The sequence below is a fragment of the Urocitellus parryii genome, chromosome 5 (assembly GCF_045843805.1).
Source record: "Urocitellus parryii isolate mUroPar1 chromosome 5, mUroPar1.hap1, whole genome shotgun sequence".
In the NCBI taxonomy this organism is placed as follows: Eukaryota; Metazoa; Chordata; class Mammalia; order Rodentia; family Sciuridae; genus Urocitellus; species Urocitellus parryii.
The window spans coordinates 59,682,021-59,754,109 of NC_135535.1; the positions used below are offsets into that span (position 1 = coordinate 59,682,021).

The window sequence follows — 72,089 nt, forward strand, 5'->3', positions numbered from 1 at the left end:
TTTTATTCCTAGTCATTTTGGTTTATTTCTAGTTTTAAATTTGACTTAGTTTTTGATTGTCTATTCCTTTGGTTGGTTCCTCCCTTCACTTTTCACTTTTTCCCCCCATTTCATCTTCATGGAATATTTTTTTTGAGAATATTGTGAAGTGCAGGCTTTCTGGTTATGGATTCTTTTAAATTTTGTTTATCAGGTTTTTGTTTCATCTCTAAATCTGAAGCTTATTATTGCTGATATAAGATACATGGTTGGCTTCCATTTTCTTTCAGAGCTTGGTTTTTGTTATTCCAGGACCTCTTAGCTTTGAGGGTCTGGATTGAGAAATCATCTCAGATCCATATTGGTTCCCTCTCTCTCAATATATAATCTGATATTTTTTTCCTCATAACCTTTAAAATTCTATCCTTATTCTGTGTGCTAGGCATTTTCATTATAATATGTCTTGGTGTGGGTCTGTTTTAATTTTGCACATTTGGGGTCTTGCAAGCCTCTTGTATTTGATTTTTCATATCATTCTTCAGATTTGGAAAAGTTTCTCATATTATTTTATTGAAAGTATAGCATTTATTTTGTCTGTATACTCTGCACCTTCATCTATCCCAATAAATCTTAAATTTGGTCTTTTCATGTTCTCCCTTAATTCTTGAAAATTCTGTTCATTGTTTCCTAACATATTTTCTCCCTGGTCAACTCTATTTTCAAAATTATGTATTTTGTTTTCATTGTTTGATGTTTTGTCTTCCAAGTGGTCTAATCTGTTGGTGATGCTTTCTCCCCTGAATTCCACTCATGTGAAGGGGGAGCCAATTCTTAATCCCCTATGTCACCTGCAGACCCCACGTTTCCTGGTCTTGGGTTCAGTCTCCAGACAATTTCTCCCAAGTGCACCCTTCCAAGTTCCTGACCAGAGAGACTGCAGATATTCAAAGTGGAGAGAGAGAGGTAGAACTAGGTGGGTTTCTGTGACAAGGTGTCCCTTGTTTAAACCTCTTTCCAACTCTGATTTTTTTCTGGTCACTTAAGCACCTAATAGTTCGCACTAAGGTATTTACTGCTTTCTCCCATTAAACCAAAATGATTAAGATCAATAACTATCTATAGAATAAACAGAAAATTTGTTAAATGGCTTATATTTTCAAGTGGTGGATGAGAGATCAGAGGTAGTGTAGTATGAGATATTTGAGTGGGAAAAAGAGAGAAGCTTGAAGTAGGAATTCACAGAAAGAGTGGAAGAGAAGCCGATGGAGATTGGCTGTTGGATGGAGAAGAGTTAGAAAGATAATCCAAGAAAAAAGACAAGAGAGAAGAAGAATATGAACAACAAGAAAAAAATTAAAGACATAAGAATGCAGAAAAATGCAAAATGCCATTCATATATCATTGTCCTCCACATAAGGATGCATAAAAATCATCCTATTCCAAATATGATAGAGATATTAGCAATAGAAGAATAAAAAAATAAAATAAAATAAATCTTGCTTGAAAGTTGAACTTTCTCTGTCAGTGTTCAACAGTTTCTCATCCCTGTTTCTGATGTCTCTCAGGATCACCAAACCCAGAATAGCCCTCGTAAACCCATTTACTATCCCACTGATCTGGGCTTCAGATACCTCAGGCTGGGCCATGCTGCAGTCCCAAGATCTCAATGAAGAGAGACCACTAGGCATATGCTCATGCAAAAGAGCAACCCTGAGATGCAGCAGCAAGACAAGAGCCACCAGAACTCTCAGAAGGAATACCCCAGGCTCCTCCAATCCTGCAGGCACCCCCACGCCAGACCTGGAGTCTCCCCAGCAGCAGTCCTCTAGGCTGTGGTAGTGGTGGTATTGGTGGTGAATTTTGGCAGCAGGCAGCAAGTTTGCAGTAGTGGCAGCTGCAGCAGCAGCTGCAACTACAACTGTGGGGGCAACATCTCCAGACGATCTCCAGGGCTCAGTAGTAGCAGTTGCATCTGGGGCAGTAGTGTCTTCTGTGACAGCAGCAGGTGATTGCAGCTGCTAGGGAAGCAACACCCAAAAATAAGATGACCTCAGGCTGGCAGCAGCAGAATCAGAGGCAACAGTGATTTGATTCACTCTTCTCACTACAGATTGCTTTAGCTATTCTGGGTCTCTTATTTTTGGAGATAAATTTCATGACTGCTTTTTTCTATTTCTATGAGGAATATATGATTGGAAGTGATTGGAAGTGCATTAAATCTGTATAGGGCTTTTGGTATATGATTATTTTAACAATATTTATTTTGCCAATATTTATTTTGCCTATCCAAGAACAGGGAGATCCTTCCATCTTCTAAAGTCTTCTTTATTTTCTTTCTTTAATGTTCTGTAATTTTCATTATAGAGTTCTTTTACCTCTTTTGTTGATTCCAAAGTATTTTATTTTATTTTTTTGAGGCTATTGTAACTGGGGTAGTTTTCCCAGTTTCTCTTTCAGAGGATATGTCACTAATACACAGAAATACCTTTAATTTATGGTTGTTGATTTGGATACATAATATCTGTGTTCTCATTTAGCTCTAAGAATTTTTAAATTCTTCTTTGATGTCTTTTGCAACCCAGTGTTCACTCAATAGCATACTATTTAGTCTCCAGGTGTTAGAGTAGATTTTATTTTTTATTTTATCATTGATTTCTAATTTCATTTTATTATAATCTGATCAAAAGCAGGGTAGTATCTCTTTTATTTTTGTATTTGCTAAGAGTTGCTCGGTGGCATAATATATGATCTATTTTAGAGAAGGATCTATGTGCTGTTGAGAATAAAGTGTATTAGCTCATTGAAGTATGAAATATTCTCTATATGTCAGTTAAGTCTAAGTTATTGATTATGTTATTGAGTTCTATAGTTTCTTTGTTTAACTTCTTTTTCTTGGAAGATCTATCCAGTGGTGAAAGAGGTGTATTAAAGCCATCCAGAATTATTGTGTGTGGTCTATTTTATTCTTGAACTTAAAAGAGTTTGTTTGGTGAATGTAGATGCTCCAAAGTTTGGGGCATATATATTTATAATTTTTATGTATTGTTGATGTATGGTTCCCTTAAGCAGTATGAAATGTCCTTCTTTATACCTTTTGATTAACTTTAGCTTGAAGTCTACTTTATTTGACATGAGGATGAAAACTCCTGCTTGTTTCCACAGTCCATGTGAGTGGTATGTTTTTTCCCAAGCTTTCACCTTCAGTCTGTGTATGTCTTTTCCTATGAGATGAGTCTCTTTAAGGCAGCATATTGGTGGGTCTTTTTAAAAAGTCCAATCTGCCAGTCTATGTCTTTTGATTGGTGAATTTAGGCCATTAACATTCAGGGTTATTATTGAGACATGATTTGTATTCCCAGTCATATTTTTTTTTATTTTGAAATTTAACTTGACTTGGTTTCTACTTTGATTAGTATTTCTTTTAGTGTAAGACCTCCCTTTGCTGATTTTCATTTTCATTTCATTGTTTTTTATTTCCTCCTCATGAAATATTTTTTTGAGGATGTTCTGTAACACAGGCTTTCTAGTTGTAAATTCATTTAACTTTTGTTTATCATGGAAGGTTTTTTATTTCATCATCAAATCTAAAGGTTAATTTTTCTGGATATAAGATTCTTGGCTGGCATCTATTTTCTTTAAGAGCTTGATATATGTTGTTGCAGGGTCTTCTAGCTTTCAAGGTTTGTGTTGAAAAATCTTCAGATATCCTAATTTGCTTCCCCCTATATGTAATCTGATTGTTTTCTCTTGTGGCTTTTAAAAGTCTCTCCTTATTTTGTATGCTAGGCATTTTCATTATAATGTGTCTTGGTGTGGATCTGTTGTGATTTTGTACATTTGGTGTCCTGTTGTATTTGATTTTGATTTTGGTGTCCTCTTGTATTTGATTTTCTAATTCATTCTTCATGTTTGAAAAATTTTCTAATATTATTTCATTTAATAGATTGTTCATTTCTTTGATTTAGAACTCTATATCTTCTTCTATCCCAATAATTCTTAAATTTAGTCTTTTTGTGTTATCCCTTAATTTTTGAGTGTTCTGCTCATGGTTTCTTACCATTTTCACTGTGTGGTCAGCATTCTTATCAAGATTATATATTTTGTCTTCATTGTCTGAGGTCCTGTCTTCCAAGTGGTCTAATATGTTGGTGATGCCTTCAGTTGAGCTTTTAATTTGGTTTATTGTTTCTTTCATTTCAAGAATTTATTTTTTTAGAACTTCTATCTCCTTATTGAAGTAATCTTTTGCTTTCTGTATATGCTTATGTAGCTCTTTATCATAATGATCTTTTGCTGCCTGTATTTGCTCTCTTATATCATCCTTTAATTCACAGGACATTTTAATTATATACATACTGAACAACTTCTCTGCAATTTCTTCTGTTGTGCTGGCCATGGATTCTAATAATATAATATCTTTGTTTGTTGGGCTACTTTATTCCCTTATTTTTTTCATGTTGTATGTGTGTCTTTCCTTCTAGTAGGTTTCCAATGCCTCTCGTTTAAGAAGGAGAACAATATGAACAGATCCTAATACAAACAATATACAACCTTAAACCAAATAGCTGCTATTAAGAAGTTACAGTTTTGTTACAATATACAGAAATGGTAAGTTCAATTATTATCTACAATATAAAGAGTAGGTTTGAAAAAGGGTCTACAGTTTCTGATGGTGGACAAAGAGCCAGTGGTGAGGTGAAGGATGAGATGTTGATGGTATTGGAGGTGAAGATATAGACTTATTAGATCTTAGAAAGTGTGAAAGAGGAATCTAAAGAAGTTGGCTAGTAGCAGGAGAAAAGAGAGAAAATGATTTTGGGGAGACAATTAAGTGGGAAGATGTAGAGTACAAATAAACAAAAACAAACAAACATAAATATTAACAAAAGTAAAAAATGTGAAAGTAGGAGTTAAAGAAATATACAATACCACTGTAATATACTAGTCATACATCCCAATCCTCAGTAGCCTAATTCATGAAAAATACTTGGTTTTACAAATGTTAGGGAATAGAGTGAGGAAAAAAAATCTTGAAAGGAAGATACAAGGATTGTTTTGGTAGGAGATCAATATTTTTCCAGCTTCCCTTCTCATCGAATAGGTGGGGTTGTCTGTTGCTTGCTGATATCTCCACCCTCAGGATGGTGAAGGTTATTAGGGTGGAAGGTTGTGGCTCCTGGAGGTGGGGTATAGTACTTGCCGGTAACCAATGGGAGACTGCACCCAAAGGATCTCCTTTGGGGCCCACTCATGTGATGTGGTCTTATTTCTTATATAGCCTGTAGACCTCATAATTTCTGGCCTAATTTAGTCTCTAAGCTGTATCTCACTCACCCCCTCCCTTTCTGCTTCCTAATCAGGAACCTTTCACTCCAGGGGTTTTGTGGGCTGTGCACATGTTGTGGAGAGCTGTTTTTTATTGGGTATTTCAGGACCTGGTTTTTCAAGCCTATTTTGTGAGCTATGGACTGGCCGTGAAGTTGCAGGCACTGTGCCAGGTCAGCGGCTGTGGGGGAGGGGGGTAGAAGGGGACTTTCATTACCTTGATATTGTTTCTAAGCCCCAGCTGGTGTTCCAAGCTGGGATTTGCTCCAACTAAAGATGGTGAGGAAGGTGTCCCAAGATGGAGGCAGCTGCTTTTCAGCGATGGGGTGTGTGTAGTGGGGTGGGCAGTGGCATTGAGTGGCATGTTCAGAGATGCAGCTTTGTGGCGTGCAGTTTTGTGGCTGGCAGCTGTCACTGGACCCATTGCAGTGTCCCCAGATGCAGCCTACCATGTATAGAGGACTGGATTATGGCAGTGACTGCAGTGCTCTGAGATGGAGGTGACTGGGAGAGCCCCATGTTGGTAGATAGTGTCCACATGGGAGTGGCAGTCGGAGTCCTTCACATGGGCTGTGGCTGGATGTCCTGCATGGGAGTGGCAGCTGGGATTCCTGCATGGGTGGGCAGCCAAGAATCCTGTGTGGGTGCTAATGCCAGTGGTCCTATTCAGACACCTGGAGGACCTGTGTGGATGAATGGCCAGGAGTCCTGCACTGAATCCGAGGCCTGGAGATTTGTGCAGCATGGTGGCCATGACTTCAGGGCAGGAGCCGCTGTCAGAGGTCCTTTAATCACTTGCAGAGAAACAGTATTCTTACTACTTGAATCCCAGGTCCCAGAGAGACACAGAATACAGCCTCCCTCTAGCCCACCATCCCCCTTATTTATTATTTTAAGTTATGCATGACAGTAGACTATATTTTGACATATTATACATACATGGAGTATAACTTCTCATTCTTGTGGTTGAACATGATGTGGAGTTACACTGGTTGTGTATTCATATATGAACATAGGAAAGTTATGTTTGATTCATTCTACTGTCTTTCATATTATCTACCCTTTCTTTTTCAGATGGCTTAATGAAAATACAGTTTGCATTAGCGACAGAAACCACATTGTATAGAAAGAACAAGTAGAAAAATTCTTTTTCCTTTGCTGAGCAAAAGGGAATCTTGGAATAATTGTAATGATAATTGTGTAGGACACAATCACACATACTAATGTGAACAGGAGTGTCAATATAGCCAAGACTAAGATGGACCCCTGTATAAACTGTGTTAGAGCAGGTAATCATCATGATGTGTTGACACTCCTGTTCACTTTAGTATGTGTGATTATGATCTACACATATAGCATCAATACCATTCTCAGATTCCCTCTGCCCAGCAGAAGCCAAGGTGATCTGTGACATTGAAGTCACAAAAGTCAAGTTCAAGGCCCATGCCACATTGCCATGGGCCTTGAACTTGACTTTTGTGAATAGATAATTAGAGCAATTAGATAACAGGTATTAAGGAACCTGGTGCAGACTCTGTTTTTCTGATGGCTGCAATGAGGGGTTTGCAGATGGCAGTCATAGGACATGGCAGTCTATGGGAAGCCATCCAAGAAATGTATGAGGATCTTTTCTCATCATTGAAGCCAGAGAAGGAATAGGTATGTCATTGGGAACTTCCCATGGCACTCCCCTGTAGACAGACTGCCCAATGCATATAACCTTCCCCTCTGCTTTGTTAGAAAGGTCCTGCACAGTAGTACTGGAGATGGGCATAACCCATTAGGAATTGAGCAGCCTACCTGCCCCCACCTTTACCCTATTTTAGTGAAGAAATTTCCTTGGAACTTCTTTGATGTTTTCTGACATAAATAAAACAAACTTGGGCTTCCTTGTTCGTTAGAAGCTGGACCCATCTGGTCAGCTTTCCCATCTTGCCTTTGCTTTTGAAACTACTTTCTGTGTTCTGTGATTATTTCATTGTTCTATTTTTCCTAGCTTTTATTCTCAGCCAGCCCATTCCACTGGAGGGGAACCCCATTTCTATCATGGCATGGGACTTGGGCAGTAGCTATCAGGAAGAAAACTCAGTCACATCCAGGACAATAACAACAACAACAACAACAAAATAGAGATGCAAATGCTTTATAGGTAATGGCATTGTTCCCAGATGCCATTGTAGAGAGGAGTCTGGGAATGCAGATATTTGTAAATGAGGTTTCCAAGATGGAGAAATTTTAGAGGAAAAAGTACATGGGTGTTTTAGGGTTGGAATTCACCAACATGGGTGTGATGACGGTCAGATTCCCAGCAAAACTCAACACAGAATTTAGAAACAAAATGAAAAAAAGCAGAACATGTAGATTTGGGCCATTTATCAGTTCCACCAGGATGAATTTGTTATGGCTATATAATTTTTCATCACTGATTCCTGAGTGTGGCCTAGTCTGTGTGTCCAAATAGGAGAGAAATTTGAGACAGGAAATGTCAGCAAACATTAGTACTGGAGTCAGGTGAACTTATTAACTGAGGTAAGGTTTTATTTTATTTCATTATCCGTTAATAAAGAGTGCTACTGGTGTGATAGTAAACCAATTAATGCAACTGGACTGCCACTGCTGACCATTATAACTAGAGACCAACTCAAAACGTCTTATTAAAGATTCTTACTACTATATTGATATGCTATTTAATTCAATAGCTAAGACATTCTTTGATCAACCACTTCATGGAAATAAGTCTGTTTTATATTATCTATGTGACTAAGTAGAAAAAACACCATTCTAAAATATATGTGGAGTTTAATTTATCTGACAAATGCATTGGTGATCCTAATTTATGCCTGTCTCCTGCCATTTGAGCTCTAAGGATTCCTATTGCCATTTATGAAGAATATGGAACATTCACATGGCATCTGCAAAGCATGAGGGGGGGAGAACATGTCTTTATTATAGGCTTTATACTTATATAAACATTGGCAACATTGACACTATTCAATATTCAAATTTCAAAGACTCATTATATTTTAAGGCATCTAGGTTAAGTAGAAGGTTTGGGAAAACACATTAATTTGACCTGAAAAATTTCCCAATTGGATAAAGTATTAAGAAAAAGCTAAGATATTTTATTGAAATCATAAGATAGTTTAAGAATAAACTAGAAGAAACCTCTGTATACTACCTAGTAGAAAATCAGAGAATTATTCAGTCAAGAGAAGTGAATATTGTTAATTGGACAGTGACAGTATATATTTTTTAATCTTGATTATGTTTAAAGATAACATTCTATTAATACATTCTGTCAATACATTCTGTTCTGTGTTAATACAAATGAACAAAACAAAACAAAATACATAAAATATGTGTGGTTTGTAATACCATGAAAATCATAGGTCTAGGTGTACCCATCATCATCTTTGTTTTATGTGAGATAACCAGGACTGACTATGGTTATGTTTGTGAAGCAAAAATTTCTCTGCTTTTAGCCTCTGTTTCCTCACTTGTTATGATAATTCATGCCCTCCTGTAAAATCCCTTATGACTCTTTACTTTCTTCTCTTTTCTAAAGGGCACAAAACTATTCTTACATGTCAATTCTAAAGACAGAACCAGAGTGAATTTTTTTTAAAATCCTACAGCAAATTCATTCTTCTGTTTAAATCCACTCAATAGCTTTGATTTCCCTTGGAATAAAATTCAAATTCCTCGCTCTGGTTTATGATTCCTCATGATCACACTGCCGTGTCATTCTAATTCATCTCTTGTTTGTTCATCTGTACCTCAGTTCCTTGGAGAAGCTAAAGTTCTTTTCCACTTTAGGACTTTTGCAATACTTCCTCTCTCTGAAATACTCTGCATACTTTCATGGATAGGTCTTACTTTTGAGGCTCCAGATGAAGTGTGATCCCTGAAAAATGACTTTCTAGTGAGTCTTATCTATGTTGTAACTACTCCCTATGATATAAAACACCACTTTGTTTATTTTAGAATACTTGTTATAAATTGTAGTTATATATTCATTTGCTTTTTACTTTCATCCCCTGATCTAAAATAAGTTCCACAAGAACATAGACCATATCTATTTTAAAGACCACTGTAAATTCAGGAAAAGCTCTTTGCCTTGAACTTAACAGATATTTAAGAACGTGCTTACAAATGAACAAGACTAGTTTGTTTTTGACAATGGATTGACTGATTACATTTAAAGTATAATCAACAGGTTACATTTTCAGTTGTTTTGCATTTTAAGCTTTTAATATTCCATTAATGTCCTCAGTATATAGAGGCAATTTTAGGAATTGGAGAGATAAATACTATAAAGTCTACAAAGTCTCCAGGTTTTAGACTTTGTAGTAGTGAGTCTTAGAGCATTGATTTTTTCACCCACCTTTCAATTCTGCTTTTCTATCACACTTCTTTGCGTTGCAAGGAGATCAGGAATTCTTGCCCAGCTCCCTTCCATCACCTTCTTCCAGATGAACAATTTTAAGTGTTGGTGAGGATGTGGAATAATAGGAATTTTTCTGCATTAGTCTTGGGAAGGCAAAATGTTGAAGGTACTTTGAAAAATAGGTTGGCAGTATCTTATAATATTAAACATACAACTATCATATAGCATAGCAATCTTCACTCTTTTAGTATTTATCCCAGATAGATGAAACATGTCTACAAAAGAATTATATATGAATGTTCATAAGAATTTGAACAATAATAGCCAAAAATGGAAAATGATTCTAGTGTTAATTAACTGATGATTTGATTAAAAAACCCAATAAACAAAACCAAGAGATTTTTATCCTGAACGATTTGGCAAGAAAATGTTTCACAGCAGGAGGAGTAATTAACTGAGTATAGTACTGGTGATAGATCAAATAAGATGATGAGTAAAATTTGGCCATTTTCAAAAGCAATGGAGTGGTAATGGTGATCCTAAGAAAAGCTATTTTGGTGATTGGTGAGAACAAAAGCTTATGGGAGTGGGTTTATGTGTGAGTGGGAGGAAATGATTAAAGACAAGGAATATAAGAAATGTTTATGGAAATATTGCTATAAAAATCCAAAGAGAAATGTCAGACGAAGTGGTTGGTGGAGATAAGGAAGGGATTTTAAAATGGAGTAACTTACATGCACAGAAGGACATAAGAACAATCTGTTAGATAAATGCTGATGATTCAGGAGGAGAGGGTGTTGACTGTGGGAGCAGTGTCTTTCTGAGTGGTTGTGGGGACTGTTGCACAGTGGAGGTATGCTCTCCAATCTATTCAGCTAAGTTCATGTAGATTTATGTGTATATGTGGGGACAAAGGGAATTAAGATATTTGAAAAAGAAATAGAAATGTTGGGGGAGAAGAAAAGAAAAAAAACAAAAAGAAAAAAAAAAAACCACATGACCACATATAGGGACAGTCAAGAATGAATGAATTTTTCTTTTTTCTGATTGAGTTATACAACTGCCTGAGAGCTACTTAAGAGACCATTTCCAATAGTTAGCCTTAGACAAGTTTGGCTCAGTTATCAGGGGAAAAACACTTTAAATTTTTTCCTGCTTATGTGGAAAGTCTGAAAAATCTATAACAGGCTAGTTTTGGGTAGTGGCCACCACTGTCCTTTTGTTAATACTCCCACCCCGGGGATGATTTACTTATCACAATCCCTCAGTAGTAACAGGAGGGAAAGTAAAGCATATGCTCACAGAGCCCATGTGAGGGTGGGAGTTTATGGAAGTTCTTTTTGGGTTGAGTATTGAAGGATGAATGCCATATTTGGTAGGTGAAGGAGGAAGAATATTACAGATCGAGGAAAGTTCATTGCAAAGGCTAGTGAGTAATTTCATGTGACAGAACTAAATTATGGTATGGACAAGAATTAGAGAAGATAGTGGGAAGGAATTTTATACCAGGTTAATAAAGTCCTAGAATGCTGTTTTTAGGAGCTTTGACTTCAGTTTGTTCTCAATAGGCCAAAAGGCAGCTACTGAAAAAAAATTGAGGCATGTGAAGAGTTTGTATTCCTTTTTGTAAGATTATTCTGGAAAGAATAGGAATGGTGGGTTTAAGGAATAATGATTTAAAAGGAGACAGAAAGACCAATTTGGGGAAAATGATCAAGAAGTACAATTTATGATAGCTGAGTTAAGAAACCAATCTCGGTATCCCTCAAAAGGTGAATGAATGGTTGAAGAATATGTTATATATATACAATATGGCGTTTTAGTCATAAGGAAGAAAGAAATTATGGCATTTGTTTGTAAATGGATGGAACTGGAGAATGTCATACTAAATGAAATCAACTGGACCCAGAAAGTCAAATGTTTAATGTTTTCTCTAATATTCAGAAGCTGGAGAGAAATAATGATTTTTTTTAAAAGAGGGAATCTCATGAAAATATAAGGGAGAATAGTAGTGTAGAGGAATGAAATAAGGAGGGGAAGAGGATGGGAAAGGGGAGGAACTATGGGATGAAATTGACTAAATCATGCCATGCACATGTATGAATATATCAAAAGGAGTCCTGCTTGTGTATGTAACTATTAATACTCTGATTAAAAAATAAATTGATAAAAGGGAGACCAATAAAGTAGAGGAGAGGAATCAGGTGAATTTCAGAAGGTAAGAAACGGGTTAGTACTGGGGACTTAAATGAAGCAAATTATGTTATATGCATTTTTTAATATGTAAAAGTAAACTCCACATTTAGGTATAAAAAAAGAAGTATAATACACTGATTCTCCATGTTCCTTATCTGTTTATGCCAAGGACAGTATATTTCCAGTTATCCATACTTAAAGTCTATGAATGACCTCTCTTTCCTCTCATTTCACTTACTAATCAGACAGTAAATATCATTGATTAATTCTAATTTTTATAACTGCCTAATATAACATTTTCCAAAGTAGGAATATTTACCTAAAGGGCAAAGTCCAATCCATTTTTTGATTCTGTTCTCTTGCAAGATATGCTCTTCGCTTCTTACTCTTTATCTTTCTAGATATGTTCTAGGTCTAAAGAGAGTTCTATTTCTTCACAGGGTCTGTCACAATAGGAAGCAGTATTGCATTTTGGTGATGTGTAAGGACTATTCTACCTGATGTATGTCTTTCGTTCTGTGCCTCAGATTTATTATCTGTAATACAGGAATGATAAGAATACTATGTTGTTATTAATTATTAACATGTAATGACCATAATAATTATATCTAATACATAGATTTTTAGTTGATTCTATTAATACCATACGTATTTCTTAGTATAATGCCTGCCACATAGTAAATAGCATAAGTGCTTTTATTGTTTTATTTGACCACAGGAATTTGTCTTCATTTTTGCAATTCAGGAGGCATTTCAATATATGTTGTTTTATGAAGTTTCTTGTATTGTTAACCTTTTATGGTTATATATCTTACATATTGTTCTTTTGTACTGGGGCAGATTTATTATTATTTTTTTGCACTCCTATACTACAGAGTATAATAATGAACATATATATTCAAGTACTTATTTAGGTGTGAACAAAATGCATTGAACACCAGAGTACTAGGACTTTCTCGGTTGCCAGGAAAAATGACTACCTGAATGAGAAACACATTAGCTTTGAGTAGGTTTTTAATACCCCAAATAGCATTTTTTTCTCTTTTCAGAGCAGCCACTTTGGGATCAATTGTGCTAACAATATGTTCCCTGGAGATGTTGGTACTGAGGACTAATAAAGACCCTGTTCTTCTAGATCAATTGTGCTAAACAATATGTTCCCTGGAGATGTTGGTACTGGGGACTAGCAAAGGCACTTTGTTCTTTAATGAACAAAGGTTAAATGGATATTTAAGAGAAGCCATCCCACAGAGACTTGTGAGGAAGTTGCAATGGGATCTTCACAGGCAGGTGGTCAGCAGGCTGGAGAGAAGAGCAGCAGAGATGGAGCAACCGGTTGAATGCCATCCTTGCATTGACTGGCCTGAAAAAGACATTTTAAAGTTTTCTCTCAAATCTATCATTTAGGTAGCCACAGATCTTTCTCATCATGGAGAAAGTAGTTATTTAACTTGAAGATTGTATTTACTTTTTTTGTAGACTATTTTTTTAAAAGAACACTGATATAAGAGTGAGAAAATAATAAGGAGGATGTCCACATATCCTATGCCCAATATCTCCTCTTATTAACATCTTATATTAGTATGATGCATTTATTACAATTTATGAACTAATACTGGTCATTATTATTAAATAAAGTCCATAGTTTATTCAGACTTTTAAACTTTTTACCTAATACCTTTTTCTATTCTAGAATCCCTGGGATCGCACATTACATTGAGTTGTCATGTATTAGGCTCCTCTTGGCTGTGCCAGATTCTCAGACTTCCCTTATTTTTGATGGCCTTGGTATTTTTGAGGGGGGACTGGTCAATTATTTTGCATGATGCTTCAGTATTGGAATCTGTCTGCTGTGTTTGGGATGACCAGAGAGGTGAAGCACAATTTTTGGCCTGTCACATTGAGGTTACTGATCAACATAACGTATGACTGTTGATGTTGGCCTGGATCTCCTGGCTCAGACTGTTTGTCACACTTCTCCACTGTAAAGATTCCCTCCTCCCCACACTGTTTCTATACTATACTCTTGGGAAGGAAGTCCTATGTACCTCACCTAAGGAGTGGGGAGCTGTGTTCCCCTGCTTTATATTTACCTACATAAATTGTTTGGACTACTTTTACACAGGATGTCTCTTCTCCATCATTTATTAATTTATTTAAATATTTATTTGTATCACTGTGAACTCTTGAATACTGGATATTTTGTATTATAATTTAATAATATTTTATTTATTTTGTTACCTAAATTGTTCCAGCTCTTTCAGTTGTTTCTCTGCACTTCTAACATACGTTATCTGTATAATTGCACTTAAAAAGATGGTTCAGGAGGCTCATACTTGAAGAAATGTTCTGGATACCAAAGTCAGGGCTGAATGTAAGCGGTCCTGCTTGCCTTACGAGCACTCACTTTTTTTCTTTCTGAGAGTGACATATAAATTCTATGTTACCAGGGACCTTTCTCTATTTGTTTAGTGTCATATTCTCAGTGAATAAAACAATGCTTACCACAAGCAGTTATTCAATAAATAATTGCTGAATGAATAAATGAAATTAAAATGGCAGTTCTTAGAGGGAAGTGGTAGGAATACTTTCCTTGCTTGCCTTGAGTAAAATGTAATGATATAAATAATAACTATAGTACTTTATTTTCTTCCTTGTCCTTAAATCTTGCATTGTAGCACATTTCCATGACCACACTCTCATTTCCTTAATCATGCAAATAGCATTTTTAGTGTAAGGTCTTAGTGACACCAAACTAGATTGTATCTAATGAAGAAGATATTTTGGGCTGCAATTGTGGCTCAGTGGTAGAGTGCTTGCCTAGTATGTGTGAAGCACTGGGTTCAATTCTCAGCACCACATAAAAATAAATGAGAGGTATTGTGTCTACCTACAAGTAAAACGAAGATTTTTTTTTTTAAAAAGCACACGTGTCATTTTATTAGAATTACTGGAGGAAAAATACGAGATACAATGAGGAAATATTTATAAATATTAAATGCATCCATAATGTATATTATTGAACTATGTATGACATCAGAAAGATTTTAGGTTGTGTATTAAAATCTGACAACCACATATAGGTAATGAACTGGCATCTATTATCAAGAATTTTTAATTCTTCCTCTGTCAGAGGCATTTTCCCTCAAAGAATAATAGAAACAAGATTAATGCATACATAATACAGACATTGAAAACAGTAGGGTTATAGTGACAAAAAATGTAGAATAAGAATATTTTTGTTGAGAGACTAATATTTAGATTGGAACTGTGATAGCAATGTAGGTGTATGAGAAGAAAATAAGAATTTTTCATAGAAAAAAATAATAATGCTGAGTGAGTAAAATTGGGCATAGATCAGGAAAAGCTGAGGGCAAGCAGGGTGACACACATATACACATTTGTGAACATATATGTTTAAAATTTGCCACTTGGTATAAAATCCCTCTACCCTACATGTAAAATTAAACTCCACAAAGTTCTGAATTTTTTCATTAATCAGAGTTGACAAAGTTAATTCTGGTCCTCAGTTATTTGATGTACTCCATGTTGAGATTACAGAGATTTGACCAATGCCCTCCATTTGCATTTCCCCTTATGAGTGGATACAAGAGAAGAATGCTGCACTGTCCAGAATAGAAGTAGGTGATAAGCTTGTCTGAACTTCAGGTCAAGTGTTGGTCCTATCCATAGGTACTTGGTTCTTGAGGGGCAAATTGAGCAGATTTTAAAGATAAACTTTACAATTTTAATTTTATCATCATCAATCAAAGTAAATGACATTATTCTTCACATAAATTCTGCTTGCTAAAAACTCACAATGTGGTGAAGTTATTAACTCAGAAAAAAATATATTAATCACATAGCTATATGCTTAAATTGATGATCAGAAGAGAAACTAGAGAACACTTGTTGTGTTTTGTTATTGTTGTAGAAAGGCAAAAAAAGAATGGCCTTTGGAAATAGTCTGATTTTTTTCTGAATATTTTTCAAGTGTAACGAAAGCTTATACCCATACTATGCCATATATGAACAATGTATAAGTTTGATTAAATTTTAAAGCAATTGATGAGCAATTTGATGTTTGATAAATATAGATAATAGTTAAGTAGGAACTGTGAAAGCACAAAAGTTTATTTTTATAATTACAAACCATGAAAACAATAAAAAGACTGTTTTTATCAATCAATAGAATGAATTACAAGTATTTGTTTTTCCTTCTCAGTCCCTTATCTCTAAACTCATCCTTGTTTTTCACACTCTGCCTTGATTTTATCTTTGACATCTTAGAATGTTCTTTACAAATGATGAACTTTTTTATTGATACGTTGATCAATTCTCCTAAACTCTAACATTCTTAAATCAAGAGATTTTGTAAATCTGAATAGTTGGGGAACTTACCCAACCAAGATTTAGTCATACTGCTTCTAAAATCAGGGCTTATTCTTTGTAAGTCCATGTCTAAACATCTTCAATGGCAATCTCAGTAGAGGATATTCCACATTTGGTAGTCTTATTCTTTCTCTTTTGAAGTCAAATTGCAGTATGCCCAAATAACATCCAGAAAAGGTAGTGTAAGCATTTTTGTAGATTTAAGTTTTCTGGATATAAATTTAAAAGGAAGATTGTAATTATTTTCACTGATTTAGAAATAACCTTACTAACACCTTTGCTATATTCCTGAAAAATGAACATTTTAAAAAAGAAAGATCTTGGGTGTACTATTTTTTTTTGCTTTAAAGTTTTTCTATTGATGCCTTTATCTCTTGTAAGCTTCAGTAAAGAGTATTTAATGACTCTTGAGCAACTGGGGTTATATAATGAAGTATTCCTAAGAACTGAGAAGTGGTCTCTGGAAATTTACATTCTATACCATAAGAAGGGCATATGGCCAGAGATGCAATTTCTACTGATTTGCAATTCCTTTTTATAACATTGGGTCTTTGACTAATCTCTGGGGCATTCAATAATTGAGCAAACCTTTCTGAATAAAGTAAACTTAAAAGAAGACAAAATAAATTGTTTGGTTTAGGTTTTTGCATTATAAGAGAAAAATGTTCCAGGGAGAACATTAGCTTGATGAGTCTACCAAATTAGAAGAAGCCATGTTTGTCACTTTCATGAACAGTGCTCACAGTTATTCAGATTTAAATGTAAGTAAGCCTCAAAAAAAAATCTATAGGCTCTCAGTTCTTTGTGAGAAATACAATCCGTTTTACTGTGTCTTTGAAAGCTGCTTTTACTTGTTTGTTTCGAAGTGTATAGATAAAAGGGTTAAGCGAAGGGGCAACTGAAGTATTGAGTATGGATACCACCTTGTTAATGGCCACTCCTTCCTTTGCTGAAGGCTTGACATAGATGAAGATGCAGCTGCCATAGGTGATGGAAACCACAATCATGTGGGAGGAGCAGGTGGAAAAGGCCTTTTTCCTTTGTTGGGCAGAAGGAAATTTTAGAATGGTCTTGACAATGTATGTGTAGGAGAGAGTGACACACACCAAGGTAATACTTAGTGTCAGTATGGCAAGAGTCAAGATTATTTTCTCTAAAAATGCTGTGTCTGAGCAGGTTATCTCTAGAATAGGATATGTATCACAGCCAAAATGATCAATCTCATTTGAGTCACAGAATTCCAGCTGGAGGCCTATGCCAAGAGGTGGGAGGATGAGCATCAGGGAAGCAAACCAACAGAAGAGGACTAGTATAGCACAGACTCTGTTGCTCATGATGGTTGTGTAGTGTAGGGGCTTACAGATGGCCACATAGCGGTCATATGACATGGCAGCTAGGAGAAAAAATTCTGTTGCTCCAAAGAGGACAACAAAAAATAACTGGGTGGCACAAGCATTGTAAGTAACAGTGTTGTCACCAGTTGTCATAGTATACAGGAATCTGGGAATACAAACAGTGGTGAATGAGACTTCCAGGAAAGAGAAATTTCGGAGGAAAAAATACATGGGAGTTTTAAGATGAGAATCCAAAAGTGTGAGTGTGATAATGGTGAGGTTCCCAGCCACACTCAACATGTAAGTGAAAAACAAAAATATGAAAATTAGAACTTGTAGTTTTGGATCATCTGTCAATCCCAGCAGGATGAATGTTGTTATTGCTGTATGATTTCTCATCCCTGCCTTGTGCCAAGTCACAGGTGATTGGACCTGAAGAGAGGTGTCAAAAGAAGCCAGCATTGGAGTCTGACTGGAGATATCCCAGCCAGACAGCTCAGTGCACTTAATATTCCTTTACCTGATAACCAATTACCATATGGAACACACCCATACCATTGACATCTTACAAGAAGGTTTCTATAGGAATTCTGAATATAGATCCTAAGCTTGTAACTCTCTGAGGAGAAACCATTTTTGTAAAGTGTCATTTAAAAACCAAGCAAAACATAAGTCATATGTGCAGTATATAATTTATTAACATTATTGCTTGGAGGTGACACTCTATTTGTTCTTATTCTGGAAGAATTATGACAACTTTGGAGTTCTTTTCTCCTACTGTAATGTTCTATTTTTAAAGTCAAGGAGGATTTGTTAATTAGGATTTTTTGTTGATCATTAAATGTTGTTGCAATGAGTTTTAACAGCAGCACATTCATGTTAGTGTTAATTCTGCTGTTTGAACTTTTAATTAACTCTAAATTGGGTAAAGGGTTATGATACAAAGGTGTAGGGGCAGGATTGTGGATCGGTGCTAGAGTGCTTGCCTACGTCTGAGGTACACAAGTTCGATCCCTGGAACCACATAAAAAAAATTAAATAAAATAAAAGTATTGTTTCATTCTACTAAAGAAATAAAAAAAATTACAAAGGTGTACATGTTTTGTCATCCTTATATTTGTGAATAAAAAGCATTTCTTTGTATGAGTTCATTTTAGTATGCATAATATTAGCTAAACAGTATATTGGGGTTCATTTTAGTTTAATTATGTAAGTAAGGAGTATAATTTGCTCTTATTCAGTCCCCAGTCCTTCTCCTTTCCCTCTCCTCCTCTATCTACTCTTTTTTAAACTTTTTTTAGTTATACATCAACACAATATTTTGTTTATTTATTTTTATGTGGCGCTGAGGATCGAACCTAGTGCCTTACATGTGAGAGGCAAGCTCTCTGCCACTGAGCAAGAACCTCAGCCCACTGTCTACTCTTTTGATCTTTCTTCTATTTATTTGTAATTTTTTATATTAGTTCCTTGTGGATTTACATGAAAGTGAGATTCATTTAGGCTTACTCATAAATAAACATAGGACATGTGGTCAGATTAATTTAACCCTTCCTCCCTTTTCCCCTCCTTCCTCCTGATTCCTTTCCTCTACTTCATTTATCTCTCTTTATAGTGAAAAGAATTTCTAGCCAGTTTGAGACTCTTAGGCATTGTGTTCCCTGAAACTTCGAAGAGGAATAAAGAACCATTTTCTGGAACCTGAGCATGAACCTGATTGAGTCCTGCTGTGGTGTTGGTCAAGGACAGAGCCCAGGAGGAGAGATCTGTGGTGTTGCTTTCTTTGCAGCCTGGTCCACCCAGTCTTCTTAGTGCCACTCAGTCACCTGAGTCTGTCTGTGACCTCTTTTTTCAATGATTCCTGCTGTTTCATTCCAATCATTCTCCCTGTTAATTTACCAACTGTCTTCCTAATCTTGTTTATGTTCTCTGGGTTTTTGGTAATGTAACTAGTTCAGGCAACATCTAGGAACAGATGGAATCTTACAAACTCATCTTTGTAAACAAATAATAAAGTTCCCTACCTTTCTCTTTGGCCTTTATCTCTGTCCATTTCAGCTCTTCCCAGAAGTTTCAAGCCTCCTTGTATTCAAATTGATATATTTTCAAGAACCACGTTAGATATGGGCTCAGGGAATTCTGCTTCACTTTGTATCCAAACTTAACCCTCATTGCAGTTCCATATTTTAAGCAGCTGTTTTCAGATATACAACTTGTAAAAGAGAATATTATAAATTCATTATCAGCGGTGTATATGTATTTATTAACTTAAAAATTATAAAATGTTATAAAAATTGTTAGAAGGGGGATTGTTAAATGTTCAATTTTAGATATAGCTCACAATTTATAGAAAAAATCCTACAAACTATTGTATAAAAGAGGAAGAAACTGAGTTTTTAATTGTTTAAACAACTGCTCCATTTGCACCCAATATTTGTGGTCCATTTGAGAATCAAAGACAAGGTTCTTTTCTCTTATTTATTACTGTCCAAGAAAACAATCAACATCAATTCATTCAAATAATTAAACAATAATTACTTATTATGTATAGAGCATTATATCAGATACTCACTATAGGTTCCCCTATGAAAAAGTTGCTTCCTAAAGAAGATTTGAGTCCACCAGTAGAAGATAATGTTTCATATTAACACATTTTCATTGACATGATAACACAAGGTAACAGCAGAAATGTAATTTTAGATTTGAAACAGTAACTATTTCATCTTTTTTCCTTGACAATTGTTCTTAGTTATACTAATACCTATTCATATTTTCCTATATAAATCCACATCCAACAGGCTCTTTTCTTTGTACTAAATTTGGCAGTTCAAGATGTCATCAAGAGCAGGCCACTTGGCACAGGGTTCACAGATATGATTTTAGAACAAGGAAAACTGCATGGGAGGAATAAATCACCTGAGAGATGCCATTGTACCATCAGGGCCCCTGGCAAGTACAAGGTGATAGACCAGGTTTATTTATTCCATCTGAATTACCCCTGTTCCTCTCCCTCTGTTCTCTCCCATGTATTCTTAGTAACTTTGGTGATTTGGTTTTTATTTTTTTTTAATGAACTGTCTAGTACATTTTAAAATATATTGCAGACACTAATATTTTATTTTGAAACAAACCTAATTTAGTCTTCATTTGGGACCAAGACTTCTCACAGATTGGACAGTTTGGTTCAAGAAGAGTTTGAATTCTGCATCTGCCAAAACCATGGCAAAAGGACATCAATACCTGATGGATAAAAAGGGGATATTTCTTGTAAGATGATATCTAATATGGATATTATTTGATATCTATGACACTAGCAGATATTTCTGAGTAGAGATGTCTTTTCTGTAGTCTTCTGTATTTCTAGAGAGTTAAAACAGTCTTCTCAACTGATACTCATGGCCAGGATAAAGGAGAAACTGGCCATCAGAGGAAAATTTCTAATTTCATTTTCTTCAGAATGACACTTTTATAGAATTAATTATCAACCCCTTCATGAACTGAATTTAAGATTTTAAAACTGATTGTTCACCTTCTTCCTGCTTTACAGAATATGGAAAATATGTCACACAAATTCCATACTAATTATATACTTACTTTTTGCACCCGTCTTCATTAGAGGGCTTTGACAGAACCACAGTGTAGGAGCATTAGCTGTCGAGGAGCTTTGTGTGTATTCTGTGCCCACTCATTTTCACCTATCTCAGTCCCCACCCTCAGCCTCCACATGAGCACATGTATGGGTGGACACACAGATGCACACACACACTCACACTCACGAAGTTGTGGCAATTGACAGTTCCTGTCTAGATTTTCATCACTCCTGCTATCATGAGACCAGTCTCTATCCTCTCTTTATTCCACACATCTAAAATTGCATCTTATACCAGATTACCCATTGATTCTGTTAGTTCAAGGAAAAAATATAGTGGTGTAGAGCAGAAAAGAAAATTCTAGTCTGTTGGAGAGCTCATGTGGTCTTGGTCAGGGAGGCAGGCTTCCCTGAAATTTCTGTAATAGCAACCTTTGTTTTATATTGCTACCAGTGCCCAGGGAACAATGGAGAAAACAACAACTCAGTCCTTGGTGACTCAGTTTGAGAGGTTATTCACAAATTGGTGGCAGTCTAATCAACAGTATAAAAATTTATGTAGCAATAGGGACAGTGTCCTCAGAGACCTGGAGAGTTTAGTATGTTTGAATTCTGTTTTGATTATTTGTTGAATCTCTGTATTTCCCCAGGATTAGATCCTGCCTGGTACTTCATATGTATTATATGCTGTGTGTTTGTGACCTAAATCCCGTGTGAAATAAAAATCCTCTACTGAAAGAAAATTTAAGAAGTCCTATTTTACAGATAGGAAAACTGAGGATCAGAGGACTGCCATTCAGTGTGCTTCCAGGGGTGGTGCAGATTTTGAACAAATATTTATCTTAGACTCCAATATTTGCTTCTGTGGAACACAGCATGAGTTCCTTCCCCCAATAATTAGGAGGCTCACTGGCATTTCAGATGTGATGTTCTCCTAGTCTGCCTGGCCCACATTGTCATCACATCCCTTCCTACTTGTTTCATTTCAGATAAGCGGTGGAGCTACCTTTGATATTTAAAGGAACAGAGAGTTTTGCATCCTAAGCACTGAATAAAAAGTTCTTGGTCTCAGGATATGTTCTATATTTTGTTTTATTGTGACTTGTCACTACCTAATGGAGTGAATAAGGCTTTTTCTTTGAGTGTTTCTGGACTCCAACTCCTGCTATTCCTGTTGATCCTGGTGTCACATGATGGACCTGATTCCAGAGGTGTGCTCTGCAGCAGTTGTCTTGGCTGTCCCTCTGCTCACTGCACCACCTGCTGTCCACTCAGCACTGCTCTACTGAGTTTTCTCACACATCACTCCTGTCTGTCTGTCTGTCATCCCTGACAAAGGGGATAGGTTGGATATAAAGGAGATGCCTCTTTATTGGATAAAGTTTTTTAAAAAATTTGTTCTTTTTAGATATCCATGACAGTAGAAAGTATTTTGACATATTGTACATACGTGGAGTATGACTTCCTGTTCTTGTAGTTGTACATGATGTGGAGTTACACTGGTCGTGTATTCGTATATGAACAGAGGAAAGTTATGCCCAATTCATTCTACTGTCTTTTAAGTGAAGTTTTGAGGAATAGCTGATGAGCTGTAGCTAACACTGGTCATTTCCCTCCTTGTTCTGCTTCTTTTTATCCATAGTTACTGAATGCTCATTTTATTGAGGGTGACAAAGTGCCCAGATAAAATACTACCCACCTCCCTGAGAGCTGATTTAGCTGCATGGCTAAGATTATGGCTGATGATAGTCTTTACATATTTTAATTGATATTATTGCTATAGAACCATAAATTTCCCTTTGAATACTGCTTTAGTTGTATTTCAATTATTCACATATTTTTATAATTGTCTTTTAGGTATGTTTCTCAATAATTTTTATGAGTGATTTCTATCTTAATTCTCTTTGACAACATAACATGTTTTGTATAATTTGAATTCTTTAAAATTCATCTAGATCTGTCAGGGAGCTCTGAATACTTTCTATCTTAGTAAATATTTTCTATGAACTTCGGAACATTTATGCTGTTCTTTGGGTGGAGTGTTCTGTAAATACACTCAGTATTTACTTATGGAGGGTTTTGCTTAAGTCTTGTACATATTTACTGAATTTCTGAACATTGGTTCAATTCCTTATTGACACAAATGTTTCAATGTTTCTAACTGTAATAGTGTATTTGTCTTTTTTCCTTGTAGTTTTATCAATTTATGCTTCCTATATTTTGAAGTATCATTCTATGCAGAAACACTTAGAGCAGTTATGGTTTCTTAAGGAAAAGAGCTTTTTATTACTCAAAAACTTGTTATTGCTATTAAAATTATTTCTTCTAATTTACTTTGTTCATTGTGAATGTGGTCACTCTAATTTAAAAAACTGTAATATGCAATGCATTATTATTTTTTATAGGCTATCATCCAACTCTTTGGATAGTGCTATTTTATATTATTCCTTCTTAAGAACTGTTCTTCAATTTCTGTTTTATATTAAAATTTACTTTCTTCTAGGCAGCAGAGTTGTCCTTGCCTATTCCTTATTTTTTATTCCTCCCTCCTCACAGTTTCTCTTTGTCTCTCCAGCGAAAAAAGTGAAAATCCACTATCTTAACAGATTTAAAATGTATGCCAAGGCATTATTAACTATAGTCATATTGTTCTATATTAGATCTCTAGACTTACTTTTCTTGCTTAGCCAACCTTGACCCCACTGACCAAACATCTCCCTGCTTCTTGCACCCACTATCGCTATTTTATTCTTTGCTTCTATTCTATTTTTCTTCTTATCTATTTTACATTCCTCATACAAGTGATTAAACTATGATCTTTTTTAGTGTCTGACTTATTTAATTTATCATAGTGTCCTCTAGGTTCAAACATATTGTCAAAATGGCAAGATTTCCTTCCTTTCTAGGGGGATATTTCTTTTCCTCTTTCCACATTTTTATTTCTTTGGTGCATTAGAGTTGTACATAATAATGGGAATTTTGAAATAAAAATTTGAGATCTAAGCTATAAAAATGGTTCAGCCTATTTTCCTGTAATTTCCTAGGCCCTTTCTCTGGAGATAATGAGGATTTCCATACTTTGCTTATTAATTATTGTACAAATAGAGAGCTATTTCCTCAATAAATTGTTGTATTAGTTAAAGAAGAAATGGAGGTTGGTGCAGTGGCACATGCCTCTAATCCCAGTGATCCAGGAGGCTGAGGCAGAAGGATAGCAAATTCAAAGCCAGCCTTAGCAATTTAGCAAGGTCCTAAGCAACTTAGTGGAATCCTCTCTCAAAATTAAAAAAAAATAAAAATAAAATAAAATAAAAAGGTTTGTGATGTAGTTCAGTAGTTAAGCACCCTTGGGTCCTATCCCTGGTACTAAGAGGTGGCAGGGTAGGGGGTTGGGAGAGAAGAAATGGAGAATGCCTTCTCTTCAGCTTTTCAGACTTTTTTGGGCAAGCATAATTTGCATAAAGCATAGCTTCTGAGTCATCTGTCTGAGCTTTAAAGGCAGTACCACTAATTCTTCCCTAGTCTCAGTTCCTTCATTAAAAAAATTAAGATGATTTTTCTATCTACCTGCATTTCTATGACCCATTTATGGTTCCTAATTGGACAGGTGCATAATAAATACACTAACTACATTGGCTGTTACGATTAGGATATTTTCAACTCTTTTGGATATTTTGAGGAGTATTAGGAAACAAAGTAAAGGGTTTGTTAGTACTGAAAATGCAGGAGGCCTTGAAACATGCTGGATGGATTACTCGTCACCAGAGTTCTAATGGCAATTGAATCCTGGAAATTCTTGCTAGAGAAGATGAAAGTTGCAAGTAATTTTATTGTTCATCTCAGGAACTTCCTGAAAGTAAACCTCTATTGTGACTTATTTCAGTTAGCATGATGTACTAGGTTTACCCATGTCGTCACCAGTGACAAAATTTCTTGCTTTTTTGTGGATCTGTAGCTTTGAGGTGTTCTTAACTCTTCCAATACACTCAAATCACCAGACACACCAAGGCTCATAGTACGTCAGAGTTTACCCGTGAACACTTAGAAAACTGAAAAATAGTAGTGACAAAGTAATGTTGAATTGTAAAAAGTGCCACTTTGTGCCAGTGGGGAACTTGGAGGCCTGTTAAATTAGGGTTTTCAGTAAAGGGGGGATAGTCATGGAACTGTGGGGGAAGTCTTGGTAAAAGAGCACAAGTTATCAGAAAATTCTATCAAGAGAATGTCAGAGAAAAATTCTTCATAAAAAGACAGAAGAGGTGATAATGGTACTATTTGTGCTATGGGTCATGGGAGAGCTCTTCCTCTGCTAGAAGCAACTGTCTGTGAAAGCTGGCCATCCCTTCTCCCTACTGCTTGTCCTGTCTCCTTGACTACAATTCATCTTGCTTTAGGAAGCCATGTGGCCATAATACTTATCATCCTTCGTTATAATTATTCCCAGTTAATTGAATTTTCAGGGCTGTTTTAAATAAGGTTGTTCTGTTATTGAGCTAATTTTCATTGCAAATTTTATTTCATTAATATAATCATGCTAATAGAAAATATTAGACACTTTGTTGTGCTTTTAGTATATATATTTTTAAATTGATTAGTTTTATTTTAATAATGAAAATTTAATAGCAATATGATATATTACATTGGCTGAACCTTTCATGTAGTTTTTGGGTTGATTTTAAAAATTTCTTAGTAAATCAAGTTTTTTTTTTAATTGCTGTCTTCATTGTTTACTTAAGATTCAATTTAGATTTGTGGGTTCAATATTTGCTTTAGGTTTTTGGGTGCTTTCTGCACTACACAAACAATTATTTTAGGAGCTTAATGGTAAATGCTTTAGGAAGCTAATCTGTTATGAAAACCTGAATGATCAACTTTGGCATTTCTTTACTTTTTGGAAGATAAGGCAATTCTTTTGACTGAGTCATTGAAAGCTTGTTTTACTTGCTTATTCCTTAAGGTGTAGATGAAGGGGTTTAGCATAGGAGCAATGGAAGTCGTGAGGACTATCACCCCCTTATTAATAGCCACGGAGTCCTTTGCTGAAGGCTTGACATAGATGAAGATGCAGCTGCCATAGGTGATAGAGACCACAATCATGTGGGAAGAACAGGTAGAAAAGGCTTTTTTCCTTTGCTGGGCAGAAGGGAATCTTATGATGGTCTTGATTATACATATATAGGAGAGAACTACACAAAGAAGGGTGGTGATAAAGGTCAACACAGCACAGCCTATAACCATCTGCTCAATGACCCACGTGTCTGAGCATGAAATTTTCAGGAAGGGAGACACATCACAAAGAAAGCTATCAATAACATTAGAATCACAGAATTCCAGATTTTGGCTAAGGCTAAATGGTGGGAGTATGATCAATAGGCCAGCTATCCAACAGCAGAGGATGAGTCTTCTGCAGGCTCTGTTGCTCATGATGGTGGTGTAATGGAGGGGTTTGCAGATGGCCACGTATCGGTCATAAGACATGGTGGCCAGGAGAAAAAACTCAGTTACTCCAAAGAGATCGGTAAAAAATGCTTGAATGGCGCAAGCGCAGTAGGTAATAGTCTTGTCACCTGTTGATAGGTTGTACAAGTATCTAGGAATACAAGCTGATGTGAAAAAGATTTCTAAGAAGGAAAAATTTTGTAGGAAAAAGTACATTGGTGTTTTAAGATGAGGATTCATTAGTGTGAGTGAGATAATTGCCATGTTCCCAGATATACTCAGTAAGTAGGTAAAAAACAAAAAAATGAAAAGTAGACTCTGAATTTGTGGATCATCTGTTAGTCCCAGGAGAATGAAGGTTGTTGTCGTGTGATTTCTCATAACTGATTCCAGCTCTTGGTCTAGTCTTCGTGAGAAAAATCAGGTATTTTGTTAGAATATAGGGATGCTAAAGTTCATAGTGATAAACGTTAAGAAGTGAACTCAAATAACTGGTTCACATGAATTTTATTCTTTAACTTGGTAATTAATATTGTAAATAATCTCATGGGCTTTGTAAGTTTTCATCTTTGAAAGAGCTTAACTGTGCCACAGTGCAATAATTTATAGATTCTACCTCTTCATTGCATTTTCCAAAATTTCTTTAAAATTTTTTGTCCATATTCTGAGTTGTTTTTTTTTTTATTGATGATGCCTTCAGTATTAAGATTTTCTTTTATTCCCAATGCATTATTCTTTATTTTGAAGTTGAAATCTTAAAGTTCGCTAATAACTTCACATCTGGTTTGTAGATTGATCCTTGATAAAACAATTACATAGCAAATAATTTAGACTTGCTATTGAGTCTTACCAAAATCCCACAATCAATTATAATTTTATGTCCATCCTCTGTAACAAAATAATGTTTTGTCATTTTATATATAAAATGCATATTTAAAAAATTAAAAAACTATGCTCATGGCTCTTATACAGTTCAGGTTTTTAAAAGTTATTTGTATGTTTTGCATTAAAGGAAAATGTTTGCTACTGAATTAAGTCATACCACAGAATTGCCACATTTTTTGTTGACACCCATTACCAAAGTGACAAGTTGCTTCTATTCTTGTATCATCTGTGATGTAAATGAGTAGTTGAAATTCACTTTGCTTCCTTGAGATAGCTGTCATCAAGATAATGAAATCACAGGTCAACTTTGCAGTACTGAGTTTGACTCAATAGCTCCTTTATCATTTTCCCCCTTCTATTATCACAAATTAATTACAATATCCATCAATTAAATGTTTCCAGTCATGTCTTTAGGTTTTGATATTTTCCTACATCAGTGAATGAAAGTAGATTTCCTTGGTGGACTCCAATGATATAGTTTCAAGAATGGATTCAATGAATTGATTAAAATATTCAAAGCATTGATTCAAATATTCTCTTCTTACTAGGATGGGTACAGAGTCAACTTGGATCATGTGTCAAGTTTTCATGTTTATGTCACTTTCTCAGAGAAGTATAATTATCAAGGATCTTGATTTTCTTGAGAGCTGGAACTCTGAAAGACAATAGATTTGCATAAGAGACAATTTCAGTGGATCATATTAAAATGTAACACTAACCATCTCAGTAATCCATCTACCTTCTTTGAACACATTTTCTTCAGCTCACAGCTACCAAATGCTTATGGTGTTAAACTCAGCCCTGCACACTTTGTAACACATTAGAGAATCTCATAATATAATTATTTTATAAAACTGTAAATACCATGAATCTATGAGAAGAACATCTTTCCTACATTGTCAGTGTCAAGTTTTGGCAAAACAATTGACTGTAAAGTGTGACTAACAAATCATTTTTATTTTCCATTTACAATTTATGCAAATATATCTAATAAGATGATATCATCTAAGGTCCTCTTTAGTTTGTGGATGTAACACATGATGCTATGAAATGACAAGTTATGTGACATTTTGATGACTCTCTAAACAACTGCTATTAATGACCATAATATATCCAGTGATAGTGCTCTCATGCTTTTTAAAATTAGTCATAGATTTTGTTCACTCTGCTACCTAAAAACTGTTAACAACAGAAAACTGAAAATGAAGGTGTTAAGACTTTTGTGTCACCTTGGGCTAACTCTTGCTAAACATGTTCACAGGGAGCCTGGGAATTCATGAAGTTTTCTATTACCAATATACTACAAAGTGTTCCCTCAATGAATGTTCTATTGTCATACATCTAGGCAATATATTTTCTTAATTATTCTCTAATGTTTCTATTATTGGAATGAAAAAAAAATTTCCAAAGTGAATAATGTTAGTGACAATTTGGTAGAAAAATCTAATGTCTGAAACTCTGGGCTGAGAGATATTTGTAATTTATAATTATTATATTATAATATGATATTTGTAATCTATAATTAAGTTAAAGACCACAGAATCTTTTATAACACTGGTTGAAAAGTTAGGAATGGATCTTCTGTGTATTGGAAATTTAAAAAGAATCTAACAGTCAATAGTCATGATGTATCCTCAGAGGAAGTCATCAGTGTCATCTGCCACTGACTGCAAGAACAAAATTTTAAAGTAGCAATCTAATTATTTTCACTTGTTTTTATAACATTTCCATTTCCAATTGGAAAGTATAAGACCTTAAATTTCTTTTACGTGTTTCTATCATATGGGTAATTTATGAAGTTGAAAAATTTGTCTGAGAAGTGAAGATGGAAAAGAATATAAAATTAGTAGTTAATATTTCATAACATACAGTTTTATATTTTCTGAAGATATACCTAAATATATTATAAATAGTACTCATAGAAATGCAAACATTAAAAACAAAACTAATGCAGTTTAAAGTGTAATTTTTCATATGCTATTTACTTTAAAACACTTCATGAATTTATTGTAAAATGTGTTTGATACCTGCTCAGCTTAGCCATAATACCCAAACCAAGAAATACTATGTCTTACACAGATAGCTCATCTTCCACTCATGATTGCCATTCATACTTCTTCAGTCTTTCCGTGACATACTAATTTTTAAGGATGTTATATTCTCAGTTTGCATCAATAGCTCTTCCACAATTTTTAACAGCAGTCAACTCATTACATTGTAATCTCAAGCACTTTTAATCCTGAATTAGTATGTTTAGGGTTTGAGGTTGGTTTATATCAATGAATGAAAAGAATATTCCTGGGAGACTCCAATTAGACTGTAATGTGAATAGTTTTCTGTGTTTAAATTATTTCTTTCCTTTAGAATAAGGAGAGGTTAGTTACCAGATGTGTCCAGTCTCCAGGAAAATCTGCAGAATATATAGTTACAAAAATAGGAAAAAAAGACAGTTCCTGGAATTTCTGGGAGTCCCATGACATTTCCAGGGATTATAGGGAAAAATAGGTCAAATTGATATGGACTGAAGGATCATACATTTACACTGTCTGTATAGCTCACCTATTCCTCTGCCAAGCCTTTTACTTCAGCTCTCTGGCATTTAGTTCAATATGTAAAAAACATACACCTGCAGTTCTGCCACCCTGCGTAGAATCCCTTGTTTTAAAATGTCTGCTTTCCAATCCTTAATGGTCTTTCTTGTACAGAATATCAAGAGCCAGAGTTTGAGAGAATTACTGAAACTGAATTCTGACATTTCTATTTTCTTTATGTATGTGAAAGGTTAAAACAAATTAAGGCTGCAGATGCCATATAGTATATCAGCTTTTAGTTAGTGCATCATATTTAGAAGTGATTTTTCCATATAAACATACATTGCTTTCATTTGGAAGAGAAAGATGAGTTCTTGTTAGATAACAGTGAGGTAACAATCTAGATAATACTCATTATGTATCATCTTGGCTAAGCTGTGTTTTCAAAGGTTGCACTTTCTACAAAAAATATAACTTAGATATAAACTTAATTCTTTTACAATATTTCAAATAGTTATACACACCATATGATATAGATAAATGTATATAAAATCTATTTCTCTGATGAAATACTGATACAATCTCAAAAAAGAATAGAGGTACAATTATAGAAGTTGTACTTACTCTTCTGAAAGTCCACATTAGATTCCACTGGATGTATAACAGCAGCTTTTCTGCAGATGTTGAGGAGGAATGGATCTCGTTAGTGGAGGCTGTGTTTGAACTTCTGGCTGCTCTTGCTGTGGACAGCTGATCCTCCTATAGTGCTCTGGAATGCCTTTTGTCTCTGAGATTTTCAAATCTAACACATTGCCAATATTTTCTCATTACAGATTTCATCCATTTTAAAATGCTCTAGGTTTAAGAATCTATGATACTCAAAAGTTTTGGGAATATGAAGAGCTCTTCTGGTTTTGAAAGAGTTGGTAATTCTGATTCCTATGGATGGGGTGAGAAGTTTTTACAATTACAAGATTATCATTTGTTTTATTTGCCAAAGTTGAAGTGAGATGAATAAACAAAAGGGACCTTGGTGACCCAATTTCAAAAATCACTAATGAAACTTCACTATAATGAACTTGGCAGGAATCCTGAAAAATACAGTACTGAAGGCAGTGTCCTCTGAGAAACAGAGACAACAATCATGACCAACATATAACACCGAAAGCCAGATGGTTAGGTACATGTCTGTCCCTCTGATATCTGTTCCACCTCCCCTATGGTGGATGATGATTGGGACTTTGTTTTCTTAATTATTACATTTTTTTCCATAGAAGCTTTCCTTCCCTTACACACTGTGGATATCACTTTTTCCTTTAACCAGATTGTTTTTGGTTATCAATTTTTGAAATTTATTCCAATTTGTTATATATGACAGCAGAATTCATACTACATTTTTTATTTAAATAAGTAAAAAATTCAGATAGTCACAATAAGAAAATATATGAACAATCACAAACTTTTACAGTTTCTATAATTTCCAACTTTTCCCATCAAAAATAACTACATCTTACATTTGTATTCCCTATGATATAAATATTCCTTATATAATTTTTAAACTTGTTTCATCATGAAATATTAATATATACAAGTATTTTAAGACAATAATATTAGAAGGTATCATCATTTTTGATATTTTTATAATAAGATCCCTTCAGTTTTTCCATGCCATTCCCAATTCTTGAACATGCCTTGAAGCTGCTTATTATTATCAGATAGATGGGTGCATATAAATATATTGTATGGTTGAATAAACTGTTTTCCAGAAATTTAGTTTTCTTGCAAACCATCCTTTTATAACCACTTTTGCAAGCTTACAATGACTACATTTATACCACCAGAAATAAAGCACATCCACACTCCAAGGCTTCTGCATCAGATTATCAAAATTTTCTCTAAAAGGTCATACACATTTATACATCTAATTATACTTCATGACAGTACTCCTGTTTCAACACTGAGTTAAACACTGTATATTCTTCTTCTTTTTTATTTTCAAGTCAATAAACTCTTTTCAACTATGTTTTTTTTTAAATTTAATTTTTTTAAAATTAGTTACACATGACGGTATACAATGACCTTGACATATCATACATTTGAATCAGGTGTGATATGATATCTCATTTTTTCTGAGTATACAGGTTGCAGATCACATTGGTCATGCATTCACATATATACACTATGTTTAAATATTTTTTCTCTAATTGTTACTGGTCTTTAAATTTGCGTATATTACTTAAAAAATTATGATTTCTCCTATTAGTCCTTGGGAATTGTTCTCATAGTTTTAACTTATTTGATATTTATACTTATTTTTAAAAATATTCTATTGTATATTTCAAATTGCTATCTACAAACTCACTAATAAGTTTGATTCTACTATTAGTGCTATTGAAAATACATTTCAAACTATATCAAATATTGTATTTGATATAGTCATTGAGAAAAAATATTTTTCTACTTTAATATCTTTCTTTTATTAATTATTTATTTTATTTCCTTTTAATAATTTATTTTACCTTTATTATTTATTTCACTTTATAATACTTTTGTTATTAATAAAATATGGTGAATTATTAATAAAATGTGGTGAATTATATATTTCATTTTAAATGTACAACCAGTATTATATTCTGTTGACAAATTCAAATGTGTTATATTAACCTTTTATATGTTCTGGATTCAATTAGTTAATTTTCTAATATTTTATTTAGGATGTAGTATTTATGATCACAAGAGATTGGTCATTAATTTCCTTTAACTGTCCCAACTAGGTTTTTGTATCAAAAGTACTGTGAGATTTTAAACTGAGTGGTTTTATTTGTTTCTCTTATTTTTTGAGGATTTAATGTAAGATAGATGCTACTTAGAGTAATCTATTTGGAGTGCCATTTGATCTTGGAGCTTATATTGTGGAAAAGTTTTTAAATATAGCTGCATTTGCTTTTCATAAATTTGGATATAACAAAATTTGAATTAATATTGTATTGTATGAGTTGTAATTTTCTAAGAGATGCCAGTCAAATATATGTCTAAATTCATTTGCATGAAGTTTTAGACTATCATCTCATTTCTTCTTAATGATCCTAAGATCTGTAGGATATTTGGAACTTTGTTAAAAATAAGAAGACAATCTATGTGTTTATATTTGAAATTTCTTTTGTGTTCCATTGACTATTCTTTAATCTTGATGCAAATACTGGCTTGATTATAGTAGTTTTATAAATTTTAAAGTCAGGTAGTTTTTGTCCCAATATTGTCCTTTCTCAAAGCTGTTTTGACTCTCTACATCCTTTGCAACTACATGTACATTTTAGAATCATCTTGTTGACTTTTACAGAAAAACTTGCTGAGATTTTGGTAGAGATTATATTGAAACTATAGAAAAATGCAGGTAAAATTGATATCTTAACAATATTGAGTGAATCTATGAGTATAGTTTATTTCTTCATTTATTTAGGTTTTCTTTAATTTTCATCAGTCATGTTTTGTAGCTTTCTGTGTATACATCTTACCTGACTTTGGGTAGATTTAGCCCTAAGTGTTTTATATTTTTGCAGCAATTTTGGTTCTATTGTTTAATAATTTTAATTTTTAGTTATTTATTGCTAATGTTTAGAAATAAAATTCATTTTTACACATTGATCTTGTATTTCACACTTGAAAAGTTTACTTTTGGTTCTAGTAGTTTTTGTTATTTATTTATTTATATTTTATTTTATTTTTTTTGTATTGGGGATTGAACCCAGGGACGCTTTCCACTGAGCTATGTCCCTTGCCTCCGCACCCCCCCCCCTTTTTTTTTTTTGAGACAGGGTCTTGCTAAATGCTTTGGGCTTGCCATTGGGTCTGGCTTATCTTTAGTAGTTTTTAAATAGATTCCAGATAATTTTCTACATACATATTCTTGTGGTCTTCAAATAAAGTTGGACTCCTTTCTTCCTTTCTATTCTGGATGTCTTATTATAATTATCAGAATAATTATTATTAGATTTTGCTTTATTTTATGGTTAAAATCTCCAGTATAGTTAAAGAAATGTGGTAAGAGAGGATGTCATTATATTGTGTACTGTATTTTAGAATGAAAGCCATCCATTTTCTCACATTTTACTATTAACAAAGTCAGTATATAAATTCTTTTCTCAATTTTGGTTATGCTTTCTTATTTTTTTCAGGTTCTTCAAAAATAATTACACTTCATATAATTTCTTTACATATTTATTAAATTTGCTAGCTTTGAATATGTTCAGAAAAACATAATATTTGTGTCAGTGTTGTTGCTGGATCATGTTGCTGGATGATAGCACCAATGACATAAATACCCATCATTGATTCATCAGATTTATTCTTTAATGAAGAATATGTGAATTCAAAAAGTAGAGATAGAGGTACAGATTTAGACTTAGCAAAATTTGTATTTGGAAAAGTTTCAAGATCTTTTGTTCTTTTTTCTCTAATTAGATGGATCTATGAGCTATACCATTTATATCTGAGTCAACAAGATGTTGTTTTAGTGGATGATGTTAGATTTCTCATTCCAAGGATTCTAAATATTTTTTAAAAATCTTAAAAGTTGTTAGATAACCTCATTGGATATTTTCCTGAAAATAGTCTAGGGTGCAGAGTGTTGCACAGACTATAGTGTTCAAGATTTTGGAATTAATGCATATTTGCTTTAAAAGAAAACACTACATTAGAAGTAGAGGTCAAAGATTAAACTCCTTAGACTCTGGGAAATAGTGGAGATTATGGAATTTCAATTGTGGTATTTTTACCATGTGAAGTAGTAGAATAAAAGGAGATTCCATGAATGACTGGAAAAGAGGTTTGTTAAAATGTTCAATGTTATTTATTAATCTAAAACTTCTATATGAATTATTTGGGGTCAGGGATGCAAATAAAGACAAGAAATACAAAGCAGCTGTCAGTTCTTTGGGGTATAAGAGAGTGTACCAGTAAAAAAGTGATAGAATATCTATGTATGAAAAAAAATTTTTAAAGACTGCTTATACATTATATCCATCATTAATCATTAAAAGAAGCTAAAAAGAGATGATGTAGTAGCTCAGATCTAGCAAAATGGAGAGTAATTAATATTTTCTGTGTTTGAAGAGAAATATTAGAGGGAATGGTTACTGGAATCTGGAAAAAGTGACTCTTAGCTGTAGGTGAGCTGCTCACAGGATTTTGTTTTTTGGGTGTGGCCAATTGCTGGCAATCCCGTTAGGAACAAAGGGGCAAAATAGATATCCAATTTCACTTTTCTTCTAAACTCTGATCTTTTAGTAGGTCTTTCCATTGGCTAACCACACCTTGAATTTATGAAATTCATGGAAGTGAACCTCATAAAAATATTCAAAAAATTTTGGAAGGTCAGGTTCTGGAGTGTCAGGTCATTTGTTTTGGTGCTATTTCATGTTTGGTCAAACCTACTCATTAAAACTTACTGGGAAAATTATAATAAGGCATAGTTCCACCCAACCAACCAGACCCTAAAACATCAAATATGTGTCATTGCTTGAGATAGTGGTGGTGAGTCTTTACTTTCTTTGCTTGAGGTAGTAGTGGTGAGTCTTTACTTTCTTTCTGTTTTCTTCCTTCTTCCTTCCTGTATTTTTGAGATACAAAATACAACTTTCCTATAACATAAACTACATTATAGTGAGGAAGTGTCAATTTGTTCTAAACACATTCCCCATTAGGTAAGTACTTATTTTTTGAATTGTTTTGTGTTACATTTGGTTCTCTTAGTTAAACATTTATAGTAATTTGTAGTTTTGGTTAACCTGGATAGAAGATAAAATTATTATTGTATTTCTTGTGAACATTTAGAGATATATTCCAGTAAAGCATATTAGTCTAACAAAGGTTCATTTACATGAAGAGAAAAGAATAAACTGAAAATTGAGCTTTAGGATATTTTGAGAAAATTATCCTGAATTAGAACACAGATGAGGAAGGCATAAAATGGTTTTGTAACTTCAGGAATTTGTTAGGAAATCTCTGGTTCCTTGAAAACTTGATTTTTAGATGTCAGCATTCTCCTTTAAATATTTAAATTGATTCACAAAATTGATTTTTAAATATGACAATAAATTTGACAACATATTTGTGATGTCTCTGTATTCTCTTACTTCTTTGAAGTTAACTTAATTCTTTTGAAGGAACCACTAAAAGCTTGTCTCACCTGTTTGTTTCTCAGAGTGTAAATGAATGGGTTCAACATGGGAGCAATGGATGTCATTAGCACTGTCACACCCTTATTGATAGCCACAGATTCCTTGGCTGAAGGTTTGACATAGATGAAGATACAGCTTCCATAGGTGATGGACACCACAATCATATGAGAAGAGCAAGTGGAAAAGGCCCTTTTTCTTTGCTGGGCAGAGGGGAATCTTAGGATGGTCTTGATGATGTATATGTAGGACAGAACAACGCACAGAAGAGTTGTGATGAAAGATAATACAGCACAGGTTATCACCATCTGTTCTAAAAGCCATGTGTCCGAGCATGAAATCTTCAAGATAGGATATGAATCACAGAAAAAATAATCAATTATATTTGAGTCACAGAATTCTAGATTTAGTATCATGATAAGTGGTGGGAGTATGATCAACACCGCAATGATCCAGCAGCAGAAGACGAGCTTTCCACAGACTCTGCTGTTCATGATGACTACGTAATGCAGGGGTTTGCAGATGGCCACATAACGATCATAGGACATAATGGCCAGAAGAAAAAATTCAGTTACTCCAAATACATCAATAAAAAACACTTGAATGACACAAACATTATAAGTAATGGACTTGTCACCTGTTGCTATGTTATATAAGTATCTAGGAATACAAGCAGATGTAAACAAGATTTCTAATAAAGCAAAATTCTGTAGGAAAAGGTACATAGGTGTTTTAAGATGGGGATCCAATAAAATGAGGGATATGATGGTCAGATTCCCAGTTATACTCAACATGTAAGTGAGAAATAGAAACACAAAAATTAGACCTTGAACTTGAGGATCATCAGTCAGCCCTAGCAAAATGAAGGTGGTTATTGTCTTGTTTGCCATCATTGAATCCAAGTTTCTTTCATATTTTCAGGAAAAATTCAGAGACATTTCAAGGGAATACAATGTTATCAAAGGTGAATAGTGCAATTTTCCTTTCTTATTAGGATATAGAGAGTCACCAGAGGCTGTTACTGTCACTTCAGCAACCCAAACGATAAGGTTAGCTACAAAATAATTGTTTTAATGAATCATATCAGAGTTCTGAAGACTCAAAGAAGCCTGAATGAAATAACTACGTAAGATAGTAAATCCTTCACAGGGGAGAAATGACTCTTAACTGCTCTTATTTGAGGCTGAGGAGATGAAGGTGAAGGAATTTACCATAAATAGGAGTAAAAATAAACTACCTAAATCTTTAATGAACTTTTAGCAGCTGCATTTGGATTTCTGTCACAGATTTTTGAAGATTCTCCACTTTTCCTCAGGTCCTTATAAGGTACTTGGTAAAGTATTTTAAAGCTCATGAGAAAGTACAGATATTGTTGCAAGTACCTGTAAGATATTCTCTTAATATATTCCAAGCAGAAGTATAAAGATGAGGCAGAGAAAGTGAGAAAAATATTCCTCCAAAACATTCCAGATATACTCAGAGGATAACAGTAACCAATATGCAATGTCTAGGGGCAGTCTAATAGGGTAAGAAAAAAATCTCCTAGGATCCAGAATACTGGAAGTATATTGAAAAGCAGGGAACTCAACAGCATGAAGAAGATAAAATGGTATCCTCATGATGCTGAAAGGAACAAGAACAACAAAAAGCATCAACTTAAAATTCTTTATTCAGCAACCATTTGTTAGAAGCAAGCATTTGCAAAATAAGAGTTTTTATGCATCAAACTGTAATAAAATATTTACAGAACAGCTGAATTTAAATGAACGTTCAATCATAAAGAATGAAAATAATAATTGCTGCTGATAATGTGAGGAGAAAGGTCCATTGTTGGTGGGAATGTAAATTAGTACAATCACTTTGGAAAGCAGTATGAAGATGCCTCAAAAAACTAGAACCACCATATGACTTAGCTATTCCATTCTTTGGTATTTATTTGAAAGAAATAAACATACTATAGTGAATCATGCATACCAATATTTATAGCAGCACAATTCACAATTGCCAAATTATAGAATCAGTCTAGGTTTCCACCAATGGATGAATGAATACAAACCATTTCTTGGATGCCTGTAAGTAAGGATAGTACCCAACTCACAAATACTGCTTTTTCCTATACATACATATGTATGATAAAGTTTAATTCATAAAAAAGAAAAAAAGTAGGTGGAATTCCATGAAAACAGAAGAGAGGTCAGTGGAGTAGAAGAAGGAGATTGAGGAGGGAGAAGAGGGGACCAAAAAAAAGGGAGGAACTGTGAAATGAATCTGATCAAATTTTCCCATGCTTATACATGAATATACCACAGTAAATGCCACCTTTATGTATAGCCACAATGCACGAATTTAAATCTATAAATCTATAAATAAAAAGGGTTGTTTTATAACTTAGGCACAGTAGAACACCAATGACAGTAACTAATAACATGATAGAACAATTATAACAGTATATTTTCATAAAGTTGTTTAAAGCTTATTTATTTCTGGAATTGTCCATTTAATACTTTGAAACCGCAGCTGACTATAGGTAACTAAAACCATCTTAAAGCAAAACTGTGAAGCGGGTGGAGCAGGTGGAACACTCACATGTCCATAACACACATAGAAATTGTTCCAATGCATCATGAAATGCTTAGTACTTAATGGAAGAGCAAGGTAATAATTATGTACCTCTTCCTGCCTTGTCTGCAAACTAAAGAGTCCATTCTTTCTACTTTTGCATCTCAAAGTGTGTGTCATTTACATAATGAAGGCAGAGATGAAGAATTTTTTTTTTTCAGTTCTGAGTTTTGGTCAATAGCTGTTCTGTACACTCTTCCTTAGCTATCAGAAATTGGCCATGAATGCAGGTAATTAAAAGTTTTCAGTCTTGAATCAGACTAATGGTGGTTTGAGTATTTTATAGAAGTCATTTTAAGTATCTTTTTATTAGTGAGGTAGGTTTATGGCCATTCCAACCATGTGATAGTTTCCATAGTTAAACATTCAGGTCTTACCTTCACCATCATAGAAAGGAAGGGTCACTGAGTTGCTTGAGAAGGTATTCAAAATAATGATCTTAAGGAAACTAATTGAGATACAAGAGACTTTAATGAAGACATAGATATCATTAAAAAATCAAGCAGAAATCTTGGAACTGAATAAGGGAATGAAATTAAAAAATACAATAGAGTGCTTCAATATCAGACTAGATCAAGCAGAAGAAAGACTTTTTGAACTTGATAGGTTTTTGACATTATCCACAGAGATGTAAAATAGAAAGTGAAAAAGAGTAGACATACCTTATAAGACTAATAAGACTCATTAAACAAAGTCAACACTCACAGAAATTTTACATATTCATTCATGGAAAGCCATGTGATTTACTTTTAATGTGAGATTTCTTTTTCACCATTGTGAAAAGAGTTTTTTTTTTTTTTTTTAAAGGAGCAACACTTTTCTGGCGATATCTGGAACACCCAAGAGTGTTGATTCAGTAGGGTTCAATCACAATACATCACACTCAATTGTAGTGAAAAACCAGTTCTGCAGCCTGTTTACCATCCCTTGTTTCCTTTTTCCTCAACTGGCAGACTCCTATGCTTTACTGTAATTCCCCAGTCAAGCTTGCACACTTAGGGCAGTATTCAGCATTCTGAAAATATTTTCCTAATTACTAATATTATGCAGTCTTCTTTTTTTGATGGCATACTTACTGTCTTTATAAGTAATATTTAACACTCAACAATCAGTGAACAATCTAAAGTTCATTGCCCAGGCTCAATTTAATACTGTATAGTATTAAAGACAGTCTTACTAGGTATTACAAAAGAGAATACATAATTAATACTTCTTTGTTACTGATTTGTTTATCTTTTCTTTAAACAGTTTTTCAAGACATTTTAATGAGATAAGGTTATCCAATGTATTATTAATTTTGGTGGAGTTACTGATGTATATGTGTATGTGTTTTTAGCTTTAGATTGCAAAATCTCTACATGAAATCATATGAAATTTAGATACTGCTCTTGACATAAAAACTATCCCCTCAATGATTATAATCTATATGAAAGCATGCTATTTAAAAATGTGTCCCATAAATAACTTAGGTTACTTTATAACATATTCAATTTAGCACTCACATCTTTTATTTTTCTGAATTTCTTTAATTTTATTTAAAAATTCAAATATATTTTTAAGAGATACACGCAAATACAAAAATTGCATATATTAATGGGGTGACATGAAGGTTTTGAAATATTTATGTATGTAATGTTCAATCAGATTAATATATGTATCTTCTAAAACATTTATTTATTTTTACAAAGTTTTTATTATTATTAAAATTATTCATAATAGTGGGGTTCATTGTGACATATTTATAGGTGCATATAACATAGTTTACTCCATTTTACTCCCTAGTCCTTCCCCTTTCCCTCTCTTCTTCTATTTCCTAATCTCCGTCCTCTAATCTATTGATCTCTCTTGTATTTATTTATTTTTAATTGGTATATTATAATTATAAATAAAAGATTTATTGTGATATATTAACATATGCACATAGAAATTTTTTTTTGTGTGTGTGTGTGTTACTGGAAATTGAACCCAGGGCCTTGCACATGATAGGCAAGTGCTCTACCTCTAAGCTATGCCCCTTCACAGTTCTTATTTTGATAGAGGCAAATGCAATCTATTTTGGAGTAGAATTGTGATCAATTTTTTCACAGAGAAAATTGTTGAAGTAAGACATTTTCATGCTTATGTGTTGGACTATCATTCACAACAATGTTTGGTAATTTAACTATCAAAATTTTTAAGGCTATCATTCAAAATGAAGGTATTGTTCAGACTTGTGAGTTTCCTTACTCAGTCGTTCACTTAAGAAAGTCCCAGTCAGGCCTAGGAATGCATAAATACTTCAGAGTTTTTATTTAGTAATTGCAAAAATGTTCCCTTTATTGACTGCAACTAAATACCTGCAAACATTTTCTTATATTCTCCATAATTTTAAAAGAAAATATATTGTGAAGAGCTGAAGGCATTATAAACTCTTAATTGGTAAATGTTGATATTCTTGCCACATCAATTTAAACATTTGCTTTATTTGTTAGCTTTGATAATAAAATCTCACATAGGGTAGAAATATCTAATTCAAATGATTTTGGGTCATGTCTTTCTCAACTTTGCTTTAAATAATTGTTCTAAGTTATATACATATGTAATTAGTAAATACATGACATAATTTAACACATCACTTATCTTTAAAATATGCTGTGAAACTATTTATATCTCAATAATTGAAGATATCTGGCTCTTATATTTTGGGTTATGTAGATTGGTTATATTTTAAAATTCATCTCCATTATTAAGATTTTGTGGTCTCCGCCCACACTTATTCATTATTAATGTGAATATATTACCTCATTTTAAAACTATGATTAATTATAATTTTAGATTCTACGTTGCTTTTACTTTAAATATGCTTCTACTTTAAAACAATTTAATTTTTGATAGTATTCTTATGTATACATTTCATGCTTGCTATAATAGGTAGAATTTTGGGATAAGAATATGCTTATAATTTAGAAGTTTTGAATAATGTTACCAAAGTGACTTTCACAATTTTTAAAAATCAATATTATATAAAAGTTCACTGTATGTGTGTCTGGTTTTCTTACATGAAAATCACTCCTGTTTTGTATTATTAAAAGAGCATCAACACTTTATTTGGTGTAGAAATTGTTATTGGCTCTGAAATTATCCCTGAAAATTTTACTTATTCAACCTGTGCATAATACTTTCGATTAAAAATGGGCAAAACAAAAAATGTTTCTCCTTCTTCTTTTTGGCAGATAAATGTTTCCCTTAGAGAATTTTCTGCTGCCAATTATACTTTATCAATGCATTCTTTTGTAAGGTATTAAGAAAAAAAAATTTAAGAGCTTTGGAAAGCTGGATTTTTGACCATAATCCTCTTGCTCCACAATAATTTCTAAATTATCATCAATTATTTATAATACTAGCTAATAAAAATTTAAATTTTGAGTATCTCCAGGGATCACACCTCTTTTAAATTGATGACTTTAAAGACACTTTCCCTAGAGACCCCAATTAGTTTGTCGTGTGAATGGTTTTACTCATTTCCTTTAAAACACTTTCTTTCTATTGATATCAGTGTTGTCAATTCCTACTCTGTATCTAGTTCCCATAGATAGACCTCTTAAGTTAGAGAGGAAGGTTTGTTGTCACACTCACCAGGACACTGTGTGTGATGTATTTGAAGACACTACAACCCACTTGTAATCATTCCATCTTCTTTTCCTCATCCTCAGAATTCCCAGAGTATCTGTGGTTATGTTCTCAGCCATAAATGGAAATATCTCCTGCTCTCCTGCTTCTTTTTTCTAACCAGTAAGACTTTCCTTTATTTTCAAAGTTATTAAGAAGTGATGTTTGGAAGAATAAGATTCTTATTCTTATTGATTGAAGTATTTTTTTCCTATTGGTTTCAGAGATCTTTGGATTCTGAGTTTGTGGGTCACTAAATAAATCAATATTTCATTATATCTATCTCTATTTGTGTCTCTATCTATCTATACATATGCACACACACAGATGATTCAGAATGGTTTGACTTAGAATTATTGCTGTGAGAGCCAAATGTATTTATTGGAAACCATACTTAGAATGTTGAATTTTGAAATATTCTCTGGCTAGTGATATGTGGTATGATATCTCTTGTGATGTTGAACCATGACAGTGAGCTATAGCTTCCAGTCAGCCATGCAATTTTGAGGGTAAAAACTACAGACTACCATGTTGTTAAGCTATGATGCTCTATAGGTTATGTATATTTAAATGCATTTTCTTTTAAATATATGATGGGTTTATCAGGAGGTAACCTTCATCTCCTAGAGTAATTTTTGCAAACTATTTACATAAGAATAGCATTGATGAAAACATCACAACCAGTAAAGAACTTGACTCTTTCAAAGTTATTTAAATCAATGTTTTCATTGTTAATAGATCAACTCAATAGATCAAATAAGGAAGTTTCCATCTAAATTATTTAAAAGTAAAAGTGAAATCACAAACATCATACTTACTTTTCTAAGTGCCAATAATAGCTTCATCTGGTTGATCAATCACAATAGCTATGAAGGTTAAAAAGAGGAAAGTGTTAGCAAAGTCTTATGTGTGGGTCTCTCGTCACTCTTACCTATGACCTCACAATCATGTGCACTGGTGCTCTGAGATGGCCTAGATTGCTCTTGATGTTTAATTTCCAACACATCACGAAGATTTTCTCACTGAGGCCATTTACAATTTTTAAAATAGGAAATATCTCCTAATTCTCCAGTTTGGAAGTACATACTGTTCAAAGGCTTCTAGACTAACCAGAACTGTCTTTGGTTTGAAGAATTGGTTATTCTCATCATCCTAATTTTATTGCCTTTGTTTGGGGAGAGTGTTGTTGATAAGACTGAAACTAAGTATATAAACGAAAGGATCCTTGGTGCTTCAAGTTAACAAATTAATAATGAATCCCTTGCGTGAGGCAAAAAGGTACAACATGGGCACAGTTCCTTAGAGACACAAACATTCAACAACATCAGACACGGCCTAATACAAAAGACTGAAAATCAGCTGGTAAGAAACCAGGAAGACTTCACTTAAAAAGAATCAATAAAAAATGGGCAAGTGATCTGAATAGACCCTTCTCAAAAGGAAGAAATAAAGTGGCTTATAAATATATGAAGAAATGCCCAATATTTTTAGCCATCAAGGAAATGCAAATCACAACTACTATAGGATTCCTTCTTACCACAAATATATGATTGGTTTTATGTACATTGGTTTTATGTTTCAGATTTTGGAACCTTTTGATGTGGAATTTTGGGATTAAGGATGCTCAGTTTTTAATTGAATTTAAGTCCATAAAACCAATGTCTATGTTGGGTGATGTGTTCAAAGATGCAGCTCAGACTCAGTGACTGCACTGTGGATGTTGTTGGCACTGTTCTGAGACTGCCTGGGCTCCATGAGTGTCCGTATGATGTACATAGGGTATTAATGTCCAGTTCTCTACTATGACCCCTCCACTACCTTCACTCCCCTATGCCTAATCCAAAGTATCATATTCTTACCTAATCTCCTTACCCTTATTGTGGATTAGCATTTGCATATGACCAAAATATTTCTTTTTTGGGGGGGTTTGGCTTAATTCTCTTAGCGTGATATTCTCCATCTACATCCATTTACCAGCAAATGCCATGACTTTGTTCTTCTTCAAGGCTGAGCAATACTCCATTGTGTATATGTACCTCAGTTTATTTATCCATTCATCTGTTGAAGGGCACCTAGGGTGATTACATAGTTTAGCTATTGTGAATTGAGCTGCTATAAACATTGAGGTGGCTGTGTCACTATCATATGCTGATTTTAAGTCCTCTGGGTATAAACCAAGGAGAGGGATAGCTGGGTCCTATGGTGGTTCCATTCAAGTTCTCTGAGGAATCTCTACACTGCTTTCCATAATGGTTGCACCAATTTTCAGTCCCACCAGCAATGTATGAGTGTACTTTTTTCTCCATTGTTGTCAACATTTATTGTTGCTGGTATTCTTGATAATTGCCCTTCTGACTGGAGTGAGATGAAATCTTAGAGTAGTTTTGATTTGCATTTCTCTAATTGATAAAGATGTTGAACATTTTCTCATATATTTGTTGATTGATTGTATTTCTTCTGTGAAGTGTCTGTTCAGTTCCTTACCTATTTATTGATTGGGTTATTTTTTTGAGTTCTTTATATATATACTAAATATTAATGTGCTTTTTTAGCAATAAGAAAGCATTTGTTTTATTGCAGATTGTAATTGAAATGAGTTTAGAATTTCATAAATTAAAATAATATTTATTTGGAATTGGGGAACATATTTGTCATATTTAAGTAATTTCCTTTCATTCCAGTTAGACATGGAAAATGATTTTTTAAATTTATAATAGCCTCTATCAACATGTATTTTATATAATAAATTATGTTGATATTTTTCTGAGTTTGAACCATTCTTGAATTCTCTTAATAAACCATATCTGCCACAATATATTTTTTGATAAAGTATTGCTACATTTTTGTTACTAACATTTTGTTTACAAACTTTGCATCTGTAATTTCAACAAGCTTTTTTTTTAAGGTTGCTGAGAGTGTGCTGTTAAAATTATACTAGAGTATCAATCAAGATGTTATTTTTGATACAGAAATAAGCAAACTTTAAAATTACTGAGTTTTAATATAATAAGTTATATATTCTACCATTGTCTAATTATTAGTCATCTAGAGGTCTGCTTTGTATCATGACTGTTCTACAGCTCAGGTAAATAGCACAGCCACTCTTTGAATATTTTTCTTCATAAGAATAGAATTTTAGAATCCAGAAATATTTTGTAAGATCACTCATGAATATTACTGTCTACTCTTACAGCTACCAAATAGTGACTCAATTCATTTTCCCTTGGGTAAAATATTCTCACCATTCTCAACTGAGCTCATCTAAAAATTCTTCTAACAGAAGTCAGCTCTAAGGCAAAATTCCTAGTAGAAATTCAGTAGCTTATACACTGTGGTGATCTGGATCTGGAGAACTAGAAAATGAAATGAAATTTTAATAACACCTCATACATTCATTGTGCAGTGATGGAACAGGAACTATAACCTCAAAAAAATGTTACCGTCTAGAATGCAAAAAACACACAATACGGAAGCCCCTTTTCTTAAGCAATTGTGAAATCTTGCTTAGTAGATATTTTAAAAGTATTGCTCTCTTGATACAGGCAGTATTTCATTATTTGGCCTGAATTATACTTCCCGGACATCATTAAACTTAAATTTTCATTGTTAATTCTTGTCTCCAATCTTGAGGAGACCCCTCCTTTGTTGTGATATCTCTTTGCCATATTGAAGATTAAATTATCTCTAAATTATACTTAAAAAATTGGTGCCAAATTCAAACAACAGAGATTATCTCCTGGACTTTTCCTGAAAGTTTTATACATTCTTAAATTAGGTCTTTGAACTATGTTGAATTAATTTTTGTATATGATGTTAAGAAAGGGTAAATTTCTATTGCTTGTATATGGCTTTTAAACTTTTTCAACATCACTTGCTGAAAAGGTCATCTTTGCCTAATCTAAAAACCTTGACAATGCAATAAAATCCAAATTGATTTTAATATGTGACAGGTACACTCATTTTCTTTTTTCCTATTGATTTTTTAAAAAAATAAATGAGGGCTGGGGATGTGGCTCAAGCGGTAGCGCGCTCGCCTGGCATGCGTGCTGCCCGGGTTCCATCCTCAGCACCACATACCAACAAAGATGTTGTGTCCGCCGAAAACTAAGGAAAAAATAAATAAATGTTAAAATTCTCTCTCTCTCTCTCTGTCCCCCTCTCTCTAAAAAAATAAAATAAAATAAATAAATGACAGTGGAATGCATTACAATTCTTATTACACATATACAGCACAATTTTTCATATCTTTGGTTGTATATAAAGTATGTTGACACCAATTAATGTCTTCTTACATGTACTTTGGATGATGATGTCTATCACTTTCCACCATCCTTGCTAATCGGTGCCCTCTCTCTTCCCCTCCCACCCCTCTGCCCTATCTAGATTCATCTGTTCCTCCCATGCTCCCCCTCCCTATTCCACTATGATTCAGCCTCCTTATGTTAGAGAAAACATTTGGCATTTTTTTTGTGGGGGGAGGGAGATTGACTGACTTCACTTAGCATTATCTTCTCCAACGCCATCGATTTGCCTGCAAATGCCATGATGTTATTCTCTTTTATTGATAAGTAAAATTCCACTGTGTATGTATGCCATTTTTTAAATCCATTCATCCACTGAAGGGCTTCTAGGTTGGTTCCATAGTTTACCTATTGTAAATTGTGCTGCTATAAACATTGATGTGGCTGTGTCCCTGTAGTATGCTGTGTTTAGGTCCTTTGAGTATAGTCTGAGAAGAGGAATAGCTGGGTCAAACGGTGGTTCCATTCCCAGTTTTCCAAGAAATCTCCATACTGCTTTCGATATTGCCTGCACCAATTTGCAGTCCCACCAGCAATGTATGAATGTACCATTTTCCCCACATTGTCATCAACACTTATTGTTGTTTGTCTTCATAATAGCTGCCATTCTGACTTGCTTAAGATGTTATTTTAGAGTAGTTTTGATTTGCATTTCTCTAATTGCTAGTGATGATGAACATTTTTTCATGTATTTGTTGATTGATTGTATATCTTCTTCTGAGAAATGTCTATTGAGGTCCTTGGCCCATTTGTTGATTGGGTTATTTGTTTTTTTCAGTGCTTAGCTTTTTGAGTTCTTTATATGCCCTAGAGATTAGTTCTCTATCTGATGTGTGAGGGGTAAAGATTTGCTCCCAGGATGTAGGCTCTCAAATAACCTCTCAGATTGTTTCTTTTGCTGAGAAAAAACTTTTTAGTTTGATTCCATTCCATTTATTGATTCTTGGTTTTAAGGAGTCTTATTAAGGAAGTTGGGGCCTAATCCCACATGATGAAGATTAGGGCCTACTTTTTCTTCTATTAGACACAGAGTCTCAGGTTTAATTCCTAGGTCCTTGATCCACTTTGAGTTGAGTTTTTGTGCATGGTGAGAGATAGGGGTTTAATTTCATTTCATTGCATATGGATTTCCATTTTTCCTAGCACTATTTGTTGAAGAGGCTATCTTTTCTCCAATGCATGTTTTTGGCACCTTTGTCTAATATGAGATAGTTGTAGTTTTGTGGGTTAGTCTCTGTGTTCTCTATTCTGTACCATTTGTGTACCAGTCTGTTTTTGTTTTTCAGGAAATAGAAAAAGAGGCTCTTTTTGTTACTATTGCTTTGTAGTGTAGTTTATGGTCTTGTATAGTGATACTACCTGCTTCACTCTTCCTGCTAAGGATTGCCTAGATATTGGGTCTCTTATTTTCCCAGATGAATTTCATGATTCCTTTTTCTATTTCTATGAGGAATGTCATTGGGATTTTAATCGGAATTGCATTAAATCTGTATAGTGCTTTTGGTAGTATGGTCATTTTGATAATATTAATTCTGCCTATCTAAGAGCAAGGTAGATCTTTCCATCTTCTAAGGTCTTCTTTGATTCTTTGTTTAAGGTTCTATAGTTTTCATTGTATAGATCTTTCACCTCTTTCATCAAGTTGATTCCCAAGTATCTTATTTTTTTGAGGTTATTGTAAATGGGGGTAGTTTTCCTCATTTCCTGCTCAAAGGATTTGTCACTAATATAGAGAAATGCCTTTGATTTATGGGTGTTGATTTTATATCCTGCTACTTTGCTGAATTCATTTACTAGTTTCAGAAGTTTTCTGGTGGAGGTTTTTGGGTCTTCTAGATATAGAATCATATTGTCAGCAAATAGTGTTCTTCTTTTCCTATACATATCCCTTTGATTTCTTTTGTCTGTCTAGTTTCTCTGGCCAGTGTTTCAATAACTATGTTGCATAGAAGTGATGAAAGAGGGCACTCCTTTCTTGTTCCAGTTTTTAGAGGAAATGCCTTTAATTTTACTCCATTTAGAATTATGTTGGCCTGAGGCTTAGCATAGATAGCCTTTATGATGTTGAGATATGTTCTTGTTATTCCTAGTTTTTCTAGTGTTTTGAACATGAAGGGAGCTGTATTTTGTTGAGTGCTTGCTCTGCATCTACTGAGATGATCATATGGTTCTTATCTTTGAGTCTATTGATGTGATGAATTACATTTATTAATTTCCGTATTTTGAACCAACCTTGCATCACTGGGATGAATCCCATTTGATCATGGTGCACAATCTTTTTGATATGTTTTTGTAGTCAATTTGCCAGAATTTTATTGAGAATTTTTGCATCTATGTTCACTAGAGGTATTGGACTGAAGTTTTGTTTCTTTGATATGTCTTTGCCTGGTATTGGGATCAAGGTGATATTCACCTCATAGAATGAGTTTGGAAGTGCTGCCTCTTTTTCTATTTCCTGAAATAAATTATAGATTATTGGTATTAGTTTTTATTTAAAGGTCTTGTGAAACTCGGCTGTGATTTCATCTGGTCCTGGGCTTTTCTTGGTTCATAGGCATCTGATGGTGTCATCTATTTAATCACGTGATATCAGTCTATTTAAATTGTGTATATCTTCTTGAGTCAGTCTGGGCAAATCGTATGACTTAAGAAACTTGTCGATGCCTTCAATGTCTTCTATTTTGGAGCATAAGTTTTTGAAATAATTTGTAATTATCCTCTGTATTTCTGTAGTGTCTGTTGTGATATTACCTTTTCATCACATATGTAATTTGAGTTTTCTTTCTCCTTCTCTTCTTTAGCCTACCTAAGGGTCTGTCAATTTTATTTATTTTTCAAAGAATCAACTTTTAGTTTTGTCAATTTTTCAATTGTTTCTTTTGTTTCAATTTCATTGATTTCAGTTCTAATTTTAGTTATTTCTTACTTCTAATGCTTTTGCTGCTGATTTGTTCTTCTTTTTCTAGGGCTTTGAGATGTAGAGGGAGGTTCTTTATTTGTTGACCTGTGTGGGAGTAGAGTGCAGTCTGGAGTTCTGCAGAGATGCTGATAGGTGATCCTGCAAAAGTGCTTATGAGCTGTGCTTGGGCTAGAACTGCGGGCTTTGGGTTTAGCGAGCCAGGAGTAGTGAGTCCTACTCAAATGCTGAGGCTCTGAGCCCTGCACAGGGGTCACAGCACTGGTGATTTCTGCAGAAATCAGCTGCTTAGGGATACTCTTACACTCTCTGAGATGCAGAATTCCAACTAGGTGAGATCTGGGTCATGGAGTGTCACAGAATACTGCCTCCCTCTGGCCCACCTTATTTGAATCCTAAATTTTTTTAATGATTTTTAATTTATTGTTTTATGTGGTGCTGAGGATCGAACCCGGTGCCTCGTGTGTGCTAGGCGAGCACTCTACCACTGAGTCCCAGCCCTTTAAATTTTATATTAAAGTGACATTTCTAAGATCCCTCTTGGCACCTCTTGTAACTTCTCTATACTAATGAAAATATGAAAATTCCCCAAGGAAAGTTGTAAGAGTTTATATCACAAGAAAATTAATATGAGTAGAATATAAGAAAATTGAAATAATATTAAGTATATAGGAGATATATACACACAGAATCTCCCTGTCTCTGAAATCTGCTGAGAAATTGGAGCCTCTGGATAAAAGAAAATATTTCACTTTTATTATAAAATCAATTATATAACTTAAAAACTATAGTTTTGTAGTTAAACATAGCTTTTTCCCCAAAAAATTTCAGCTTCAATAAGTGTAGACTTTGCTTCAAGTTCTCAGTTCTGAAAATGTGCATATTAAGGTGAATTCTTCAAATTCACTTTTAAGATGCAGTGAAGGAAAATAGAAGGGAGAATTGTAAGAAATTCTATTCGCAGCATCTTTGTTTATCAACACACGATTAATGAGCTGATATTACTAAAATACTGCATTAGAGTTTTTCAATAGTGTTGTTGTTCTACCTACAAATTTTCTAACTATAAGTGAAGGATTAACTATGCTGATTTATTTTAGTATCCAAATTCAGGTATAATATTAGCAAATTAAATGATTTTTGTTGTAATTAAAATTTCATAGGCCTGATTTGAACTCCTATAAAATCCATAATTATTCATTGGGATGCAGATGTAATTGACTTGATTTAAAATGAATATATTCTGTAGATAATACAGTAATATTATCTACAGTAATTCTGTAGTTAATACAGATGCTTTATGTAGTAAGATCAAAATCCATGCATTTTTAAAGCTTGTTTGTGTTACTTGGAAAAAAATCAATAAAGAAGTACATTCTCTGATATTTCTGGAGAAAACATGAAGAACGACACCTTTTTATAATAAAAAGACAATTTTAGAAATGAGAGCATACAACAAATTTTTTAATTTAAAGTAAAATTGTAAGGACATCCCTTATCTATCTGTATAAAAATGAATTTACAAATTGAGAGTAAAAATTTTCTGAAGTCAACAAATATATGAAAAAATGTTCATCATCACTAGCAATTAGAGAAATGCAAATAAAAACTACTCTAAGATTTCATCTCACTCCAGTCAGAATGGCAGCTATTTTGAAGACAAACAACAATAAATGTTGGTGAGGATGTGGGGAAAAAGGTATACTCATACACTGCTGGTGGGACTGCAAATGGTGCAGCCAATATGGAAAGCAGTATGGAGATTTCTTGGAAATTTGGGAATGGAAATTTCTATTGTATTGTAGTGTACACAATACAATTTGATTGATAGATACATAGATATAGAGATACATAAAGGTAGACTCAGAGAGAGAGAGTCTTTACCCAATGGACTCAAAAACAGCAATACTACAGGAACAAGCCACATCAATGTTTATAGCAGCACAATTCACAATAGATAAACTGTGGAATCAAGCTAGATGCCCTTCAACAGATGAGTGGATAAGAAAAGTGATATATGTACACAATGGAATATTACTCAGCAATAAAAGAGAATAAAATCATGGCATTTGCATTTGTGGATGGATGGAGTTGGAGAATACAATGCTAAGTGAACTTAGCCAATCCACAGAAATCAAATGTCAAATGTTTTCTCTGATTTATGGTGGGGTAGGGAGGGGAATCATGGGAGGAATAGACAAAACTGTAGATAGGGCAGAGTAGTAGGAAGGGAAGGGAGGGGGCATGGTGTTAGAAATAACGGTGGAATGTGATGGACATTATTATCCAAAGTGCATGTATGAAGACACAAATTGGTGTGAATATACTTTGGATACAACCAGAGATATAAAAGAAATTGTTCCCTATATGTGTAATAAGAATTGTAATGCATTCTGCTGTCATATATAAATAACAAAATTATAAATAGAAATATTCAACTATAAATTAGCAAACTATAAATGAAAACTAAAAATGTAATTAAAAAACTATCTTCTAACTTTAATAAATTCAAAACATTTAAATGGCCTATTAAGCAAGTATAGAATATCTTCTAAGAATAAATATTTTTCATTTTATTGAATTATTTCTAGTAAATAGAGAAAAAGTAATGGGTGCTTGCTTACTATGTCCAAAAAACTGATAGATACATTATAGAGATACATAAAGATAGACTCAGAGAGAGAGAGAATGTACTCAGATGCTTGCATCTGTGTGTAAAAATGCATTAAGTTTGTTGCAAAAATTTTTTTCTCTTTTCTCCCCAATGATTATAGTCAACATGATGCATGAATACTCTCAAGAGCTACACATGCCAGAAAAATTTCAATATTAAATTATTGTTGAAATATTTTTGGTTCAATTTTCTATAATAAGATGCAATCTTGCCAGTATAATGAAAAATGTTATTTCATACTGAGTAGTTTATTTTTAGCCTAAATGATACAACGATAATCCAAAAGTTAGTAATTATTTATTTTCAATTTACCCTATACATAGTATAAAGGTGGAAAGCAATACTTTAGAGAATATTCCTTTGTAATTTGTTATGTAAAATAGACTCCTTAGTGAAAAAAATATCAGGCTTTTAAAGCATAGCAAGACCAAGGAAACAAGCATTAAGAACTGATTAATTAAATCAATCATAAAAGTATATTTTAGCAAACTCTAGAACTCAACAGCAAAACTCACCATCACCACTACTTTTCAGATCTATTGTGAAATCTATAACTAATTAAGATTATAAAGAAAAATATAGATTTTAAATTTCAAGTAAATTCTTAATTAGAACATAAAATATATTTACTCTTTATGTTTATAAAATATCTGATCTGATGGGGTTCTTAGAACATGCGCAATAAGAAACAAACTATTACAACAATAAAACAGTTCAGTAATATGAACAGATTTTTTAACTCCTATAAGGAAAAAAATCTTTAGAATAAATAGTATAAAATTTACCTTTCTCAAAAAATGCTCATAATATGTATGAGCTCAAGGTCATGATATTGTTTGAAAGTGAAAAATACCATGATAAATCCTATATATACATATAATCATAATGCACACTTAAAAATAATAATTATAATAACAACAACAACAACAATAGGAGGGGACCAGAGAGAGAAAGCTACTAAGGGAGATAACAGGGAATGAGATTGATCAAATTATGCTATGTGCATGTATGAATTGGGCCTAATAAATCCCACTATTATGTATAATTATTCTTCACTACTTAAAAAGAAAAAAGTGAAAAATATAACACAATTAAAATATTTAAAAATAAGCAAATTCTTTGCATAATTTTACTCATTTAGATACTAATGCATTTCAAGGTAAGGACATTGATGAATATATATATTCTTATAAAAATATTCTGGTATATTTTAGATACAAAATTACAAAGTTTAGATACAAAATACAAAATACAAAATTAAAAAAATGCAGTCATTATTAACTCTTCTATCAAAGGGAATGATCAAATGCAACATAATTTTTTCAAATTTACTTAACTATTTAATAATACTAAGAAGGAACGATTAGTGAATTCAGTAACTAATTGTGAAAAGTCATGTTTTCAATTTAAGACAGTGGTACACTTCATTTTCCTCTTAACCTGAGCAAATTTTTGTAGTTGATTTGCAAAATATATTATTTCCAAATGAGCTTAGAATATGAACACTGAAACAGAAAATAAAACATATTATGTAGTATAAAACATTTCCTTTTTTAAGTTAAAACACTTAAAAGTAATTTTCTTCCCATTAAATTTTATAAATTAGTATTTTTGCCATTTCCGAAGATTTTAAAAAATTTTATTGCTTAATATAGAATATTTTCCTTCTACATGATATAGTTCATTACTTTATATATGGATTCAAGAAGCCAACATTACCTCATTTATTATTTCCATATTTCTAGTAACTGTTTTTCTTTCAGTTTTTTTGTTTCTTGTATTAATTTTTTAATTCACAAGTTTGTGATGAAAACGGTGGATAATAAAAACACACAAATCAATCTATGTCTTTCTTCTTTAATCTCATTTCATTTGGTATTTTTAATTTTGCTAAAATGCCTACATTCTTTTATCTGTTTTTTTTTTCTGCAAAACATATTGAGCATTTCTGAAGGTTAAATGGGAGCTAATTTCAAAACGAGGAAGGAGACATTTTTTCAACAAGAGAAAATTAGGCAAGTAGCAATTATTAATTAACTTCCAAAAGAGTTATTTTTTTGCTATTTAAAAAATGTATTAAAATAAAATGTGAAGTCATATGCTAGGAAGAATATCTTTCAACTTTGTTATGTTTAATTGATTTCTAAAATTTCTTAGATTTTCTTTATTTTGTCAGTAAAAATATAATGGCCATTTCTTCACAGCTCTCCAGTGCAATGTTTAGTTCGAACTACTAAAGCATCAGAAATTCAGGTGCAAGTATAAAAATAAAACTTTTTGTACTTGAATTCATGGATTCATAATATAGAAAATAAACAGTTATTCATATTTTATAAAAAGAGAAATGATAAAATGTAAAGTTTGAATAACTGTTATTTATTTTTGTGTAACTTACATTGTTTGTGTAATTATTCCTAAATATTTGAAAAAATTCACTACTATTTTACTTACCATTATAAGTATATATTGGTATATTTTTCTCTATAATATATGAGTAGCAATAATGAAAGGCAAATATACTCATTGAAAACAGTATTTAATTTTGTTGGCAAATTAAAAACAAAATAATCTCTCATATTATTTCAAAGCAGAAAATTAAGATTTTAATATTTTAGTAATGTGATTTTCCTTTACTAATACATGTTTCTGATCATATGAAAGTAGGTATGGAATGGATAATAAATATTTCTATTAAACTCTTATTTTAAACACCAGATAGTATAAGATAATACATAGATTATCATAACTGAGATGGTTTTCTGAAAACTAGCAAATTCTAGTCTCCAATTATTTAAAAGAAGTAAGTGCTTCTTTGTGATTAGTCTAAGGGGACAATGTCCCTATGGAAAACAGGAAAGATTTAAAAACATTCAAAACAACCTACAAAAACCCCAGTTGTTCTTTTGTCTTTATCATTTAATAAAAGTAGATTTATTATTCCAAGCATAATGATATAAAGTATCATTTTATTCACATTAAAAATAATCATATCAATATAATCATGGAGACATTAAAAACTAGCAAGTTGTTTTGGGTCATAGATAACATACATGTTCCAAGATATCAAGATAATTCCTTTCAAGGAATAATTTTGTAGGGATACATTCATATTTCCAATATATAAATATATCTCTAAGAGAAAGACATCCAAGAACCTAACACAAATATTATTTATATTTAATTTTTAAACATGATGTTCAACATTAAGAAAAAATAAAATGTCTGCATGGTGTTGCCATTAGAGAATGAGTGTTACAGTATTTTCCTCAGTGATTTGAAGATTAACACCTAAATTCAACCTTTTTGAAGTATTACTAATTATGATGTATTAACTTATCATGTGTGAACATTTACTAAATCTGAAGCATTGTAAACAAATGAATTCAACTTAATCATTTTAATAGGAAAGAAAAGCATAATTATAATCAGTTTACTATTGAAAAAATAAAAATTAGAAAAATTACTTATGCACACTCATGACAGTTTGGAAATTATGATGACTAGATTGCAAATTATAGTTTGTTAACCATTACACCATACTTCCAACAACACAACTGCTACTACTTGACATGCTCACAACTCAAAAGCCAATTCTCAAGAAATGAGAGTTGGTGGGAAGGAAATCAGTTTATTTGAGGTTTGGCCCTGAGAAGTTGGATGGGGATATTGTCCCCAAAAGAAGACCATCTTAGCGGTGTCTGAAATAATTATGACAACCAATAAAAATAAACATAAAGATCATTATCAGATAAATTTGGGAAATTTGAATATGGAATACAATTTTTTCCAATAGCATTATTTAACCCACAGGGATTTGAAACAGTTCAATAAACATCCAATGAAAAGTAGCACCTTACTTAAAATCACTACACCTAAGTCTAAACAATAAAAGCAATTTGGCTATTATTTGGAAGATATTACTATTTGCTTTAAGTAGGAAGATTTGTGATAGGGTGTTCAAAATATGAATATATTTTATTAAAATGTCTAATGTTCTATTTGTTCAAACTTGGTACACCACTCTTGTGTCTTATAAAATTTTGTTTTATATATTTATAATCTTGGGCTCCTTTTCTATGAGAAAAATACTGGAAATTAAAGGAAAAATGCATAGAAAGTAAAGCTTTTAAAAAGAACTGCAACTGATACTTTGAATAAAGGAGTCTTCATGGACATCAGTATTTTGAATCGTTCCTTTGGTACCTTTAGGGTTTCTCACTGTGCGTCCTTATGTTATAGTAATAGAGCAAGGCTGAGGATGAGTGAGAAGAGAGCATGTCTTTTATAATGTGGGAAAAGGACAATTGTAAAGAAAAATTAAGAAAGAAGAGCAGTCAACCACAACTGAATCCTTATGCATTTTTAAAAAGAGTATATAGAGAGGTAGAATATCCAGAAGTTGTATACTGACTTCTCTCCTTGAACATAATATGCATAACAAGGTAGAAGATAATTCCAATATTGAGAGACAGTGTTGGTTTGGTTTTTCTGGGGGACAGGAGGGGCTTCCATTTATTTCATGTTTTTATGTGATATTTTTCCCTTTCTCCCCTGTCTCCTCTTTTATCTGTTTGGCTGAGGCTCAGGCCCAGGAAGCAGGGTTCAGGTGTTCATGGCTCCAGCAGTTGAAAGAAGCTGTGAGGCATGGTTGAGATAGTAGCCCATTTTATCCAGACGTGGCTGCTAGCCAGCCTTCCAAGCCATTTCCACAGGACTTTTTTTTATATGCAGGTCAAAGAAAAAGCACAATTTCAACAGGTTACATAAGTGGGCACATGTTCACAAGCAGATGTTTATGACCTTGAGTACATACACTGAATCAGACATTTTTATGACCTTGACTGCACACTGAAAACATAACCCTCCAGAAACTTTGGTAAGGGAGCCAGGCTACAACCATTTTGAGCTTACCCAGCACTCTCCGCCTCTCCCTCTCTCTTCTTCTTTTTCTCTTTCCACCAGAGACCTAAAAACATGAGAGGTCTACCTGCCTGAACTCCTTTCTTCACTTGATTGCCATGATACACATTCACGTGTTTTTCTTCCCACCCACGGTTCTATGTTTTCTTCTTACTTATTTTCTCATCTCTCCTTATTCTGATTGTACATATTACATTGGATCTTTGGACCCAAACCCTTGTCTTCCTATACTTACTCCCACATGTTCTCATTCTGGATCATGTCTTAAAGCCACTATACAGTCTTATAAATTCCTAATTTTCATCTCTAGTTCATACCGCTCCACAAATTCCAGACCTGTATGTACAACTATGTAGCTGACTAAAAAATCCAACTGCTCCAAAAGGAATTATTTATAATAACCAATTTTGTTTACTTTTAACTCTTTACTCACAAGACACTAGAGCTAAACCTTAATTTTATCCTTAATTTCTTTCTTTAGCACTAAAGGGTATTTTTTAGAAAATAGCAACAGTTCTTCAAAATATTTCTGGAATTTAACCACACCTCATCTTTCTCACTGCCACTTTTCTGGTTATAACCACTCCTATTTTTTGATATTAAAAAAAAACATGTTTAGTAGGCAAAGAGGTTGATATTGAAGCCATATCATGAGAAACTAGCATTAGCCATCAACCAAATGTATAATAATTATTTTATTATTTTTAAATATATATATATATATATATTTAGTTATCAATGGACCTTTATTTTATTTATTATTTATTTATTTATTATTTTATATGTGGTGCTTGGACTCAAACCTAGTGCCTCACACATGCTAGCCAAGTGCTCTAACACTGAGCCACATCCCCAGCCCTAATTATTTTCTTCTTAACATGAGTTAATATATAGATGAAAATTAGCATTTTAGGTGGTACTTGAAAACATATTACCACAAATTTTTCTTCTTAGATTTTTATATTTTTCAACCTCCAAAGAAGATAAGTCTATAGACTCAGTGGAGGTGAAAAAAGGTTGACATGAAGGAATTAGAAGAGACCAATGAGCAATGTGTTGGATGGCAAAGGAGAAGAGGAGAAAAAAAACATGACTATCAGGAATGTGAAACACATGTGAGAAAATACCTTTAAGAGTATTTTAAGAGGTTTTATGAAATACCCCAATAGATCATTAGTTACACTCCCATTGTTTTATTTCAAAAATTTAATCAGCTCTTAGTATTAGTACTAACTACATCTGTCTCTGAGAATTTCTGTACTATATAAAAACCTCAGGGCAAAACTGGTTTACATGTAACTTATTCTTCAATTACATTTAAATCAAATATTAATGTCTTAGTCCATTTGTGGTCCCATAACAAAATATCTGAGACTGGATAATTTATAATGAGCACAAATTTATTTTCTCATATTTATGAAGGCGAGGAATTCTAAGACCAAGGTGCCAGCAGGTTTAGATGTACAGTGAAGCCTGCTTTCTTCTTCCAAGAGGCACCTTGTGACTGCATCTTCAGAGGCAGGGAATGTTGGGTCCTCACATGGCAGAAGGTGGAAGGTAAGAGATCTAAATGCTGAATAAAGCCTCTTTCATGAGGACCTCAATCCTATTCACTGGAGAGGAGCCCTCATGACCTATTCACTTCTTAAAGTCCTGAGTCTTAGGACCATAATGACCATTAAATTTTGATAACTAAATTTGTGAGAGTACACATTCAAGCTGTAGCAAATATTTTCTTTTTCTTTTTCAAAATTTAAATAGTTATGTTCATTTACTTTAATATTCTATTAGCTGTGAGTATCTAAAATGTTATAATTTCATTCCACATATTCTTTGGGTATCAAGACTTTCTATAGATATGAAATGATGGATATTGTAGGAACACCATAGTTTTTTATTACTCTTTGATGAATCAATGAATTGGAACATTTAATAATTACTCTTTTTCACCTATTATTTTATATTTTTAGAAATATAAAATATATTTCACTTATTACTTTATATTTTTAGAAACAGAATATTTTTAGATGGGTCCAATTCTAGACCCATCTAATTTCCACTTCTGTTAACTCAGTCTTCTATTTATTACTCTTCTTATTCAACAGAGAAAATGGATTAAAATTAAAAATATTCAATCATCACTTATGAGTATCATGACCCTCCATTTATTGTTCATTGGACTTTTTGACACCATCACCCTCCTCCATAAAGTAATCCAGTTCCACTGGCAAATTATCTTTTTCCTCTTGTCCCTATTGGTTCATAATGGATATAATATTGGACATGTAGTAATCCAATATTACGTGTCAGGAATCCTTTCTCTTTCCCATCCAGTGGATCAATTAATAAGATGATATAAATATGGAATGAAAATGAAGCAAGCAAAGAAGAAAATTTATCTTCTGGATGTTATAAATGTTTCAAAACTTATAGACTAAAAATGGCTCATTTTGTTCCTTTCCAAGTGAAGAAATAGGGTAAGTTCTAAAAACAAATTGAAAAATGAGGAAAAAAACAACATAATATTTGATTGTTTTTTAAGTCACAACATGGCTATTCACTTGGGGAAAAATTACATATCCTTATACCTTACACCAAATTATGATTCAGATAGGACAAAAATGTAAACATAAACAAAAAATAATAAAATTATTGGAAGAAAATATAAGTAACATATATGTCCAGATCAGGGTCATAAGAAAACCTCAAATAGTACTGCTAAATTTAGAAATCATGAATCAAAATCAAGAATATATTTTATGTAGAGGGGGTAGAGAGAGAAGAGGGGAGGGGAGGGGAGGGGAGGGGGGATAGTAGAGGATAGGAAAGGCAGCAGAATACAGCAGACATGAGTATGGCAATATGTAAATCAAGGGAAGTGTAACTGATGTGATTCTGCAATCTGTATACGGGGTAAAAATGGGAGTTCATAACCCACTTGAATCAAAGTGTGAAATATGATATATCAAGAACTATGTAATGTTTTGAACAACCAACAATAAAAAAAAAGAAAAAAAAAGAATATATTTTATGATGTAGTCGAAAATTTTTCTAAATATCAGTACTATTATTAGTATTAAATATTAAATCACGAAGTACCATTTCTAAGATATAAGACTTCTAAAGACTTAATAACAACTAGATGTTAAGCACATGAAAACATCTTAGGAAAGATAAGAATTCAGCATACATTTTTATCCAAAAATAGCCAGTGGGTAGTAATATTGAATTCATTAAGGATAAATTACAAATACACATTGAAGAAATTTCTATGTCATTATCAACCAACATAACGTGAATAAAATGAACAAAAACCAAAATATCATTTGGATCATTATTTTTTGCAAATATACTATACTGATAATGCATCGTGACCTTGGAACTACAATGCATTGTCATTCTCCAAGGACACTATTCTAATTCCTATGTGCACTAGTTAGCTTTTGTTTTGTCAATAACATAAATTACATTTTACTTTCATTAGTGACATTGAGGCAGGGTCACCAAGGACACTTGTTTTTTTAAGCTTAGTTAATCCTTCCTGATACAGGATGACCATATAAAAGATTCTCCATCATGCCTGTGGTGAAACTCTTAAAGGACTCATCCTATTTCAATCTTGTTGAGATTGGACCCTTAGGTTTTAAAAAATTAAAGAAATTTCTGGTTCTCCCCTGATAATTTATTACTCTTTCCTTCTCTTAAGCCACACAAAATAGCAGAAATAGTTTCCTTTTAAAATTTAAGCTGATATTGGGATTTGTGATAATTGTTAGACATTAGGATATAAAATTTGAGGTAACCTGGTATATATATTTCTACTGCTCCCTTTGAGTGCCAGTTCAATAAGAAAACATGACTAGATTGTATCCACATCACTACTAACAAATTTTACTTGGTTGTGAATTGCACTAATGAGGCTGTGGATAAAATAAAACTAATGCCTGAGTGACAGACTAAAGTGTAAGTAGCTTCATATTTCTCAAGTCAATTTTTCTTTTGTAAATTTGGTTAAATAAGATTTTTCCTGTCACTATTGGAGACAGATAATAGAAATATTGATGTTGATATATGTGTATGTGTGTGTTAATTTAGTTTTTAAGGATATGAGCAATTAATTTCATTACTTGAATGTTATTTCTTTTTGAGATTATTAACCACAGGCACAAATTAAGGAAACTTTAAGCCTGTTTATGAATTGAAAAAATTTCTGGGTAACAAAATGGTCAAATACAAAAAGCATTCTCTCACAGTTACGAGACTAAGTAGACACAGTACTGTAGAAAAGTTATTAGCTAATATCTACAAACTTTTAAAATAACATGTTACCTTACTTTTATCATTTTTCACATGATCTATATTAGAATTTAAAAGACTAGTTGGGCAGATGAAATGCCTAGTCTGAGTAATTATGTCATAATGCTCAAAATTTGGACTGAAGTGTCAGGGAAACTTATACCTGTTTTTCTATTGAAGGAGCTACCTTCAGTATGAGTGTAGTACCTTCTATATGGGCCACAGGAGTAAAGACTTTTCTCAAGTAAAGAATACATCCTGGTATTTGTCAGTCAATATCTATGATATGTACTTTCAATATCCAGAGAAATATATTCTAGGAAATGGATTAAGATATGCATCATATTGTATAACAAAAATATCACAGTTTAAGTAGGCAGATTGGTAAATAGCAATACAAAACAGCTCTGAAATAGAGATGATGGTTCTAAAAATGCAGTGGAGGTGGTTCTAGCTACTTCTACAGGAATTGAGATGGTATGTTAGGAACTATTCTAGATGCAGTATGGAATATGGATTAAAATGATCAGAATAGAAGATGTAAAGTCCAGTTAGAGAATTAATGTTTCCTTCTGAGTGTAAAATCAAAATGATAGAAGTGAGATGTAGGCATGAAATGGAAAATATGAATTGTGTTTATAATATATTAAGCATCTTAAGAATGTAGATCCTAAAGAAAATGGTCATTATTTAGATGTGCCCAATGTTTTGGGATAACTTTTGAGAGAAATCAAGACAGTTTTGGGTTTGGCAAGAGGAATAACATTAATAATTATGCAGAAATAATGATTGTGGACTAGTAAATAAAAAAGTCATATATATATTTTGTTTCAGAGAATAACAGCCAGAATAATTAAATGCAGGAAAAAGTATAGTGTACTATAGACTGCACATAAATTTAAAGGGTATATATTGGGATTGGAATGTAGCCCAGTGGTAGAGTACATGCCAGCAGGTGCAAGGCCCTGGGTTTGATACCTAGCACTAAAAAACAAAGAAGTATACCCACACACTAACAAGGTGAATTTATGATTTGATTCGAAAGCTTTATAAAATAGCATGGCTTTTGAAATACAATGATTGAGTGTATGTAAATCTGGGCTACACTAAATCAATATAAGTTGTGCCAAGCTTTTCATTATATTGCAACAAACTACTTATAGATAAAAAGAATTTTGTGTATTAATCATTACCAAAAAGTATAGAAATAAGGAACTGTTATGAAATATTAAAGGGTCAGATGAAATGACCAACATCCATAATTTTTTCTTTCAATTTTATTAACATGTATTAATTGTACATATGAATAGGGTTGTGTGAGATATTTGCACTAATCAAATCCAGCCTCCCTTTACCTGCCCTTGCACCCACTCTTCCCAATCTCCAGTATTCACTATTCTACATTCAGGTTGACAATTTTTGGCTTCCATGTGTTAAAACATGTAGTAGTTTTCTTTCTTTCTGTGTCTGGCTTTTTACACTTAACATAAGGCTCATCCATATAGTTTCATCCATTTTGCTGCAAATGTCAGGATTTCATTCCCTTTTACGGCTGGACAATATTCTATTGTGTATATATGCCACATTTTCCTTACCCAGTCATCTATTGATGGGCACCCAGACTGATTCTTTATCTTAGCTATTGTGAATAGTGGTGCAATAAACCTGTACAGGTAGTTATTTCTTTGGTGAGTTGATTTCATTTCCTTTGACTGTGTACCCAGAAGTGGCATACCTGCATCATACGGTACAGCTATCTTTAGTTTTTATGGAACCTACATACTGTTCTTCACAATAGCTGTGCTGATTTACATCCCTAAGAGTTCCTTTCTCTCCATATCCTTGTAGTATTTGGGTATTTTGTTTGTGTTCTTGCTTTTTTGATAATAGTTCTAACTGTGGTGAGATGGTGTCTCATTATAATTTTCATTTTCCTTCCTGGGAAATCTCTAGTGATTTCCTCCTCTGTAATTCCTGATATTTATAAAATGTGTGCTTTCTTTCTGTTAGTGATTTTGTGTGTGTGTGTGTGTGTGTGTGTGTGTGTGTGTTTTATTATCAACCTGGTTAGAGCTTTATTAGTGTCATGCATCTCTCAAAAGTCAATTTTGCATTTTGATAATTTTTCTCTATTGCCTTCTTCATTTTCAATTTTATTGACTTTATTGTCCTTATTATTGCTTGTCTTAGTATACATAGTTTTATCTTTTTTTTTTTAAATCGTACTTCATTGTCAAAGCTTGTAAGTATTGTTTTTTCTTCTGTTTAGGTGGTTTGACTTTTGGCATGCATATTGCCTAAAACATCAAAATCAATTATGATAAATCACACAGCAATAACAACATTCATCTTGTTGGGACTTACAGATGACCCACAGCTGCAAATTCTGGTTTTTATCTTTTTATTCTTAACATACATTCTGAGCGTCACTGGTAATCTGACTATTATCGTTCTCACCCTGACGGATTCCCATCTTAAAACACCTATGTATTTTTTTCTTCGAAACTTCTCCTTCTTAGAAATCTCATTCACAACAGTCTGTGTTCCCAGATTCCTCTATAGTATATCAACTAGGGATAACACCATAACTTACAATGCTTGTGCCAGTCAAATATTTTTTATTGGACTCTTTGGGGCCACAGAGTTTTTTCTCCTGGCCGCCATGTCCTATGATCGCTATGTGGCCATCTGCAAACCCCTTCATTACATCACCATCATGAACAACAGAGTCTGTGCCATCCTCGTCTTCTGTTGCTGGATCTCTGGGCTGGTGATCATCATCACACCTCTCAGCATGGGCCTCCAGCTGGAGTTCTGCGACTCCAATGTCATTGATCATTTTGGCTGTGATGCATCTCCTCTTTTTAAGATCTCATGCTCAGATACGTGGTTTCTAGAACAGACTGTTATTATCTGTGCAGTTTTTACTTTCATTATCACACTAATAGGTGTGATTCTTTCTTACATAAATATTATTAGGACAATTTTACGATTCCCTTCAGCTCAGCAAAGAAAAAAAGCTTTTTCCACCTGCTCCTCCCACATGATTGTGGTTTCCATCACCTATGGCAGCTGCATCTTCATCTATGTCAAGCCTTCAGCCAAAGAACAGGTGGACATCAATAAAGGGGTATCTGTGCTCACTACATCTGTTGCCCCTTTGTTAAATCCATTTATTTATACCTTGAGGAACAAGCAAGTGAAACAAGCTATCAATGACACAATCAAAAAAATTGCCTTTATTTTACACAAATAGGAGTGTGCTGGATATAAGCAATTAAATGAAAATGAAAAGTTAGTTCCTTTACGTCTTTCTTGAAGTTCTCACTAGATTAGCTGGATTAACTTTCTTATGGCCCTTTATTGATTTGTGACAATTTTGTGATTTTTTTATACTAATTTGTTATATGTGACAGCAGAATGCATTACAGTTCATATTACACATATAGAGCACAATTTTTCATATCTCTGGTTGCAAATAAAGAATATTCATACCATTTGTGTCTTTGTACATAGGGTAATGATATCCATCTCATTGCATTATCTTTTTTACCCCCATGCACCCTATCTTCCCCTCCCACCTCTTTGCTCCATCTAGAGTTTTTCTAATCTTCTTATTATCCCTCTCCCAACCCCACTATGAATCAGCTTCCTTACATTAGAGAAAACATTTGGCATTTGATTTTTTGGGATTGGCTATCTTCACTTAGCATTATATTCTCCTCTCCATCCATTTACCTGCAAATACCATGATTTTATTCTTTTATTGTTGAGTAATATTTTATTGTGTATAAATGCCACATTTTTTTTATCCATTCATCTACTGAAGGGCATCTAGGTTGGATCCACAGTTTAGCTATTGTGAATTGTGCTGCAATGAACATTGATGTGGCTTTGAACCATAGAATGCTGTTTTTTTAAGTCCTTTGTGTATGACTGAGGAGTGAAATAGCTAGGTCAAATGGTGGTTTCATTCCCAATTTTCCAAAAAATCTTCATACTGCTTTCCATATTGTCTGCACCAATTTGCAGTCTCACCAGCAATGTATGAGTGTACTTTTTTTCCCCACATCCCCGTCAACACCTATTGTTGTTTATATTCTTAATATTTGCCATTTTGACTGGAATGAGATGAAATCTTATAGTAGTTTTGATTTGCATTTCTCTAATTGCTGGAGATATTGAACATTTTTTTCATATATTTGTTGATTGATTGTATATTATCTTCTGAGAAGTATCTGTTCTGTTTTTTTTTTTTTTGGTGTTAAGATTTTTAAGTTCTCTATATACCCTATAGATTAGTGCTCTATCTGACATGCATGTGGTAACAATTTGGTCCCAATTAGTAGGCTCTCTATTCACCTCACTGATTGTTTCTTTTGCTGAGAAAAAGCTTTTAATTTTAAATTCATCCCATTTATTGATTCTCAATATTAATTCTTGTGCTATAGGAGTCTATTTAAGGAAGTAGGGGCCTAATTTGACATGATGGAGTTTAGGACCTACTTTTTCTTCTAATAGATGCAGTGTCTCTGGTTTAATTCATAGGTCTTTGATCCACTTTGAGTTGAGTTTTGTGCATGGTGACAGATAGTGGTTTAATTTCATTTTTTTGCATATGAATTTCCAGTTTTTCCAGTACCATTTGTTGAAGATGCTATCTTTTCTCCAATGCATGTTTTTGGCACCTTTGTATAATATAAGATAATTATAATTATGTGGGTTTGTCTCTGTGTCCTCTGTGCTGTACCCATTGGTCTATGAGTCTATTTTGATGCCAATACTATGCTTTTTTTGTTCCTATTGCTCTGCAGTATATTTTAAGTTCTGGTATAATGATGCCACCTGCTTCACTCTTTTTTTCTAAGGATTGCTTTAGCTTTTCTGGGTCTCTTATTTTTCCAGATGAATCTCATATTGTTTTTTTCTATTTCTATGAGGAATGTCATTGGGATTTTGATTGGAATTGCATTAAATCTGTATAGTGCTTTTGGTAGTATGGTCATTTTGACGATATTAATTCTGCCTCTCCAAGAACAATATTTTCATATTCTAAGGTCTTATTTGATTTCTTTCTTTAGCATTCTGTAGTTTTCATTGTAAAAGTCTTTCAATATCTTTTGTTAGGTTGATTCTCAAGCATTTTATTTTTTAAGGCTATTATAAAAGGGGGAGTTTTCCTTGTTTCCCTTTGAGAGGATTTGTCACTGATATGCAGAAATACCTTTGGTTTATGGGTGTTGATTTTTCATCTTGCTACTTTGCTGAATTCCTTTACTATTTCTAGAAGTTTGCTGGTGGAATTTTTTTGGGTCTTCTATGTATAGAATCATATCATCCACAGATAGTGCTAATTTGAGTTCTTCTTTTCTTAATCTATCCCTTTAATTTATTTTGTCTGTCTAATTACCAGTGTTTTAAGAACTATGTTAAATAGAAGTGGTGACAGAGGAATTGTGTATTGCTCCAATTTTTATAGGAAATGCTTTCAAATTTTCTCCATTTAGAATGATGTTTGCCTGGAGCTTAGCACAGATAGCTTTTATGATGTTGAGATATGTTCCTGTTATCCCTAATTTTTCTAGTGTTTTGAACATGATGGGAGCTGTATTTTGTTGAATGCTTATTCTGCATCTCCTAGAGATGATGATATGATTTTTATCTTTAAGTCCATTGATGTGATAAATTATGTTTATTGATTGCCATACATTTAACCAACATTGCATCTGTGGGATGAATCCCACTGGATCATGGTGCACAATCTTTTTGATATGGTTTTGTATTTGATTTGCCAGAATTTTATTGAGAATTTTTGCATGTATGTTTATTAGTGATATTGGTCTGAAGTTTTCTTTTTTTGATGTGTCTTTGCCTGGTTCTGGAATCAGGGTAATATTTGCCTCATATAATGGGTTTAGAAGTACTCCTCCCTCTTTTTCTATTTCATGAAATAATCCATAAAGCATAGGTATTAATTCTTCTTTAAAGGACTTGTAGAACGCAGCTGTGTATTGGTCTGGTCCTGGGTTTTTCTTGGTTGGTAGTCTTCTGATGGCGTCTTCTATTTTCTTGTTTGAAATCGATCTGTTTAAGTTGTGTATATCATCCTGATTTAATTTAGATAACTCATATGCCTCTAGAAATTTGTTGATGCCTTCTATATTCTCTGTTTTATTAGAGTACAAGTTTTAAAAAATAATTTCTAATTATCTTTTGTATTTCTGTAATGTCTGTTGTGATATTTCCTTTTTCATCACGTATGTTAGTGACTTCATTTTCTCTCTCCTGCTCTTTGTTAGCATGGCTAAGGGCTTGTCAATTTTATTTATTTTCATGATGAACCAACTTTTTGTTTTGTCAATTTTTTTTCAGTTGTTTCTTTTGTTTCAATTTCACTGATTTCAGCCCTAATTTTAGTTATTTCTTGCCTTTTACTGCTTTTGTTGCTGATTTGTTCTTCTTTTTCTAGGGCTTTGAGACGTAGTGTTAGGTCATTTATTTGTTGACTTTTTCTTGTTTTAAGGAATGAACTCCATGCAATGCTTTCCTCCTAGAACTGCCTTCATAGTTTCCTGGAGATTTCCATATGTTGTATCATTATTCACATTTACTTCTAAGAATTTTTAAATCTCCTCCTTGATGTCTTTTGCAGTTCATTGTTCATTCAGAACATATTGTTTAGTTTCCAGGTGTTATAGTAGTTTTTATCTTTTATTTTATCATTGATTTCTAATTAAATTCCATTGTGATCTGATAGAATGCAGGGTAGTATCTCTAATTTTTTTATATTTTCTAAGATTTGCTTTGTGGCACAATATATGGTCTATTTTAGAGAAGGATCCATGTGCTGCTGAGAAGAAAGTGTATTTGCTTGTTGAAGGATGAAATATTCTCTATATGTCAGTTAAGTCTAAGTTATTGATTATATTATTGAGTTCTATAGTTGTTTTTCATTTCCTCTTTACAGAATATTTTGCCAAGGATGTTCTGTAGTGTAGGGTTTTTTTTTTTTAGCTGTAATTCTTTTTAACTTTTTTTTTATCATGGAAGGTTTTTATTTCATCATCCAATCTAAAGCTTAATTTTGCAGGATATAAGATTCTTGGTTAGCATCCATTTTCTTTCAGAGCTTAGTATATTTTGTTCCAGGATCTTCTAGCTTTCAGGGTCTGGGTTGAAAACTCTGCACATAACCTAATTGTTTTTCCCCTATATGTAATCTGATTCCTTTCTTTCATGGCTTTTATTATTCTTTCTTTATTCTGTACATTAGTTATTTTCATTATAATGTGCCTTGGTGTGAATCTGTTATAATTTTGTTCATTGGTATCATTTACATTCCCGCCAATACTGTATAAGAGTTCTTTTTCATGAGGAAAGATGGTGGAATTGGACTAATCAGGGACTCTGGAACTCTACACAGCCCTGAAAGGAAGCAGTGAAGGAGCAGCTGACTAGAGAGAGGGTTAACAGAGTAATTGCTCTGACACTCAATATGGAGCAGTCTGAGACTTGGAGAGGCTTGAAGTTTGATCACCAGAGCAGAAAATAAGGACAGTATTTTTAACACTGAACCTGAATCAGGTTTGGGGAAGTGGACAGGGGTATCAGAAAGAGAAAAAGGAAGAGAAAAAGTACATGAATTTACTTCCTTACCAACATCTGGAAAGAAAAACAGAAACAATTAAAACATGAGAGAAGCAGAAGAGTCAGTGAAGGAGATCAAGCTATTTAATTTAAATTGTAAACAGAAAGCCACTCAAAGTGTGGCAGGCATTTCATGTAATACATACTTGGCCAGCCTCCCTAGAAAAAATTAAATCAATACAGCTTCTCCCCACCTTCAGATAGCAACAAATAAAACCAGAGAGAGCATATCTGCAGCAGGAAATCTCAACAATACATCTAGAAAGAACTTGTAGCAGGATGGCTATTACCAAAGAGGTGCTGAAACCCCACAACCACAACACAGACAAGGGGAGTGGGATGGATCTGACCTAGGAACTGTCACTCCCTGGAAGTGCTGGCCTATCTCAGTGCTCCACATGACCTCCACAGGAGATAGGACAGAGAATGGAAATAAGGATGGCTGCAATTTCTAGCTGTGAGCACTGAGAGCTTATATGCAGTTGGGGCAGCAAACATCTCTGTCCTGGGCCGTGGATACTAATAAAATTAAGAATAGAAAGGAATACAGTCGACCAATAGAACTAAGAGTTTGTTCTTTTAAAGGATAAACAACATTGATAGACCCATAGCAAAACTAAAAAAAAAAAAAAAGAGAAAGAAGACCCAAATCAACAATTTAGAGGTTAAAAAAAAAGGAGTTATCATCACAAACACTTCTGAAATTCAGAGGATCATTATTAGGAATTACTTTGAAAGTTTATACTCCAATAATCTATAAAATCCTGAAGACTTTGACAAATTCTTAGAGACAAATGACCTACCCAAATTGAAGCATGAGTATATAGAAAACGTAAAGAGAACAATATCAAACAATGAAACTAGGGCTGGGGATGTGGCTCAAGCGGTATCACGCTTGCCTGGCATGTGCCGGGTGATGGGTTTGATCCTCAGCACCACATAAAAATAAAATAAAGATGTTTGTGTCTACCGAAAACTAAAAAAAACTAAAAATAAATATTGGAAAATTCTCTCTCTCTCTCTCAAAAAACAAAACAAAACAAAACAAAAAAACAATGAAACTAAAGCAGTTGTTAGAAGGCCAGAACAAGATGGATTCTAAGCTGAATTCTATGAGATCATTAAATTATTTTATGAAATAGCAAAGGAGAAAAAACTATCAAATTCATTCTATAAAGCCAGTATAATCCTGACACCAAAAGCAGACAATAACACATCAAGAAGAAACAAACTTCAGACCAATTTCCCTGATGAATGTAGATGCAAAAATCCTTAAAAAATATTAGCAAACCATAATAAAAAACACAATCAAAAACACAATAAAAACCATACACTATCAATAAATAAAATTCACCAGATAAATAGAGTTAAGGAGGACTGAGGCTGTAGCTTTGTCATAAGTACTTGCCTCACATGTGTAAGACACTGGGTTTGATGCTCAGTATCATATAAAAATAAGTAAAGATATTGTGTGTCCATCTACAACTAAACAAATTTAATAGAGTTGAGGAGAAGTATCTCATGATTATCTCAATAGATGCAAAAGGCCTTTGATAAAATATAGCACCCAGTCATTAGTTCTCCATAGCTGGAGAAACTAGGGATAGAAGTAAATTACCTCAGTTTTGTAAAGGTTATATATGACAAACTGAAGGATAACATCATTTAGAATGAAGGAAAATGAAAGAATTACCTATAAAATAAGGAACAAGACAAAGATGTGCATTCTCAAAACTTTTATTCAACATGGTCCTTGAAACGTTAGCCAGAAAAATTGGACAAGAGATAGACTATAAAGGACATAAATAGGAAAAGAAGAAGCCAAATTTTCTCTTTTTGCTGATAACACAATCCTATATTAGAAACAAGAAAAATTCCACCGGAAGATTTCTAGAACTTATAATTTAGCCAAGTAGAAGGATACAGCATATACAAATCAATTGTTTTCCTAAATTATAATAATAAATCTGCTGAAAAGGAATTAGGAAAACTATCCCATTCACAGTAATCTCAAAGATTTTTTTTAAATAAATGGGAATAAAACTAAGCAAAGAGGTGAAAGACCTCTGCAATGAGAACTATAGAACCCCGAGGAAAGAAATTAAAAAAGACCTTAGAAGATGGAAAGATCTCCCATGTTCTTGAATAGGCAGAATTGATATTGTCAAAATGGCCATACTAACAAAAGTGTCATGCAGATTAAATGAAATCTCCATCAAAATACCAATGATATTCTTCACAGAACTAGAAAAAAACAATTCTAAAATTTATAGACCCAGAAAGCCAAATACCAAGCAAAAAAAAAAAAAAAAAAAGGCTGGCTGGAGGTACTATCACAATACTGGACCTCCAAGCATACCATAGAACTATAGTAACAAAAACAACATCTTATTGGCACGAAAACAGACATTAAATACCAACAGAATAGAATAGAAGACACAGAGAGAAATCCACATGAATAGAGTCATCTGGTGCCCCAAACCATACATTTGAGAAAAGATTGCCTTTTAACCAATGGTGCTGGGAAAACTTAATAAACCTATGTAGAAGAATAAAACTTGACCCCTATCTATCATCTCACACAAAAGTCAACTGAAAGTGGATCAAAGAACAAAGACCAGAAATTTGGCAACTGTAGAAGAAGATGTAGACCCAACACTCCAACATGTTTGCATAGGCACTGACTTCCTGAACAAGACTTCTAAAGACAAGAAACCAAAGCAAGGATCAATAAGTGGAAGAACACAAAATTAAAAGCTTGTGCAGAAATGGAAACAATTAAAAGCTTGAAAAGAGAGCCCACAGATTGAAAAATTTTGCCACCTGCTCAGACA

The 72,089-nt window shown here is 33.3% G+C and overlaps 4 protein-coding genes across 4 annotated transcripts; 1 reads left to right on the forward strand and 3 right to left on the reverse strand.

Moving 5' to 3' along the window:
- Positions 1 to 9,070: 9,070 nt before the first annotated feature.
- LOC113189545 (olfactory receptor 6C2-like) lies at positions 9,071 to 18,012 on the reverse strand. The gene is made up of 2 exons (XM_026398385.2): positions 17,095 to 18,012; positions 9,071 to 9,088 (listed from the first exon to the last, which is right to left on the reverse strand). The coding sequence occupies exons 1-2, from the start codon at positions 18,010 to 18,012 to the stop codon at positions 9,071 to 9,073; spliced, it is 936 nt and encodes a 311-aa protein (XP_026254170.1).
- An 8,074-nt stretch (positions 18,013 to 26,086) lies between these two features.
- Positions 26,087 to 27,022, reverse strand: LOC113189575 (olfactory receptor 6C2-like). The gene has a single exon (XM_026398423.2). The coding sequence runs from the start codon at positions 27,020 to 27,022 to the stop codon at positions 26,087 to 26,089; it is 936 nt and encodes a 311-aa protein (XP_026254208.1).
- Positions 27,023 to 36,187: 9,165 nt separating this feature from the next.
- Positions 36,188 to 37,123, reverse strand: LOC113189583 (olfactory receptor 6C2-like). Its single transcript, XM_026398441.2, has one exon. The coding sequence runs from the start codon at positions 37,121 to 37,123 to the stop codon at positions 36,188 to 36,190; it is 936 nt and encodes a 311-aa protein (XP_026254226.2).
- Positions 37,124 to 63,925: 26,802 nt separating this feature from the next.
- Positions 63,926 to 64,864, forward strand: LOC113189563 (olfactory receptor 6C2-like). Its single transcript, XM_026398409.1, has one exon. The coding sequence runs from the start codon at positions 63,926 to 63,928 to the stop codon at positions 64,862 to 64,864; it is 939 nt and encodes a 312-aa protein (XP_026254194.1).
- Positions 64,865 to 72,089: the final 7,225 nt, after the last annotated feature.

Bases quoted from the DNA above. Each gene is read 5' to 3' on its own strand.
- LOC113189575 (XM_026398423.2), bottom strand. From the start codon at position 27,022: ATGAGAAATCACACGACAACAACCTTCATTCTCCTGGGACTAACAGAT.
- LOC113189545 (XM_026398385.2), bottom strand. From the start codon at position 18,012: ATGAGAAATCATACAGCAATAACAACATTCATCCTGCTGGGATTGACA.
- LOC113189583 (XM_026398441.2), bottom strand. From the start codon at position 37,123: ATGGCAAACAAGACAATAACCACCTTCATTTTGCTAGGGCTGACTGAT.
- LOC113189563 (XM_026398409.1), top strand. From the start codon at position 63,926: ATGATAAATCACACAGCAATAACAACATTCATCTTGTTGGGACTTACA.